Source organism: Engystomops pustulosus, chromosome 1, assembly GCF_040894005.1.
Source record: "Engystomops pustulosus chromosome 1, aEngPut4.maternal, whole genome shotgun sequence".
Classification (NCBI taxonomy): Eukaryota; Metazoa; Chordata; class Amphibia; order Anura; family Leptodactylidae; genus Engystomops; species Engystomops pustulosus.
The window spans coordinates 20,180,709-20,252,797 of NC_092411.1; the positions used below are offsets into that span (position 1 = coordinate 20,180,709).

At 45.2% G+C, this 72,089-nt stretch overlaps 1 protein-coding gene across 2 annotated transcripts; it reads left to right on the plus strand.

Annotated features, from left to right (window-relative positions):
- Window positions 1–22,197: 22,197 nt before the first annotated feature.
- On the plus strand, window positions 22,198–47,604 carry LOC140117770 (UDP-glucuronosyltransferase 3A1-like). 2 transcript variants are annotated; one of them, XM_072134821.1, is made up of 7 exons: window positions 22,198–22,515; window positions 35,735–35,833; window positions 38,418–38,532; window positions 41,866–42,400; window positions 44,550–44,781; window positions 45,436–45,655; window positions 46,505–47,604. In XM_072134821.1, the coding sequence occupies exons 1-7, from the start codon at window positions 22,419–22,421 to the stop codon at window positions 46,779–46,781; spliced, it is 1,575 nt and encodes a 524-aa protein (XP_071990922.1). In that variant the 5' UTR covers window positions 22,198–22,418; the 3' UTR covers window positions 46,782–47,604. The 2 variants fall into 2 exon arrangements, with proteins under 2 accessions (XP_071990922.1, XP_071990931.1); XM_072134830.1 differs by lacking the exon at window positions 22,198–22,515 and having other exon boundaries at window positions 35,774–35,849.
- Window positions 47,605–72,089: the final 24,485 nt, after the last annotated feature.

Here is a 72,089-nt window from a genome sequence, read left to right on the forward strand (position 1 = left end):
CTTGTCACTTATTGCATGTTGTGTGGTCCCCCTCATCAAGTCCACCATGTCCCAGATGGCCATCCAAGCGGTAAGAACTACGACAGGAGAAGTGCGGAGCGGAGGATGATGCTGCCTGTTTACAAACCTATGGACTATGGGAACTCAGTGATGTGATTTGAGTGTGCAGGCCTGTAACCCCTGAATGACTGGCCTCCAGGGGATCTGGTGAAGAGTTAACAAGTCCAGCAGGTAAGGGCTTAGCCTACCTGTGGGTACCTAGAGCTTGAGGAGGTCGCTCAGGATGGAGTTACAGGCGAGCAAAGCTCAAAGGGGGGAATTGTTAAGGAGGTCGCACTGGTTTCGGACGCCATCTTGACTACTGTCCGCCATCTTAGATACAGCGGCCACCTTGGGCGGGGGGGTATGCTTCCCTTTTACAAGCTATAGAGTTAAATGTTTTAATTCAGCTATTTTTCTCATTTAAACTGTTGTTTGCCTTTTCACAATATCCTTGGCATTTCTTACCGTCCTTCGGGCCTCTGTATTCTTGTTATTTATTTTGGTTATGAAGAAGCTTCTAGGAGCCATTGTGTAGATAAGCATGGCTGTAAACAAGGCCTAGTCATTTTTCCCAGAATGTGCTGGTAAAAAAACATAATGGCCAATAGAATCTAAGTGCCTTATCAACACCCCAAATGCTGATTTCTATGTGCTAAAATATAGCTGTATCTGTTTGAAATAAACAGTTTTGATTTGAGTGCATCGGAAGACCGACTGTGTCTTGCATTTACTCTGTCAGCTCGCTGCCGGCAGCTATGTCATCCTCCCTCAAAGGGTTAATTAGGACTCACCTTACAAAAGTCAAGAAGGCTGTTGGGGCCCTGCATAAAATATCCCTAATACTCTTCTTCTCCAGGTTTAATCTACAAGTCACCTATCACCTGGACTCAAGGAACAGAAAGGCTGATGCACTTTTCAGGTCTTACGATGAACATATGACTAGCCACTGCATCTGGAGGAATTCCAACTCCACCACCAGGAAAGACATTTGTTCCCTCTGAAATCATGCATCTAATTTGTCTTCTCCAACGGCTTCCCATTCTGGAGATTCTAAGCACACATCTCAATGGATTTCATTATGGACCTGACTCCATCCAAAGGTAACAACAGCATCTGGGTCATGGTGGACCCCACTTTGTCCCTTTAAAGGGGTTACCCTCTGCAACTACATTAGGTTCCATTGGCATGGAATATGAAATGTTGTCACTAGAAAGTACAATGTTTTATACCGAAAACAAGCCTTCACACAGCTCTGTAAGTGGAAAAATAAAAAAAGTTATGGATTTTTAATGACGGGAAGTAAAAAATGCGAAAGAGTGAAAAACTAAAATGGCAGCTCCCTAGGAGTCATTGCCTGACTGTATAGAATCCTCTGGGCCAAGACTTTATGGGGGACGTTTACATAAACTGTTAGTGTCCGCACTGGCTTGGTGCTGTGCAGTAATATTTCTGGTGCTGAAACCATTCTGTCAGATCCGCTGGAAGGGAGACTGGGTCTGCTGGTCCTTCTACCCTCCATGCTGACAATGCTGGCGGTCCTCCCCGAGTTTCTGCGCGTCTCCGCACTGGCTCCGCCCCAAGTCCACAGCGCTTTAGGGAAATTAAAGCTGTGTGTCTTCTGAATCAGCCTGGGTTCCTGCTCCTATGGGATTCTGGGGGCGGATCTCAGGCTGCAGAAATTGGATCTGGACCTTCCACCTGTGCCAGTGTTTGTCCTTCCTGGAACTTACAGCCAAGCTTGATTCCTGGTCTCCTGTAGCATTGTTTGCTTCACCCTGGTATTGTGTTCACCAGTTAGGGTTACTCTTCCTTGTCTAGTGGTTTGACCTTGACGTACCCTCTGGTGTGACCTGGCGGTTTTGCTTACCCTTCTATGTTCAGTGTCTGTACATCTTTAGTTCTCTTTCCTCATGTGTGCTTTGGTTTCTTATGCTGTCTTGAACCCCGCTTGTTTCATCCTTGTTCGTCCTGTTTTTTACCCTCTGTCTGAATATTGTCCTAACGCCCACACTGCAATTTTTCTGTCCGTATCACCACAATGCGGCTGACAGACCTATTTGGATTCCTCTCACCTCCCAGGGCCTTGCGGGATAGTTAGGAGGTTCCTGCGGCAGAGGCTCCCTACCTTCAAGGGGGTTTCTGCCTTGGTAGGGTCTAGTTGGTAGATCTTGCTCCGTTCTGTCAGCCTGCACTCAGACTGTGTGGTAGTTTTGTGTACAGTATTCCAGATGTGAGTTTTCCTAACACATTCTTTGTCCATGGAAATAAAATATGTCCCGAGTGCCAGAAATGTGTGTAGCAGTCGGAGAACAAGCTGAGCACAATGTCCTGGAGTGTAGCAATGACCGATGTGGCAAAAGATCAGCGGCTGATCTCGTCCAGCCAGAATTGGATGCCAGAAGGACAGGCAGTAGACATCGTAATGTGGTGAGTGTTCTGCCTCTGGCATCCGGCGCTTCCAGCTAATAAATAGGATAGAAAGCAGCCACAAAACTGGCAAAAAATGCCATAGTAAATTACCCCAATGTTCCCATTCTTACACTATGCCCCTGGTCAGTCTGACACTTTTGGCTCTGCAGGAGGTCGTGTGGTTGCTGCGACCATTCGATGTCTTCATGTGGATATTTTGGTGACCATATGTTTTTTTTTAGCTCACCTGGGGAGGGTATATTTTGGCATAGATAATGCATTATGGATATACAATAAGACAGGATAAGAGTATATAATATAATGGAGCACATTTACTAAGGGCTTTGCGCCATTTTGGACTTCGCACATTCCTTATAGTGCAAACTGCTTGCACAGGTATTTAAGAAAAGTCTGCACCAGATTTGTGTCATGGCTGCACTGGTCATCATGCGACACAAATTTCTCAGTCGCACTGTGCGTCAGATTTACCATGCAAAGTCCAACAGAAGTTTGTCGCAAGCTCAATGTTATAGGTGCACCAAATAAGATTGGTGCATTCTGTCGTGGCAGTGCAGGGGGCGCCGAATTCATGAAGAACCAATCCAGAATCTGGTGCCGCTGCACACTAAGCAGGGCACTGCACATAGTACACACTGCACTATTCTAAGTAAATGTGCCCCAATATGTTGAGAGGTTATCTGTATCCTGTATGTATCTTGATAACATAGGAGCCATAGGCGAAGGGGGAACATGACGGTGGTAAGGGGGGACCTATAAGGCCTGAATTTCATGTACTAGTATTGATGTAAGATGATGGTCCTTGTTAAAAGAACAGAGTAGGTGGTGTATAGTGTAGTGATGTGAGAGGACAGGTAGGTGGTGGATAGTGTAGTGATGTGAGAGGACAGGTAGCTGGTGGATAGTGTAGTGATGTGAGAGGACAGGTAGGTGGTGTATAGTGTAGTGATGTGAGAGGACAGGTAGCTGGTGGATAGTGTAGTGATGTGAGAGGACAGGTAGGTGGTGGATAGTGTAGTGATGTGAGAGGACAGGTAGGTGGTGTATAGTGTAGTGATGTGAGAGGACAGGTAGGTGGTGGATAGTGTAGTGATGTGAGAGGACAGGTAGCTGGTGGATAGTGTAGTGATGTGAGAGGACAGGTAGCTGGTGGATAGTGTAGTGATGTGAGAGGACAGGTAGCTGGTGGATAGTGTAGTGATGTGAGAGGACAGGTAGCTGGTGGATAGTGTAGTGATGTGAGAGGACAGGTAGGTGGTGGATAGTGTAGTGATGTGAGAGGACAGGTAGGTGGTGGATAGTGTAGTGTTGTGAGAGGACAGGTAGGTGGTATATAGTGTAGTGTTGTGAGAGGACAGGTAGGTGGTGGATAGTGTAGTGATGTGAGAGGACAGGTAGGTGGTATATAGTGTAGTGATGTGAGAGGACAGGTAGGTGGTATATAGTGTAGTGATGTGAGAGGACAGGTAGCTGGTGGATAGTGTAGTGATGTGAGAGGACAGGTAGGTGGTATATAGTGTAGTGATGTGAGAGGACAGGTAGGTGGTATATAGTGTAGTGATGTGAGAGGACAGGTAGGTGGTATATAGTGTAGTGATGTGAGAGGACAGGTAGGTGGTGGATAGTGTAGTGATGTGAGAGGACAGGTAGCTGGTGGATAGTGTAGTGATGTGAGAGGACAGGTAGCTGGTGGATAGTGTAGTGATGTGAGAGGACAGGTAGCTGGTGGATAGTGTAGTGATGTGAGAGGACAGGTAGCTGGTGGATAGTGTAGTGATGTGAGAGGACAGGTAGGCGGTGGATAGTGTAGTGATGTGAGAGGACAGGTAGGCGGTGGATAGTGTAGTGATGTGAGAGGACAGGTAGGCGGTGGATAGTGTAGTGATGTGAGAGGACAGGTAGCTGGTGGATAGTGTAGCGATGTGAGAGGACAGGTAGGCGGTGGATAGTGTAGTGATGGGAGAGGACAGGTAGGCGGTGGATAGTGTAGTGATGGGAGAGGACAGGTAGGCGGTGGATAGTGTAGTGATGGGAGAGGACAGGTAGGCGGTGGATAGTGTAGTGATGGGAGAGGACAGGTAGCTGGTGGATAGTGTAGTGATGGGAGAGGACAGGTAGCTGGTGGATAGTGTAGTGATGGGAGAGGACAGGTAGCTGGTGGATAGTGTAGTGATGTGAGAGGACAGGTAGGCGGTGGATAGTGTAGTGATGTGAGAGGACAGGTAGGCGGTGGATAGTGTAGTGATGTGAGAGGACAGGTAGCTGGTGGATAGTGTAGTGATGTGAGAGGACAGGTAGCTGGTGGATAGTGTAGTGATGTGAGAGGACAGGTAGGCGGTGGATAGTGTAGTGATGGGAGAGGACAGGTAGGCGGTGGATAGTGTAGTGATGGGAGAGGACAGGTAGGCGGTGGATAGTGTAGTGATGGGAGAGGACAGGTAGGCGGTGGATAGTATAGTGATGGGAGAGGACAGGTAGGCGGTGGATAGTGTAGTGATGTGAGAGGACAGGTAGGCGGTGGATAGTGTAGTGATGTGAGAGGACAGGTAGGCGGTGGATAGTGTAGTGATGTGAGAGGACAGGTAGGCGGTGGATAGTGTAGTGATGTGAGAGGACAGGTAGGCGGTGGATAGTGTAGTGATGTGAGAGGACAGGTAGGCGGTGGATAGTGTAGTGATGTGAGAGGACAGGTAGGCGGTGGATAGTGTAGTGATGTGAGAGGACAGGTAGGCGGTGGATAGTGTAGTGATGTGAGAGAACAGGTAGGTGGTGGATAGTGTAGTGATGTGAGAGGACAGGTAGGCGGTGGATAGTGTAGTGATGTGAGAGGACAGGTAGGCGGTGGATAGTGTAGTGATGTGAGAGGACAGGTAGGCGGTGGATAGTGTAGTGATGTGAGAGGACAGGTAGCTGGTGGATAGTGTAGTGATGTGAGAGGACAGGTAGGCGGTGGATAGTGTAGTGATGTGAGAGGACAGGTAGGCGGTATATAGTGTAGTGATGTGAGAGGACAGGTAGCTGGTGGATAGTGTAGTGATGTGAGAGGACAGGTAGCTGGTGGATAGTGTAGTGATGTGAGAGGACAGGTAGCTGGTGGATAGTGTAGTGATGTGAGAGGACAGGTAGCTGGTGGATAGTGTAGTGATGTGAGAGGACAGGTAGGCGGTGGATAGTGTAGTGATGTGAGAGGACAGGTAGGCGGTATATAGTGTAGTGATGTGAGAGGACAGGTAGCTGGTGGATAGTGTAGTGATGTGAGAGGACAGGTAGCTGGTGGATAGTGTAGTGATGTGAGAGGACAGGTAGGTGTTATATAGTGTAGTGATGTGAGAGGACAGGTAGCTGGTGGATAGTGTAGTGATGTGAGAGGACAGGTAGGTGGTATATAGTGTAGTGATGTGAGAGGACAGGTAGCTGGTGGATAGTGTAGTGATGTGAGAGGACAGGTAGGTGATATATAGTGTAGTGATGTGAGAGGACAGGTAGCTGGTGGATAGTGTAGTAATGTGAGAGGACAGGTAGCTGGTGGATAGTGTAGCGATGTGAGAGGACAGGTAGGTGGTGGATAGTATAGTGATGTGAGAGGACAGGTAGCTGGTGGATAGTGTAGCGATGTGAGAGGACAGGTAGGTGGTGGATAGTGTAGCGATGTGAGAGGACAGGTAGCTGGTGGATAGTGTAGTGATGTGAGAGGACAGGTAGCTGGTGGATAGTGTAGTGATGTGAGAGGACAGGTAGGCGGTGGATAGTGTAGTGATGTGAGAGGACAGGAAGCTGGTGGATAGTGTAGTGATGTGAGAGGACAGGTAGGCGGTGGATAGTGTAGTGATGTGAGAAGACAGGTAGGTGGTGGATAGTGTAGTGATGTGAGAAGACAGGTAGGTGGTGGATAGTGTAGTGATGTAAGAATGTCGGGCTCAGGAGGAGATGTCACTTCCTGTCCTATTTGTCTCTTTCTCTCCCTAGAAGAACAGAAAGAAACATGTCTGACAGACTCAGCATATACATCAGTATAACACTGGGGTTACCATATTATATCACTCTGCTGTCACCTCATACACCTCACACATCATGAACTAGTAGAGACTCAAACTTTTATAGCAGGGGGGCAGCCCACTTCTCTAAACTGGGCCCACCCTTTGGTGGCCGCCCAGGAAGGAGGGGGCCAATCGCCAGAAGGCATTTTTTAAACTGGCAAACCATCCGAAATCCCCCACAATCCCCGGCCCCTTCTCTAGTTGATTTGGGGGCCATAGAATCCTTATGGTGCAGTGTACTTGACTTTCATCTCACTGCTTCATGGTAGTTATGGCACCAAGATATATATTACATATATATAGTGTAAGAGTGTGAACCTAGGTTGCGCTGGAGAGTGACCCACAACCAGGGTTGAAAAGGACCTTGACCACTCCCATCCCTGGCCAACTCCAGAGGGAGAGCTCACAGCAAGCCCAGTGCGGTGTGTCCTGAAGTCAGCAGGAGGACTTTGGACCAGTTGGAGACAGACAGGTGGGATGCAGAAAGGACATTGTTTTGTTTGAGGTCACTCAGAGCCAGAGCGCTGAGGAGGAACCCCAACAGTGTTCCTTGAACCTAGAAGGTAGCTAGGGTTCTTGAAGTGAGGTAGTGCCCTAAGTAGAGGCTGAGTTATTTGTTATTTCCATATCGTCCCCCATTATGGCCTCCTTGAGGTTGCTTCCCCTTCCTCTGTAGGGACAGGAAATTGAGAGCATTAAAAGGCCCCACCCTCAACCTCCCACCAGTGTTTTTCCTGTCCCGACAGGGATAGGATTGAGAGTAAAACCTCTCTGTCCTCCGGGGGTGGAATATGGTACACCTCGTGGGTGCCTGTTCCCCTAGGGGTTTCCCTCGGCTGGCCTCTTTAGGGAGTCCTACTTGGGGTCCTCAGGCTCCGGTTGCCATCGGACAGGTGCCGGCGGCTCCACGACTATATGCATGTATAAAGATCGCGGTGTAGTTGCTGTCTGGTGAGGTCTATGGGAACAAGATGGCTGAGGAGGCTGAAATCGTTCCATATCCCTGGGTTTGATGAGTAGGACGTTTGGCTGAATGCCAATGTAGTTGGCACTATATGCTGTGTTTGGGAGTCGGCTTTTGTTAAGCATCACTCCTGTGTTCTTGTTTTTTTTTTTTTTTTTATAATTAGAAGGACATGTTTGTCAAGGAGAAGATTAAGGAGTGTGATAAGGAGAAACCAGAAAAGGCAGTCTAAACGCTGCCAGATGTTTAATACAAAACTTGATGTGTTTTTTAAAAAGAGCTTATGCAAGGATTGTTTGGAAAATATATTAATAGAAGAGAAGTCTTCATTTATGGAAGAATTAAGGGTTGTTATGCGTGAGGAAATTAAAGCTTCTAGAAGTCCACCGCATAAGAAAGTCAGAGGAAATCCTGTATGTGCAGATACTGACTATGAGCAACCTTCATGTTCATATGAAATGGATATTGATGAGTCTGATATCATGCAACAATCCGTACCTAATGACGCTAAATATCTTTTTCCAAATGAAGATATGGACGGGCTTATTAAGGCATTAAGAGATACCTTAAATATTGAGGACACAATAGAAGAAAGGTCAGTTGTTGATGAATTGTTTGGTGGATTAAGAAGCAAAAAAGTGAGAGTTTTTCCAATCATTGAGAATTTGAAAGATCTTGTTTTGAATGAATGGAAAGACCCAGAAAGACGTTTAACAATTCCCAAAGAATTTAAGAACCGTTTATAATTTGACCCAGAGGAGACTAGGATTTGGGATAATGTACCCAAGGTTGATGTTCCCATTTCCCAAGTTGTCAAAAAAACGGATTTGCCTTTTGAGGATTCTACTCAGTTAAAGGATGCCATGGATCTGAAGTCAGACTGTCTGCTTAAGAAAGCATAGGAAGCCTCTATGGCAACTCTTAAAACTAATGTTGCGACTACCTCAGTTTCTCGTACTCTTTTCTTTTGGTTAAGACAGCTTGAAGATCACCTTAGAGAAGGCACATCTAGAGAAGAGATTTTAGATTCCATCCCGTTACTGAAGTCGGCAGCAGCCTTTCTTGAGGAAGCATCGGCAGAGACTATTCGTTTCTGCAAGAGAAGCCGCATTGTCAATTGCGACTAGAAGAGCACTTTGGCTTAAACAGTGGTCTGGAGATGTGCGTTCTAAGGCTAAGTTATGTAGCCTTCCTTTTTCTGGGGAGTTTCTGTTTGGCAAAGAGCTGGATGATATCCTGGATAAAGCAGCTGACAGTAAGAAAGGGTTTCCGGAAGTGAAGCAACAGACAAAGAAACAGTTTTTTTGTGGCTTTCGCTCGACCAAAGATCAGCAAAAATTTACGGGCAGTCATGGAGGCAAGGATTCGGGAAAACGTCCAGAGGAGGAAGAAGCAAGCAGTTTCTTTTCAGTTCCACAAATAAGCAAGAGAAACGGCAATGATGCCAGAGTGGGGGGAAGATTGAAAAATTTTCACCCCTAATGGGAAAACGTAACATCAAACAGGTGGATTCTCTCAATAATCAAGGACGGTTATTTTATAGAGTTTGTGTCACCACCCCCTCACCGATTTGTTCTATCCAGGCAATCTTCAAACAGACTAACAGGTCTCCTTTGGGAAGAAGTTTCTGGCCTGCTGAAGCTGAACGTGATCAGTCCAGTCCTCCCAAAAGAGAAAGGTATGGGTCACTATTCTCCCTTATTCTTAATAAAAAAGCCAAATGGAACTTTCAGATTAATCACAAACCTGAAATTTTTTAACAAATGGGTAGCATACGCCAAATTCAAAATGGAGTCGGTGAAATCTGCCACCCCATTAATATCCCACAATGCCGTTTTATGCACCTTGGACCTCAAGGATGCATACTACCATGTACCCATTCACCCAGAGTCACAGAGATACTTATGGTTTGCAGTGTTATCACCTTCGGGGGAGGAGTTTCATTTTCAGTTTACCGCATTACCCTTTGGTCTCTCTCTCCTCGGATCTTCACCAAGGTTATGGCGGAGGTAGTGAAATATCTTCGAACAGAAGAGATCTTCGTGGTTCCTTACCTAGACGATTTCCTGTTGATTGGAGACTCAGTAAGTCACCTGGAGAGTCAGAAGAAGACAACATTAGACATATTGCAATCCCTGGGATGGATTATAAATCTAGAAAAATTGGACTTGACCCCAAATCACATAAAGGAATTTTTAGGGGTATCTCTGAACTCTGTAACACAAACCTCCTATCTTCCACAGGAGAAAGAGGACAAGCTTCTTGGGAAGATCAGAAATTTCCAGAAGAGGAAGTCAGTGTCAGTTCGGACAGCGTTGAGTTTGCTGGAGACCATGACATCATGTATCCAGAGTGTGGCCTGGTACCAAAACCACTCGAGGACCTTACAATCCTGGATCCTTTCAAAGTGGGACCGAAATCATCACCACTTGCATTGGTCACTGGTAATTCCTCCAAAAGTGAAGAAGTCATTAAATTGGTGGAAAAATCCCAGGAACCTTCAAAAAGGAGTGGAATGGGTACAATGGCCATTGATCCAAATTCAGACGGATGCCAGCAGTTCCGGATGGGGAGCTCTCCTGCCAGGAAAATATGTTCAGGGTTGTTGGTCCCGGGAAAGGAAACAAGTCTCTTCAAACGAGAGAGAATTGAGAGCGGTCCTGAAGACACTGGAAGCTTGCACCGACGATTTGAAGGGGCATCACATAAAAATAATGTCAGACAATACTACTACGGTTGCTTATCTAAAAAGGCAGGGCGGAACCAGATCCAGGGAGCTGCTAAGGATATCCCAGAGAATATTCTCATGGGCGGAAGAAAATCTTCACTCAATTTCGGTCATCCATCTGAAAGGCTCAGAAAATGTAGTGGCAGATTATCTCAGCAGATCTCAGATCCTTCCACACGAGTGGAGTCTGAATGAGGAGGTCTTTCAGGAGATCATTTCAAGATGGGGATTACCAGCCATCGATCTGTTTGCCTCAAGGAAGAACTGCAAGGTAGAGAGGTTCTACTCTCTAAATCCAAGAGAGGCTCCTTGGGGGCTGGATGCATTCTCACAGGTCTGGAGCCAAGATCTGGTATATGCCTTTCCTCCAATCCCGTTGGTAAGCAAGGTGCTGCAGAAGCTATTGATCAGTCCAGCCAGTCTTATCCTGGTCGCACCTTTCTGGCCGAAGAAGAGTTGCTTCCCAATTCTACAGAAGTTAGCAGTAGACCTTCCATTTATTCTTCCCGAGAGGCCAGACCTTCTACATCAGGGACCAGTCCTGCATCAGAACCCAGGTTTTCTAAAATTGGCAGCCTGGCTCCTGAAAGCGCCTTCTTGAAAACGGTAATTAAAACCTTGAAAAATAGTAGGAAGCGAGTAACTCATGCCATACATCTTAAAATATGGAAAAAGTTTTGTTCTTGGTCTAAGGATGTGCCTAATCAGGATTCTCCTAATATATGTCAAATCCTTGATTTTCTACAGGATGGGTTTGAAAAGGGGCTCGGCCCTGAGTGCATTCTTTGACACAGCACTAGCAGAACACAGGTGGGTTAAAAGATTTTTCCAGGCCTGTACACGCTTACGTCCTACTATTAAAGAGTCATCCCCTCAGTGGGATTTATCTTTAGTCTTGGACGCCCTAACTGAGAACCCCTTTGAACCAAATGACTCTAACAACATGACTCTTGACTTTAAAGACTGCCTTCCTTATAGCCATCACATCGGCTAGAAGGCTAAGTGAGTTGCAAGCCTTGTCTATCTGTGAGCCCTATTTGTGGATAGGATTACGCTTAAGCTTGACAGAAATTTCTTGCCTAATGTTGTCTCTAATTTCCACAGGAATCAGAAGATTGTTTTACCAACATTTTGCCAGCATCCAAGAAGTCCTATGGCGGATCTGTTGGATGTAAGGCGTACGGTGCTCAATTATCTTGAAGCATCTGGTTCTTGGAGAAAGGATTTAAATCTGTTCATTCAATTTTCAGGAAAACATAAAGGCAAGAAGGCTTCAAGAACCATGATTGGACGATGGATTACTGAGGCCATCAAAGAATGCTATAGGGTTAAAGGTGTTCCCCTACCGCTCTCAGTCAAAGCCCATTCTACGAAGGCTATGTTTACATCTTGGGCGGAGCGAGGGGGAGCCTCTATTGAAGAGATTTGTAAAGCTGCTACATGGAGCTTGAATACTACTTTTGTAAAGCCTTTGGCCGAAAAGTGCTTCAGGCTGTGGTCCCTCCCTGACTGGGCATAATTTGGTATGTCTCCAGGGGGCCATCATGGGGGACAATATGGAAAAAAGGAATTAGTCCTCACCGGTAATTCGGTTTCCACCATGACGGCCCTATTTTTTCCCTCCCACTTGTATAAGAAGTTTTATATATGTATGTGAAATTAATGTACTGAATAAATTTGAGTTGGATCCTATACTGGTCTAGTTATTTGATAAACACTGGTGGGAGGTTGAGGGTGGGACTTTTTAATGCTCTCAATTTCCTGTCCCTACAGAGGAAGGGGAAGAAACCTCCAGGGGGCCGTCATGGTGGACTTATGGAAACAGAATTACCGGTGAGGACTTATTCCTTTTTTTGTTCCTCTAATAGTTTTAAAGGGAACCCGTCACCACTATTTTCACAAATACAGGTAGTGGCAGGTTCCTATAGAGCCCTAGTAACTATCTGACACCCTGCTTGTAGCTAAAAATTATTCCCCTCAGATTCCCATAAAATCAGAGTTATAATCTTGCCTGGTATCTATGCAGCTTTGGAGCGAGTCCATGGGGGCGTGGCCTAATGTCATGTGACCAGGGTGACATCATCAAAGGTCCTTGAGCTACTTAATATGAAAACTATACCCCATGTACATATCTGACCACATAAAACAATCACAGAAGCTCCATGGACTTCTACTCCTCTCCATGCAGCCTGCTGTGATTTCATGTGATAAAATATGCTGTGATTTCATGACATATATGTTTAGTGTACAGTTCCTAATGCTACTAAAGTTATAGGACCTATGATGATGTCACCCTGGTCACATGACATTATAGCAGCATACTGCAATAGGGATGGAGAGAAGCTGCTGGATTCAGCCCGAGGAGGCCACGCCCACCTGGACTCCATGTAGTCATGCTTAGTTACCAGGTAAAACTATAAAGTTGAATATATGGGAATCTCAGGGGAATATTTTTTAGCTACAAGCAGGGTGTCAGATAGTTATTAGAGCTCTATAGGAACCTGTCACTACCTGTATTTGTGAAAACAGTGGTGACAGGTTCCCTTTAAAGCTGAATAAAGCCGTTTTCTTTTGGATTGCTACAAACTCCTACGTTATTGCTTTGGCGCTCAGCACCACAAAAGTCGCTTGTAAGGTCCAGAAGCTTCTACCTTTGATGCTAAGTTACCCCTAAACCCCACATATGGTGCTTCGGATGCGGGCATGAGGATATCCACACAAGGGCCGAAGAAACCGTGTTTGGTGAACTGCAGTAATGTGGATTGTGGCCTACAGCTGAAACGGCAGCAGTAATTTCAAGGCAGAAACCCAAGATTGGGTGAGTGAATCCACAATCAAATGATTCTGCAAAACTGGTGGTGTTTAAACTCTGGAAGTGGAATCCAGGCAATGGACTTTGTTTATGCTGTGGCACACAAGTGTGTATATTGCTAGTGGCAACAAATTTAAAAACGTGTATCCTGAACTGTATTGCTGTATGAAAGTAAGGCTGCCCAGACTCAAATGTTTAATTGTAATAGCCTGTATTTATGTTAAGGATATCACACTGGTCTTGGACGCCATCTTACATACTGTCAGACATTTTGAAGACTCAGCATTCATTTCACATAACTTTGTGTAGTGAAAACTAAAGTTTGGGTGGGGTTCGTCCCTCAGCACACAAAGACTTAGTGCTCACTAGCACCACCTAGAGGAAAGTATCCAGGTGAACATCTGGACATTTTGTTTATGTGAAGATAGCTAATGGTCCTTTGTGTGCTTACATTCAATAGTGTTGCATTTACAGGGTCAAACCACCCCATAGTATTGCCCGCTTGTGTATTTGCACGGCCCTTGCAGAGTGTGTTATGACTTTCCAGATAAGAGTTTCAGTGCCAAAGAGAATAAAGCAGTCTTGAGCTTATCTTCAGAAAGGACAGTGTGTCTTTCCTGGTTTACTCCATTCCAAGCTGGAATACAAAGACTCTATAATTTGAAAGTCACCTTTACAATGATTAGGGGTTTGAGCCCCAGATAAAAATCTATAAGAATTGGCGTCCCTGGGTGGGCATACTTTTATGGACATCTGACCATTGGGGTGACCTCCGCAAGAGTCCAGGCGGCCAGTGACCAGAACTGACAATGAGTTCTCGCAGAGGTAAGTCTATTTTATGTCTGCACTGAATGTCACTTCTGTTTCACTAGCTGAAAAGGACTGGGTAAGGTCATCTCCTTTTGTGATATTATGTATTTTGCCTTAAATGTCCATATATAACAGTATGTTCACTAAATTCTGGCAAAGGATCACTTGTAAGGTGATTGACAGAGACTGGACGGTGACTATATATGTTGTAGAAAAAGGTCTGCAGTGCCCTCTTGTGGATTGTTGATGTAGTTCAGAGAGTTTGTGATGGTGTTGAGATTTTTGTTCATATAAGCGCTGATAGAATTTGGAAGTTTGCAGAGACAAACTCTGGCCAAGTTTACTTTCCTTCGGGATTGGGATCGACCTCGTGATGCAGTGAGGGACAGTAGAGACTTCGGGACACTAACGGAAATTTTACAGTTGAGCGTTAACTCCTTGATTTCTGAAACATTGTGTGAAGGTCTCTAATTTGTACTTACTGATAGGTAGTAGGGTAGTCTGGAGCTGTATTTACGGAGGATATCTATAGCCCTTGAACAAAAACAGGTATTCCACAAAATGGGTAGTGAGCAAAGTAAGACTGTAGCTGGACACTGCAGACCTAAAAAGGCAACTGACAAAGTGTTACAAAGGAAAGGAAAGTGGATGGGGTTGATTACTAGAGACTTAGACCAGTGACTATGGAAGGACCAGGACAGAGTTACAGGAATCCAACAGAGTGCCCATTAAAGAAAGAGACGGGCAATAAGGGACATTTCAAAGTTTTTGATGTGAAAAGAATTTGAGGGAAAATAAAGAAAGATGGCGTCGTCTGGAATGCAGACCAGCACCCTCTTAGACTCCACCCCCGTATCTGGTGGTTAGAGAAGATGACACGCCCTATCATTTTTCAGTGGCGGCCATCTTAATTTATATTCCCTTCAAGTCCCTGAAAGTTAATTACCTATGACTCTACACTGTTGGCAGCCATAAAGGCTGGTTGTGGGTTGCAGTGGAGCACCATTGAAGGGCCTGGACAGATTTCTGGGATAAATGCCGGCTGAGATGATTTCATCTTATTTCAGTTCTCTGTTCAGATTATTCTTGGATGTGCAATGCTGTTTAAGTATGGTCATCTCTTATAGTTAAAACTTATTTGATCCTGACAATTGCAAAAAAATTACTAGAAAAAGTGTTGCAATGTCTCTGGTACCTGCTTTCTGGAGTTGAGAGTGACCAGTCATTAAGAGTGACCAGAGGTAATTTGTCACAGCCCTTAAAATGCCTAATCCCATGGTGGATGTTGTCTCCATGTTATCCACAAAGTGCAAAAAGAAACTAGACTTGAAAATAAAAGGTGCAATACAGGCTTTACAACCTGATGCAGATGTCAAGAAGAAACAGTTGAAATGTAGAGTTTCTATGTCCATAACAAAAAGTAATTGTGAAACTGAACCGTGTTTCTTAACAAACAAAAGTAAAAGATGGTGGGAAGTCATTATTAATGTTCAGTTGGAGAACCTCAACAAAGAAACAGAAATGCCAAGATCCAGGAAAAGTAGAATGACAGGAACTTGGAAGATGAGACCACCAGACAAGATGTGTGCTACAGTTGAGAAAATGTGGACAGACATTGTACATGTCTACTTAAGTGAAAAGGGATGTCGTCATTGCATGTCTTGTCCCAGAGTCGCTCACCCAATAAGTGGTGAGCTGAGGGGGAGGATATGTAAGAGTGTGAACCTAGAGGGCGCTGGAGGGTTGAAAAGGACCTTTACCACTCCTATCACGGGCCAACTCCAGAGGGAGAGCTCACAGCAAGCCAGTGCTATGTGTCCTGCAGTCAGCAGGAAGACTTGGGACCAGTTGGAGACAGGTGGTCTGTCCCAAGAGGACTGGGATCCAGAAAGGACATTGTTTTGTTTGAGCTCACTGAGAGCCAGAGCGCTGAGGAGGAACCCCAGCAGTGTTCCTTGAACCTAGAAGGGAGTTAGGGTTCAAGAAGTGAGGTAGAGGCCAAGCTGTTTGTTATTTTCGTTTCTTGTAATAGTTATAAAGTTGAATAAAGCCATTTCTGTTGGATGGCTACAAGCTCCTACATTCTTGTTTTGGCGCTCAGCACCACAAAAGTCGCCTGTAAGGTCCAGAAGCTTCTACCTTTGATGCTAAGTTACCCCCAAACCCCACAATGTTTTATCAATTTTTTTTCAAGCATGCCTATGCTTGTACAATGCATAATGTAAGGGCTCATTCACACTGCCGTCTGCGGGGCCGTACATGTGGCCGCAAATTTGCAGCCGCATGTACGTCCCCATAGACAGCAATAGCGGCACGGCGGGGATCCGGTGCCACACATGTGTGACACCGATCCAGGCCGCACACCGCAAAAAGATAGAGCAAGCTCTATCTTTCGGTGGATGTGCGGCCGTGTGCCTCTATTTCCTATGGAGGGAGGAGGGGTCACCTCCTCCTCACCTCCAGCACACGGCGGTATGCCCGCACGGCGGGCATACCGCGTGTGAATGTACCCTAATAGGTACACAATACTTTAGTTACAACAATATAAGAATATAACAATATGTAACACTGAAATATAAATGTATGAGTATGGAATGCATACATGTTTGTTAAAAACAATAAAAATAAAGTGATAGAAAAAAAAAGTTAAACGTATAAACAATATAATATAAAAAAATCTTTAAAAGTATCAATAAAAATTTCAAAGTTTATAGTGTCCTGTAAATAAAGACAAATAATAGTTCTAGAGCAATCAGGACACAGAATATGTATCAATAAGGTCAACCGCAGTATCACCGAATTTGCTTCCAACGGGGAATATTAGACAGCGTAAAACGTAACTTTTGTTTGTTGTCGAATAAAGAATAAGTACTTAGCCCCCGGTGATAAGTACTTAGCCGCTTTGCTCAGTGTTGAGTAGAAGCTTTGGAGCTGGTGCAGCCAGGAGTCTTAGGAAGATGCTACAAGTTTCTCACCCCTGGATTTGGGGATCCTCTGCCTCTTCCTTGTAGATCCTCTCCAGTTCCTTCAGGTTGTATGGTGAACACTGGTGGAAGCCATTTTCAGGTCTCTCCAGAGATGCTCTGTTGGGTTTAGGTCCGGGCTCTGGCTGGGCCGGTCAGGAATGGTCACAGAGATGTTCTGAAGCCTCTGCTGTGTTATTTTAGCCGTGTGCTTAGGGTCATTGTCTTGTTGGAAGGTTCGGCCCAGTCTAAGGTCCAGAGCATCTAGAAGAGGTTCTCATCCAGGATATCTCTGTACTTGGCCGCATTCATCTTTCCTTCCATTACACCCAGTGGTCCTGTCTCCCCTATAGCATGATGCTGGCCCCGCCACGGGATTGTATTTGGCAGATGATGAGCAGCGCTTGGTTTTCTCCACCGCTTAGAATTAACATCCAAAAGTTCAATCTTTCTTTTAATAGACCAGATAATCTTATTTCTCATAGTCTGGGATCCTTCATGTGTTTTTTTTTAGACGATATTCTGGAGCTCCCCAGTGGTGTGTAGATCTTTTTTTCCAAACCAGGACACATAGAATATAATCTTCTTTGTTTTATTTTAAAACAATTGTCAAACTGACCTTAAGTTCATTGATTACACTTATAATAAAATAACACATAAAATAAAATAGGGGGCAATTTGACTTTTTTCTTCCCTCATGGTATTTAAAGGTGCATTTTATACGTCACTAATTCATTTGCCAATCTGGCTGGGAGACCATCAACCATAATAAATTGTGTTAGTTTTAGTAATTATTACTGTGTTTATTCAATGGTGAGTAAATGTATAACCTCCCTTTGTTGTTTCAATAGTTTTTCATTATTTTTTGTATATATGCTACACAAGTAGTTTTTTTTATATCATCCCATTCACTCTGAGGCACAGAAGCCAAGACGGAACACGGAGGGAACCCATCACCATCTGGATTCCGCTGACATGGACGCGAGAGAGTGCAACCTGTAAAGTATCTTACTTTATGACAAAAGTATTATATGGTTATATAATGGGAAGGATATGTATAGATCTTATGTAATAGACACAATGATTTCTATACATGTCAAGTATATCCCATATTTTCTATTTTTGCATATCGGTAGCAATTACTTATAATTTCTTCATATGAAGATAGTTTATGATATTTCATTGAGCACTTTAGGTTGTAGTGTTGTGAGGAACCTGTCCAGCAACCGCGCAACCACAACCAGGCTTGAAGTTAGCTGTCAGACTGGGTAAGTGGTGGTTAACTTACCCTGCAACGTCCCTGCTGGCTAAGCAGATAAAGCGCCCTGACAAGGGTGAACCCGCTATCAGGAACCTAACTAACAGTCCCTGAGTGACCCTATAAGATGACAGGGAAGACTTACTTCGTGTGGCAGCTGCTGGATGGTGAAGCGGACAGGTAACGGGAATACAGATATAGACCAGTGTTAACACTGATATACAGAAACCAACACAAGTCTGAGACAGGGAAAGCGGGGTAACACTGGGAGATTCATGACACTTAGGGACAAACAACAGATAAAGACATACAAGAGGAGTCGGACAAACCCGTTCGAAACCAAGATGGCGGCAAAGGTACAGAATTGTATAGCAAATAGAATGGTCAGAAGGCAAAGCAGAAGTCAATACACAGGATAACAAACACCACAATAGCAAGAGCACTAGATACACAGAATAGACTGAATAACCAGCACCCAATGAAGGGCTGGGCAGAATATAAGGCAGTAATGGACACTGCCCCCAGCACTGACTGGCTCAGCCGTCCATCACTCAAACCGCAGCTGCAGGCAAAACAAGTTCAAACACACACCCAGTTTTCCCAGGATCAGAATGGGATCTGTCAATCACAGGCAGCACCGGGTGTGGTTTTCCAGCACAGAAGCCTGAATCCTGATCCCATCAGTACAATTTGCGAGTTCTGACAAGTTTATTTAATTTATAAATCCAAAAGACTTCACATCTTTTAAGGGCTTCAAATCTTTTGGAGTTGGTTTCTGGGACGTGGTCTATCGGAGTAATGTTGAATTTAGTTTCCCCCTGGTGGTATTGGGTACAATGACAAGCTAGACTGTTTGGCATTTTTATGATTAATATTAAAACGATGTTGGTTTAATCTGTAGTGTAGGGGCGGAGTGGTTCTACCCACGTATTACAGATACTTTCCATGAGATACCTGACATATTCATGGACTGACAATTCAAGTTGTATTTTATCTCAGATATCTCACCACTAGATTGTGATCTAAATGTAATGGTTTTATGTCCAATCATTTTACAGCACCGGATGAAACCCACCCAAACACGGAGAGAGAAAATACAAACTCTTTGCAGAAGTTGACCTGGATGAGACTTGCACCCAGGACCCCAGCGCTGCAAGGCTGTAGTGATAACCACTAAGCCACCATGCCCTTCTTGTGTTATAACGATTCCCGATCTCAAAAAAGTCATTACCTAAATTTATTTATTTATTAGTGTAATACGGTATTTGCGAACTAAGCAAGGTGTCTCGTCAGCCTTATGTATAACGAATGGGGGTAGCCAAAATCACTCAGATTCGGGAGGGCAGAGAGCTGTCAGAGGGGGGTCCAGTGCGACCCGATAAGTTCTCTTCCTAATCCGAAGTCTGTGATACAAACAATGAAACGTCATCCCACAAACACTTACTCTTGTATAAAGTGTGGCCAGACGGGCTCTGACTTATTTCATCATCTGTGGAGTTGTAGTCATATAACGGAGGTTTGCAAAGCACTAAGGGATCCTATATATGAGACTGTGATATATGTGCCGTCCCCCTGTCCCTGTGCTGCCGTAGTCGGGAGCTCTGCATAGTGCTGGGTACTCAGATAATCACCTTTCCCTGGTCCCCCCCAACCTACAACTGTCTTCTTATATTATCTGCCACATGCAGGACTACTGGCTACTATGTGGAGGGGGACTATGAAAACTGGCTACCATGTGGAGGGGCACTCTGACTACTGGCTACCATGTGGAGGGGCACTATGACTACTGGCTACCATGTGGAGGGGCACTTTGACTACTGGCTACCATGTGGAGGGGCACTATGACTACTGGTTACCATGTGGAGGGGCACTATGACTACTGGTTACCATGTGGAGGAGCACTGTGACTACTGGCTACCATGTGGAGGGGGACTATGACAACAGGTTAACATGTGGAGGTGCCTTGTGACTACTGGACACATAGCCTATTGGTTACCATTTGCATGGGCACTGTGACTATTGGCTACCACACAGTTAACTGCTGAGAGAATCATGCACTTTGGGTTACAAAGGTCTGTACTTTATGTCACCACTTTTGTCCTAGCGGGGCTGTATGCCTGAAGCCAGCACTGATTTCCTTTTGGAAAGGTTATTTTTTCATATTTTATACTTAAAGCATTTACCAAATATTGGTAATCCTCTGTAATTCTGGTGGTTGCAGCCGTATACTATAGGGACAAAGGGGGTGGGGTGGTTCTATTGAACACGGGACTGTATAAAATATTGAACCTGGAAATATTGCAAGATATGTCAACTTATTTACAACTGTCGGAAAACCCCACAATAGCATTTAATGACGTCTTGAAGAAACTTATAGATCAAGGTGTACAGATGGGGGCTATCTCACAGCGAATAGCTGATTACATTGTGGTCTCCTCGCCCGTTCTCCCAATCTTTCACTCATTGCCCAAAATCCATAAAAACATTTTCCCACCCCCAATGCGACCCATTGTCGCAGGAATTGGGTCTTTGAGTGAGAGGTTGGGAGAATGGGTGGACAGCTATTTACAGCCCTTAGTGGCAACATTGCCCAGTTTAATTAAAGACACAAAACATGTAGTGTCCCTTTTGGATAACAAAGCCTGGCAGGATAGTGATGTATGGCTATCCTGTCATGTGCTTTGTATCCTTCCCTAAACCATACAATAGCCTTAAACATCCTCTCATACTATTTGGATAAACATAATACTTACACCCTGGAGATCAAACAATTTTTAGTTATGGCAGTGGAATTCCTACTAAAATATAACTATTTTGCTTTCGATGATAAATTTTTCCTACAAAGATGCGGAGCCTGAATGGGCGGTAAATGCTCCCCTTCCCTAGCAAATATCTATATGGGAAGATGGGAGGAACTTTTCCTTTTCTCAGAGTCCAATATTTTTTGGGGGGGACCACCCAGGAGGCATTGGACTTCGTCCAATATATAAATGGGAATGATATGAATTTAAAATTCACGTTTGTACTTAATCACAAATTTATGAATTTTTTGGACATCACCTTAACTAGTGGTGACACAATAACCATTTCCCCTTACTGCAAACCAACCGCATCAAATTCTACACTTCGGGCAGACTCAGGCCATCCCAAACACGTGATCAAAAATATCCCAGTTGGGGAATTGATTAGACTTAAACGAAACTGTACAAAAACATCACTTTTGAGCATGAGAAAAATAAATTGTTTGACAAACTATCAAAAAGACAACATGCCCAGTGGATGCTAGAACGGGCTGAAAATACAGTCAAAAATATCCCTAGATCTAATTTATTAAAAACTGAAAATAAGAAAAAAAGACAGCAGGATAAACAAAATCCACTAACTTTTTCTACTACGTTTAGTGTCCAATATCAAAATATTGTTTCCATTATTAAAAAACATGTTCCAATACTACAAACGGATGAAACACTGGGGCAGATTTACTTACCGGTCCGTTCGCGATCCAGCGGCGCGTTCTCTGAGCTGGATTCGGGTCCGGCCGGGATTCACTAAGGTAGTTCCTCCGCCATCCACCATGCAGGGAATTGCGGGACCTGTAAAGTGGTTGCTATTGAAAAAGTCAGTAAGCCTAAAAGGGGAGGGGACCATAGGAGATGCCTCCTTAAGCGGGAGACCTTTTAGATCTTCCTCCTACAAACCCGCATCCTGACAGGTATGAATAGTCGCCAAGATGTAATTTATTTCTATTAACCATTCCGAGTATAATACCATCATACTTCTTATTCTGTGTCTAGAAACAATGGATAAACAAGCATAGATATAAAAAATAAGTATATCTTGATATAAATATGCATACTTTTTCCATTTGTTTATTCCCCCGTTTCCAAACGGAACCGGCAGTCACATGACACCGGCCCATTAGGGGAATATAAGTCAGGCTAGCGGATGTGAACGCTAAGCCATGATTAAGATGTTTTATTGAAACGCGTAGGCTTCGCCTGCAGACCGTCTTTTTGTCTTCCATATATGTTTCCCATCTGTTTTTAATGCTGCATAAATAAACCATGAAGATTTTATGATACTGCAAACCCAAGCTGGATTGTTTTTTCCTAATCTCCTACCGGTTCCTTTGGGCAAAGGTTTGATCCGTGCTGCAATCACGGTGTCCAGGTGAGCTGACTTTTCCTTGTTCATTTTTACATATAGGGATTATCTCTCACATACAGAGTACGTGCGGGGTCGAGAGCCGCACCAGTGAACCATGTTGAGGGATAAGTATGAACTTGTTACATGTCTGTGGATGGGTCGGGCCAGGCTGCGGGCGCTGCTCCAGAGCTGAGATCTCATCATAACCCATCATAAGTCAGGATCTGCAGAATGGCAGGCGACAGGGCGCCTCGTGTCCTCATCCTCCTCTGTATATTACACCTTCACTGTCTACAAGGAGCCAAGATCCTGACCACAAGTTTTATCGGTGAGTTCACAGACCTGATCTCCTCTTTGTATTGTAAGCTCCTGTGTACACGTATGTTCCCACATTGCGGATTTCTAGGAATTCAATGTCCACAGGTAAGAAGTGCATAGCAATTCCCTTTATGATATGACCCATGGACCATGTGGACATCTTATAGGGGATTAGTTCATATCTGACCATAGGCAACATCTGCATAGACATCAGAGCTTAGGGCTGTGCAGGCAAAGGTAAGGGAGCCTTTGTTTCTGGAGGGGTGCTATAGGGGGGTAAGCAGGGCCGAATTAAGGGTAGTGGAGGCCCTGGGTTCAAACTGGTGGGACACTCCCCACAATGTTTTTCCCTAAAGTAAATGTTTCTATTAACCCCTACGGGACACAGCCTCTTTTGGCCTTAAGGACGCGGCCCCATTTTTCAAACCTGGCCTGTGTCACTATAAGTGGTTATAGCGTGGGAACGCTGTGAGATATCCAGGGGATTTTGAGATTGTTTTCTCGTGACACATTGTACTTCAAATTAGTTTAAAAATTTGGATGAAATCTTTTGCGTTTAGTTATTAAAAAAAACAAAATTTGGCAAAAATTTGGAAATATTCTTTTATTTTCAACTTTTTAAATTCTCTACTTTTGATGGAGATAGTCATAGCTCCCAAATAAATTCATAACTTACATTTCCCAAATGTCTGCTTTGTGTTGGATGGTTTTTTAAGATTCCTCATATTTTACTAGAATGTTATGAGGCTCAGAATTTAGGTATCATTTTTCTAATTGTTTTGTAAAATCACCAAAACCCGTATTTAGATGGACCTGCTCAACTTTTAATTGACACTGAGAGGCCTAAATAATAGCGAGACTCGTAAATTACCCCATTATGGAAACGACACCCCTCAACGTATGAAAAACCACTTTTAAGAAGTTTATTAACCCTTTAGGTATTTTATAGGGGTTAAAACAATATGGAGGTGCAGTCTGCAAATTGTAATATTTTTTCACAATACACTCATTTTGGGTGGAAAATTAAACATTTACAATGGATTAAATGAAAAAAGGATCCACAAAGTTTGATACCCAATTTCTCCCGAGTACAACAATACCCTATATGTGGTGATAACCTGCTGTATGGGCACACGGACGGGCATAGAAGGGAAGGAGGCGCCATCCAGAGCAGATTTGCATTGTCACATTGTACAGGCTATAATTTTTTTCTTTTTTTTATTGAGGACCTATAGGGGCTTATTTCTTTTGCCACATGAGATGCACTTTTCTGGTACGTAATTTTGGGGAATCTATAGCTAATTGGTGAGATTTTATTAACTCTTTGTTGGTGGAGGAAATGAAAATCATCAATTTTTAGGAAAATTTTTATGTTTTTTTTTTTTTTTTGGTCGTTAACCATACCATAAAAATAGTATATTATTTTTATTCTATGGGTCGCCACGATTACGAAAAGACCTCATTTATATAGATTTTTTATTTTTTCCCATTTTCACTGAATAAAAAGTAATTTGGCAAAAATGTTGTTAATTTTAGCATCACCGTCTTTCATATGCATTTGAAACTTTTTTATTTTTCGCCTCACAAATCCGTTTAAGGTCTTATTTTTTGCGAGAAGGATGGTTCTTTTTAGTGGTCTTATTTTAGAGTGCATAACATTTTTTGAATCACTTTTTTTTTTTAATCACTTAATTTTCAATTAATACCCTGTAAAAAAATATCTTTTTTTTTAAGCTTTTTTGGGTCTTTTTTACGGGGTTCACTTTACGGTTCTAATAATGATTCTGTTTTATTATGCAGATTGTTAAGAACGCAGGGATACCAAATATGTGGGGGTTTTGTGTATTTTATTCAATTGTACTGAATAAAAATTAATTTGGAGAAAATCTTGTTCATTTTAGCATCACCATCTTTTCATAAGCATAACTTTTTTATTTTTCGGCTGACAAATCTGGTTAGGGGCTTATTTTTTGCGAGAAGAGTTGCTCTTTTGAGTGGTCATATTTTAGAGTGCATAACATTTTTTAAATCACCTTTTAGAGCATTTTTTATAAGGGTATTAATTAAAAATGATCTTTTTTCGGAACGTTTTTGCGTTTTTTTTCTCCGGCGTTTACCGTGCGGGTCCAGTAATGATTCTGTTTTATTATAAATATTGTTACGGACGCAACAATACCAAATAAGCGGTGTTTTTTTGTGTTTTTTATACTTTATTAAGTGTTTTTATGGGAAAGTGACATTTTAGGGGCTTATATTTTAATGTATTTATTTTTTATTTATTCTAATGTGTAGTGTTAAGTGTTTTTCACTTTTTTTTACTTATACATACTTGAACCAGTGATGCTCTGATCGCTGGTTCAAGTTCAATACACTGCTCTACAATACTATTTTATTGTAGAGCAGTGTAATCTGTCTGGCATGCTCGCTCATGCTCAGACAGTTTGTAGTCAGACCCAGAAGGGGTCTGACTGCCAGGGAGACCGGGCAGCTCCGGGGCACATGCCAGTCCTCGGAGCTGCCGAGAAGAGGTTCGGATCCTGTGCGGTTAGCATGTAGCCCCGGGGACGTACAATAACGTCCTGGTGCGCCTAGGGGTTAATATATATACAGATCCCCCTTGAAAAGAATATATACAGCTCCCCAATACACACATATATATACAGCGCCACCCCCCGTAACACATATGTACAGCACTACCCCCCAGTAACACATATGCAAAATCCCTGCCAGGAGTAGTTGCGAATAAGCCCCTTGTACCATACAGTACAGAAAGAGGTAATATGCAGCGGTAGATACTGCCTGGATAGGCGAGGGTTAAGACTGTTTCAGGTTTATCATCCAATGAGGTTCCATCTTTGTAACTGGAGTGTGATTGGTGAGTGACATCACCTGACCAGGGATTAACAAAACCCTTAGTCAGGGGAGGAGTTTTCTCTCTTGGAACCCAGCTCCTCTAGAGAGCAGACACCTTTTAGAGAAATCCAGAGCCTTGCTACAGAGCACATAGTGAGAGATACTGGGGCACATTTACTTACCTGGTTCTGTCGCGATCCAGCAGCGCGTTCTCCGTTGAGGATTCGGGTCTTCCGGCGATTCACTAAGGTAGTGCGCCCGATGTCCACCAGGTGTCACTGCTACGCTGACGTCCGCTGAAGTTCACCATTCGGGAAACCCGACGAAAAAAAGCGATTCTGGCCCTTAGTAAATCACCCCCACTGTGTCAGTCCACCATCAGGGCTGATACTCAACCAATCCAGGACAAAAGCTGTAACTTGCAGCATTGGACACAGCTACATCCCAGCTTGCATCTGCAACCAGGCTGGTGATCAAACTCCTGAGGTTCACTCTCCAAGATCACTCCCAGTCAGACCACCATCTGTACAGAATCGTTTGGCCTGTTGCTGCTGTTGGTTCAAATAAAGAACTGTAAGTTATTTTTATGCACAACATTGCCTCCGTTTGGTCCCTGCTATGGCTGTATCACCATCAAGGGCGCCCCATCCATCTACCAGGGACACATACTACAGACTCTAAGGGTTGCCCCAGGGAAAACCAGTACATCAGCCTCTCCCTCATCTAATTTCTTGCACACATCACCTGCTGGAGACCTGCCAGGCTGTAGGACAGTCCTCCGGTCCCCATACCAAGCACCGTGATACTAGCGTGCCTAGCCGCAACCGCCAGCCACTCCGGTATTCTGGGCCCCGGCTGCTTCCAGGTCCCAAGAGAAAAAGGCTAGGCCCCGGTGGGGAATGTTGCACATGTATACAGCTTCACCCCCAGTAACACATATATACAGCACCAGTCCCAGTAACACATATATACGCAGCTTCACCTCCAGTAACACATATATACGCAGCACCATTCCCAGTAACACACATATACGCAGCGCCACTCCCAGTAACACATATACATGTAGCGCCACCCCCAGTAACACACATATACGCAGCGTCACTCCCAGTAACACATATACACGTAGCGCCACCCCCAGTAACACATATATACGCAGTGCCACCCCCAGTAATACATATATATATATACACACACAGTGCCACCCAGTAACACACATATACGCAGCGCCACTCCCAGTAACACATATACATGTAGCGCCACCCCCAGTAACACACATATACGCAGCGCCACTCCCAGTAACACATATACATGTAGCGCCACCCCCAGTAATACATATATACGCAGTGCCACCGCCAGTAACATATACTGTATATACACACAGCGCCACCCCCAGTAACACATATACATGTCAGCTAAGTGAATGAAGGACAGTGCTTGGAGTTCTGCACTCCTCTTAGAAGATATTGTGGCCATCAAGCATGAACATAATAGCCTGGCCTGAGTAATTCTCCTGGCCTTAGGCCTTTAGTGGAGTCAGAAGATGTATCCTCTGTTAGTAGGGGTCCTGGACCTCCACTCAGCATCAGTCATGTGACGTACATGACTTCATGCAGGAAGAAGATAGGGCGGTCCTCTGCCCGGACACAGACACAGAGGTGGATTAGCCAGGTGAGGCGGGCTTAGGGACGAGCAGCAGCAGGGTCATAGTGGGACTCGACTGCGTCTCCTGGACCCGGGGGCCCTCTTATCATTGCAGCTGCTATGGTCAGTGGGGATGAGCCTGCTTGGGTACACGGCGTGCATAATTCAGGATTCGGCCGTGGGTCCTGGACAGCACCATTAGCATCACCGCTAGTTACTATGGCGGTAGTAACGCCACTGATAACGAGTATTCTGGATGTCAGAAATGTGACTAAGGATCTCAAATGTCAACGGCTGAAGATTCGCCTTTGCTGAGGGCAAGGTTTTGCATTCTCTTGCAAGTTTGTAACTTCAGGAACCTCCTTACAGTAAGTAACTTATGTAGGCAGCAGCACATTGTGATTGCTGCAGACGAGATAGAAGCATTGTAGTTCTATTCTGGTAAGCTCACAGCTCCCGCTAAATAGAGGACAGAATCTTCTGTTGAGTGTTCCATGACTTATGATCCTGGATATATCCAAGCCTCCGGAAGAGGTGTCCGTCTGTTTAACGTGTAAGGATGAAGAATCGGTCATTTCCTTGATATGAATCTGCAACACCCTCGCCGATGCAATGGCGAGGTAGGGTTTGCGAATACGTCCCACCTGCATGTAATCCCATTACACAACATGGTTCTGATAGGACATAGGGATATTGCAGTGGTGAATCCTGCCTGGCAAGGCAGAGGTTAAGTATTTTGTATGATGCAAGATGCTGTTGTCCAATGATATGTGTTACATCCTGTGCTCTGTAAGCTGAGATGTGATTGGAGGAGCAGCCACCACCTGACCAAAGGAAGGTAATAAAACCTCTGGCCAGGAATGTTCTAGAGGTCTTTCTAGGGAGATTCCAGTGTAGGAGAATCCTAGGAGAATCAGTGAGTGAGTGAGTAATCTCAGTCTAGCCCATACCAGAGCAGGAAGAGCCTAGCCCCTGCCTCTGAAGAGTGGAGCATTAGACTAGAGTTAGTGTAGTGAGGAAAAGGGGTATCATCTTACCTTTAAAGGTGATACCTGAAGCCCTACAGGACAAGCTGAAGCTTCCTACCAGGACACAGCTACCTCCCAGCCTGCCCTCTACTTCCAGGCTGGTGAACCATCTCCTGAGGCTCCCTCCAACTCACATCTCAGCACCCTACCTACCTGTTAAAGGCACGTTTGCTGCGGTTCCTGCGGTTCCAATAAAGAACTGTAAGTTGTTTTCTTCAACTTCTGTCTCCGTCTGGTCCCTGCTAATACGGCTGCCTTCATCACCGGCACCCTGTCCATCACCCAGAGACTCACACTCGGGACATTAAGGGGTTGCCCCAGGGAGATCCGCTATAGCAGCCGCTCCCTCATCATTTCTTGCCAACACCACCCTGCTGGAGACCTGCCAGGCTGTAGGACAGCCCTCCGGTTCCCCCGTACCAAGCACCGTGACAATAGCGTGCTTAGGCCGCAACCGCCAGCCACTCCGGTACCGCGGGCCCCGGCTGTCTCCAGGCCGCACCGCAAAGGGCTAGGCCCCGGGGGGGATGTTGCAAATCCTTGGGACTGGTTCCAGATATGGGCCTTGCTCATTGAACCACATCTATGGTTGTAGCCATACAGTGATACCTCTGATGGAGAGACATATGTACAGCGAGCAGATTGCTGGTCAGGACCTGTCTGGTGGGAAGGTTACAGAAGTGTATACTCAATGGGGCAGATTTACATACCCGGTCCATTCGCGATCCAGCGGCGCGTTCTCTGCGGTGGATTCGGGTCCGGCCGGGATTCACTAAGGCAGTTCCTCCGACGTCCACCAGGTGGCGCTACTGCGCTAAAGTTCCCCGGAATGCACTGATCTTCACCAAGCCGGACCGAGTGAATGTAAGCTCGAGTTCCGCAACACTTTTTTTTTTTTAAATGCAGCGTTTTTTTCCGAATCCGTCGGGTTTTTGTTCGGCCATGTCCCCCGATTTCCGTCACGTGCATGCCAGCGCCGATGCGCCTCAATCCGATTCCTTGCGCAAAAAACCCGGGGCAATTCAGGGGAAATCGGCGCAAATCGGAAATATTCGGGTAACACGTCAGGAAAACACGAATCGAGCCCTTAGTAAATGACCCCCAATGTATTGTTGAGGACACCAGGCGTCTGATAAAGACTTTAGCCAATCTGAAGAGAAGTAACTCAGTCTTCTGGCCTGGTGTAATAACTCTCCCGGTTTTGAGTTAAAGGACACCTGTCATCAGGTCTGTGTAACTTGTCCTGTCACCTCTACCTGATGGAGCAGCTCACAAGGATCCCATCCCAGCCTTTATCTAGTTATTTCATACATTAATCATTGTAAAATCATCTATTCTTTATTATGTAAATGAGGCTGGTCACATGGTCAGAGGCAGTGATGTCACCCATGTTCCCCCTCCCCTCTCCTCCCCCTGCTCATGTCTGTGTGTAATGTATAGTAAAGCATTGCTAGTGTGTGTGCTGCATCTGCTGACATGCTGCATCCTCCTAATATACAGAGACACAGACATCAGCTACACATGAATCTGACATGTACTGCTGTAACATGGCTGCCTGGAGCTGCTGTATCTCTCCTATACACACACACACATGCACACACAGGCTGCAGGGGGCGCCAGCACCAGGAAGCACATCATTATACAGCCTCACATCATTATACAGGCTGTCAGTCATGCACTGGGGGTGTGGCTGTGCCTCCCACTCATGAATAAGGTGGACAGCTTGAATATGCTAATGCTTCATTGGACATTTCACAGGTCATTTGCATACAGCTTCAGGACCTCATTGCTTAGGGTTACAGGCATGTAGAGGGACAATGAAGGGATAGAGGCAATGCTCTCTAATGGCAGTTTATGAAAATATATTTAGTTTAGGGGGGTTATTTTGCATGACGGGTTCTCTTTAAGTGGCTTTTTACCTACTCATGGCAGGTGTTGCCTGTGTCTGAACCGACCCTGTGTATTAAGTCCATGTGAGGGAATGACAAACTGTTCCCGTTCCTGATGGATTTTTGAGTTTTATAGCTTGAAAATGACAGGGCCTGCAGCCTGGATCTTGCCTAACTGTGCAATAAATACTTTAGACTGGCAAAAAAAACCCTTATTTCAGAGCTTTGTCCATAAAGCTCTTCTTGCCAAGGCCAAAGTAACCATGACTTCAGAGAAATCCTTAATGCTGGTAACAAAAGCATTAAATAGGTATTGTGACAGGTCACATGGCCAGTAGTGGCAAAGCCGGTAGGATTTCATCTCTTGGTCCCTGGGCCTCTATTACTTTTATCGGGTCTGGTCCATCAACGCTGAAAATATATAGACAGGACTGGGTGGGAAGACGTCAAAATCAGCGACTGGAAAGTAGGATTATCATTAACTACACGTGAGAGCAGAGAAAAATGGTTATTAAATTCACGGTGTAAAGATTATACAGATTATACACATGAAATACCAGTCAAGCAGAGCTCACAGACTCTGCATATAAACCCTGGGGACAGGGCGCAGGAGTGTTTCGAAATGCAGATATACATCAGCAATGAAGATCTATGCATTCAGAAAGATAGACATTATACCTATTCAGCAGGTAAATATTACACCAGAGCATTCAGCAGGTAGGTAGTACACCAGAGCATCAAGCAGGTAGGTAGTACACCTAAGCATTAGGCAGGGATAGATATGAGACCTAAGTATTCAGCAGGTAGATATTACACCAGTGCATTCAGCAGGTAGGTAGTACACCAGAGCATCAAGCAGTATCCTGAGTATTCTGCAAGATAGACATTACACCTGAGCATTCAGCAGGGATAGATTTGAGACCTGAGTATTCAGCAGGGATAGAGATTACATATGAGCATTAAAGAGGACCTGTCATCTATAAAAAAAAAAGGCAATAGGAGCTGCTTCCTATAGTAAGCAGCTCCTAGCGCTAGCAAAATTTTAGCAGAGATAAACTGCTAGCTTTAATGGAATCCTCCGATAAAGCTAGCAGACACTGCCACATAGTACAAGAATGTCCAGGACAGGAGCGCAGGCCAACCAGGTGCTCACAATCTATATCCCAGGAGCTGACATGTAGCGCTCCCTGTACTGCAAGTGATAGCAGGGTCAGGTGAAATCAGGGTATGACATGCCGAAATCTCTGTACAGCAGGTGATGACAGCGTATAAAACTGTACAATATGCAGAGATCTCTGTACAGCAGGAGATAACAGGGTATACTACTGAATAACATATATCACAGATGTATTATGGTTCTTCAGGGTGAGAGTATACAGGCTGGTATACAGCCTGGAATGTACTCACTGATACATTGGGGCACATTTACTTACCCGATCCCTGCGCGATCCCCAAAGTGTGTTGTCCGACGAGGATGAAGTCTGCCGTGTTTCAACAAGATTCCCCGCTGAGGTCCGCCGGAGTTCACCTACTTCTTCCCGCTGTATGTGAGTGCATGTCTTGCGACACAACTTGAATTGTTAAATCTCGCCTGTAGTCCGAATCCGTCGGACTTGTGTCGCGTGAAAGCCGGCGCGATTGCGACACAAAACGATTGCGTGTGACACAATCCCCATTGCGATCCCCGAAAAGTTGGGAAACCCAACGAAAATGCGGCCGCGGGACCCTTAGTAAATAAGCCCCAATGTGCTGCCTCCATCCAGATGAACAAATGGTTAATACCAGGAGCAGCGCTGCAGGACAGACGCTGGAGCAATCTCATGTTCCGGGTGTAGGGTGACCGCAACACACCACAGCCTGAGCTATTACCACTGTAAAGACAAGATAGCTCTACAGGCTCTTCCCTGGGCTACGGCCTATGCAGGAGGCATTACAGGCATCCAATGGGGAGGCACGCAGGGTTAATTAACCACACGTCACAGCAGGTAGGAGATACAGGCAGTGATCTCATGTGTCAGTAATGACACCACAACCTGAGCTATTACCCCTGTAAAGACAAGATAGCTGTACAGGCTCTTCCCTGGGCTACGGCCTATGCAGGAGGCATTACAGGCATCCAATGGGGAGGCACGCAGGGTTAATTAACCACACGTCACAGCAGGTAGGAGATACAGGCAGTGATCTCATGTGTCAGTAATGACACCACAACCTGAGCTATTACCCCTGTAAAGACAAGATGGCTGTACAGGCTCTTCAAGGTTTAGGGCAACACATCACATGGTTTAGGGCAACAATCTCTAGGGGGCACTGGCTCACTATGGGGTGCAAGGGCGGCCTTTGATTTTGTCGCTCTCCACGAGTAATGGCACAGGACGGGCATTCCCGACACCAGGCTTTGATGTTGTGCTTCATGTGCACCCAGTAGAACCACCTCCGGAGGGTAGCCACAGTCTTCTGAGTGCCAAATTGTCCGGACTGATCATGATACTTCTCCAGCACTATCTTGGCATCCCTCCTAGCAATCACAATTTAGTACTGTCAGTCATAGGTAATAGGATGCAGAGTTTTCCTTTTCAATAGGCCCAAATGCATGCTTAGAGTCTTCCTCTGGTGCCACAGTTGGGACAACTCTCTGTCAGCCCGACAGATCCTTTCGGTACTTGCTCACTGGAAGGGTAGTCCATTACTTTTCCGATTGCTCGGCTTTCGTCCTGGAGACTCAAACAGAGGTCCTTCTCTGCTGGTGGCATAGACTCTCCATGTTGCTGAGCAGGCCTGCCTCGGAGAGCATAGAGTACACTCTCTGGATATCTTGCTGTACGAAACCAGCATAAAAGGCGGGCATCTAAACGTCTCCCCACCGGGCATCTGTGGAAGGTCCTGCTCCATGGTCAGGAGACCGGACAAGGCATCTGCATTGTCATTTGTCAGGCTGGCCAGGTACTTGATGGTGAAGTTGAAATTGGCCAGCCTGGAAGCCCATCGTTGCTCCAGTGCCCCAAGCTGAGCAGTATTCAGATGTGCCAGGGGGTTGTTGTCAGTGAAGACAGTGAAGAAGTAAGCTGTTAGGTAGTCTTTTAACTTTTCAGTCACTGCCCAGACTAAAGCCATGCACTCAAACTTGAATGAGCTGTAATTCTGGTCGTTCTGTTCCAGCTCTCTGAGGGAACGGCTGGCGTAGGCTATGACCCTTTAGGTTCCATTCTGGATCTGGGATAGCACAGCCCCTAAGCCCTGTTGGCTGGCATTGGTGTAGAGTATAAAGGGCAGATTGTAATCTGGATATCCTAACACCAGAGGCTCCGATAAGACTTTGCTTCAGCAGCTGGAATGCAGCTGTTGGTTCTGCTGTCCAATCAATGGGCACTTTGGACCATTGTACGTCTTTAGGAAGTTCCCCTAGAAGTTCTTGCAGGGGTGCTGCTAGCTGGGCAAAATTTAGAATAAACTACCGGTAGCAGCTGGCAAACCCCTAGAAGCTCTTCACATCCTAGATCGGGTAGACCAGTCATGGACAGCTGCAATCTTGTCAGGCTCTGGCTCAATTCCATCAGCACTCACCACGTGTCCTAGGTATTTTACACAAGACTGTAACAGATGGCTCTTAGATGGTTTAACCTTCAACCCATGCTGGGTCAGGATTTGGAAAACTTAATCCAGATGTAGAAGTAGTACATCTGGCGTCCAGGTATAGTAGAATGGTCTCTGAAAAGTGCCTGGGGCATTCCACAAGCTGAAGGGGATGTTGTTGAATTCGAATAAGCCCATTGTGGTGGTGAAGGCCATCTACTCCATATCTTCAGTGGGGATAGTAGGCTGAATCAAGGTGGGCTGCCCAAAGTCCAAAGGGTGTTTGCTGAAAGCCTGGTGATGTTGCATGATGCCTACCAGTACACCTTGAACCTGGTCCTCAGGGGTGATCTCTTCATCAACAATATTGAGCTCAAGCCCCCAGTGTTTCTCAGCAGGTTCACCTTCAGCACTTTGGTTGCCTTTCAGCAATTGTGAAGAGGACAGGACGATTTCCACCAAGTCTTCAGGGTGAACACTGAAGAGGGTGGCAACGTCTTGGTATCTTCTCAGATCCACAAGATTGTCTCCCACATTCAATAGCTAGATAAGGACTAGTCCCCGGGATACGGTGACCAGACTGCCCCTCCACTACTGCTGTGCTCCTTTGCTCCTCTACTATTGCTGTACTATTCTGCCCCTCTACCACTGTTGTGCTCTTCTAGCCCTCCACTACCGCTTTGTTCCTCTGCCTCTCCACTACTGCTGTGCTCCTGTGCCCCCCCACTACTGCTGTGCTGCTGTGCCCCTCCACTACTGCTGTGCTCCTCTGCCCCTCCAATACTGCTGTGCTCCTCTACCCCTCCACTACTGCTGTGCTCCTTTACCCCTCCACTACTGCTGTGCTCCTTTACCCCTCCACTACTGCTGTGCTCCTTTACCCCTCCACTACTGCTGTGCACCTCTGCCCCTCCATTACTGCTGTGCTCTCCTGTCCCTCCACTACTGCTGTGCTCCTCTGCTCTTCCACTACTACTGTGCTTCTGTCCATCCACTACTGCTGTACTCCTCTGCCCCTCCAATACTGCTGTGCTCCTCTGTCCCTCTGATACTGCTGTGCTCCTCTGCTCCTCCACTACTGCTGTGTTCCTCTGCTCCTCCACTACTGCTTTGCTCCTCTGCTCCTCCACTACTGCTGTGCTCCTCCACTACTGCTGTGCTCCTCTGCTCCTCCACTACTGCTGTGCTCCTCTGCTTCTCTACTACTGCTCCTCTGCCCCTCCACTACTGCTGTGCTCCTCTGCCCCTCTACTACTGCTGTGCTCCTCTGCCCCTCTACTACTGCTGTGCTCCTCTGCCCCTCTACTACTGCTGTGCTCCTCTGCCTCTCCACTACTGCTGTGCTCCTCTGCCTCTCCACTACTGCTGTGCTCCTCTGCTCCTCCACTACTGCTGTGCTCCTCTGCCCCTCCACTACTGCTGTGCCCCTCCACTACTGCTGTGCTCCTCTGCTCCTCCACTACTGCTGTGCTCCTCTGCCCCTCCACTACTGCTGTGCTCCTCTGTTCCTCCACTACTGCTGTGCTCCTTTCACTCACCACTAATGCTGTGCTCCTCTCACCCACCACTACTGCTGTGCTCCTCTGCCCCTCCACTACTGCTGTGCTCCTTTTCCCCTCCACTACTGCTGTGCTCCTCTGCCCCTCCACTACTGCTGTGCTCCTCTGCCCCTCCACTACTGCTGTGCTCCTCTGCCCCTCCACTACTGCTGTACTCCTCTGCCCCTCCACTACTGCTGTACTCCTCTGCCCCTCCACTACTGCTGTACTCCTCTGCCCCTCCACTACTGCTGTGCTCCTCTGCCCATCCACTACTGCTGTACTCCTCTGCCCCTCCGATACTGCTGTGCTCCTCTGCTCCTCCGATACTCCTGTGCTCCTCCACTACTGCTGTGCTCCTTTGCCCCTCCACTACTGCTGTGCTCCTCTGCTCCTCCACTACTGCTGTGCTCCTCTGCCCCTCCACTACTGCTGTGCTCCTCTGCCCCTCCACTACTGCTGTGCTCCTCTGCTCCTCCACTACTGCTGTGCTCCTCTGCCCCTCAGATAGTGCTGCACTCCTCTGCCCCTCCACTACTGCTGTGCTCCTCTGCTCCTGTGCCCCTCTTACACCTCTGTGCATCTCTGCCCCTCTGCTACTGTTGTGCTCCTGTGCTACTTGTTTAATGTATAATTTCTAGGATTTCTCTGATACTTACTGTATGTGGACATTGCACATGTAAAATCTAAGCTATTGTTTGATATTTTAGGTGGAAGTCATCATCTCTTAATGGAAGAAATTTCGCAGATTCTCCAAGACAATGGACATGATGTCAGGATGTTTCGGCAGGATTACCAGAAAACTCCAGGTCTGAATAACTGGAGGTAGATTTGTGGAGGAGGAAAGGTTGTGGCTCCATATGTTTTTGAATCCTCTAGAAGGATCCATATTTAACCAAACCATTATAAACCATGATGAACAAATCTCTGTAGTAGCAGGATCAGATAGGGGGGGGGGGTCAAACCACTGGAACCCATGATGATTGGGAGCAAATAGGACTGTAAGTCCCTCTGTGACGGGAGCGTTGGGGCACATATTTGATCTACACTCCGCTGCCCTATAGGAGTGAATGAGGCGACGTTTCCTCTTTCTCTGAGGATCCCAGTGTCCTGAGATGGGGGGATAAGTTACAATATTGGGACAGTCATTGTGATTACACTGCTGTACCAGCTATTCTGATAATAGAACTTATGTCTCCAATATGGCCGCCCAAGGTAATTACTAGAGAACTCCATAATATAAAACTCATTATACCTGCATCTCTCCCCTACTGTCATATAATGTACTGGACTAAGATTATGTGCATGTGTAACAGCGACAACAGACCGGACCACGATGGGCTAGCAGGGGCGAGTTCTTTTAGGATTCTGATGGTGTGTAGTTTAGGGGATATAACACAGTCTCTTTGAACAGTTTATTCTCAGCACTATGAACACTTCAGACAACAACCACAGTAATAATAATCCAAGACAAGTTCTATGGGCAGTGACTTCAGTACCTGATGTATGAGGCTGAGGTGTCTCTGTGCTCCAGTGTCCTCCCTCTGCACATGTCTCTGGATCCTCTGTAGCTTCTGCAGTTACATATATTCATTCTCTGTGTCCTGTACAGAAATATCTTGTGCTTCCAGTTCTTGTAACTAATGTGCAATCTCTTCCCAGCTTTACTGAGGTTTTTCTGCTGCAGTACACCCCAGACACTGGACCTGCTCTGCAGTACACCCCAGACACTGGACCTGCTCTGCAGTACACCCCAGACACTGGACCTGCTCTGCAGTACACCCCAGACACTGGACCTGCTCTGCAGTACACCCCAGACACTGGACCTTCTCTGCACTACACCCCAGACACTGGACCTGCTCTGCACTACACCCCAGACACTGGACCTGCTCTGCACTACACCCCAGACACTGGACCTGCTCTGCAGTACACCCCAGACACTGGACCTGCTCTGCAGTACACCCCAGACACTGGACCTGCTCTGCACTACACCCCAGACACTGGACCTGCTCTGCACTACACCCCAGACACTGGACCTGCTCTGCAGTACACCCCAGACACTGGACCTGCTCTGCACTACACCCCAGACACTGGACCTGCTCTGCAGTACACCCCAGACACTGGACCTGCTCTGCAGTACACCCCAGACACTGGCCCTGCTCTGCACTACACCCCAGACACTGGACCTGCTCTGCACTACACCCCAGACACTGGACCTGCTCTGCAGTACACCCCAGACACTGGACCTGCTCTGCAGTACACCCCAGACACTGGACCTGCTCTGCACTACACCCCAGACACTGGACCTGCTCTGCAGTACACCCCAGACACTGGACCTGCTCTGCACTACACCCCAGACACTGGACCTGCTCTGCACTACACCCCAGACACTGGACCTGCTCTGCACTACACCCCAGACACTGGACCTGCTCTGCACTACACCCCAGACACTGGACCTGCTCTGCACTACACCCCAGACACTGGCCCTGCTCTGCACTACACCCCAGACACTGGCCCTGCTCTGCACTACACCCCAGACACTGGCCCTGCTCTGCAGTACACCCCAGACACTGGACCTGCTCTGCACTACACCCCAGACACTGGCCCTGCTCTGCAGTACACCCCAGACACTGGCCCTGCTCTGCAGTACACCCCAGACACTGGACCTGCTCTGCAGTACACCCCAGACACTGGACCTGCTCTGCACTACACCCCAGACACTGGACCTGCTCTGCAGTACACCCCAGACACTGGACCTGCTCTGCAGTACACCCCAGACACTGGACCTGCTCTGCACTACACCCCAGACACTGGACCTGCTCTGCAGTACACCCCAGACACTGGACCTGCTCTGCAGTACACCCCAGACACTGGACCTGCTCTGCAGTACACCCCAGACACTGGACCTGCTCTGCACTACACCCCAGACACTGGACCTGCTCTGCAGTACACCCCAGACACTGGACCTGCTCTGCAGTACACCCCAGACACTGGACCTGCTCTGCACTACCACCCAGACACTGGACCTGCTCTGCAGTACACCCCAGACACTGGACCTGCTCTGCACTACACCCCAGACACTGGACCTGCTCTGCACTACACCCCAGACACTGGACCTGCTCTGCAGTACACCCCAGACACTGGACCTGCTCTGCAGTACACCCCAGACACTGGACCTGCTCTCTGCAAATGTAACAATATTGTGTGATGTCACTACAGCAGCTTGGTTTGGTTAACTCTATAGTTGCTGTGTAGTAGTGTGATACGCATGTGTATGTGCACAGTTTAGCTGTGTTTATAAAGCAGGGATTTAGAGATGATGACCCCCCTGTTTTCACTGGGTTACACATGAAACTTCCCCTTTAACAAGTCCATGATCTGTAATTATTGCAGGGTATCAGAAGACGTCTGTCCCATATGCAGTGTCCACATACAATTTGGAGGAGGAACAATTCAAAGAGTATGAAGAGTTTTTCGATCTGTATGAGAGAGAAGCCTTCATGGGCAGGTAAGTCACTGCACGGACAATACACAAACCCCTAGTAATATTTTAATTTTTTTCCTCACCTTATCTCCAACTATAGGGACTCCATATTTTATTTTTTCTTACCAATGTCAATCCCTCCTCCTTTTATATTTATACAATCATTTCTAAAAAGACTATGACCATCTATAGTAACAGCCCAGTCATAGCTACTGTCCAGCCATGTCTCACTGATACCCACTATATCATATTTTCCCTCCATCATTAAGAGGTCCATTTCTTCCATTTTGTTTGTGAGGCTTATGGCATTAGCGATCATGCACTTTATATGGTTTTCCCTATCCCTATGGTTCTTATTCCATGATCTTATCCCAGCCCCCCTATCTCCATCATGTACCATGACTCTTCCCAGCCCCCTATCTACAAGTCTTTAGTTTAGACACGCCACACTTCCAGACATGTTTACCCCTAAAACTGCTGCACCCTCCCCATTGAGGTGCAGCCCATCCCTACTGTAGAGCCTGTAGCCAACAGAAAAGTCAGCCCAGCTCTCAATGAACCCAAAGCCCTCCTTCCTACACCAACTTTTGAGCCACTTATTTACCTCCTTGATCTCCCGCTGCCTTTCTGGTGTGGCATGTGGTACAGGTAGTATTTCGGAGAAAACTACCTTTGAGTTCCTTGCCCTGAGCTTTTGGCCTAAGTCCCTGAAATCATTTTTAAGGACCTTCCACCTACCTCTTACTTTGTCATTAGTGCCAATGTGGACCATGACCGCTGGTTCCTCACCAGCCCCTCCCAGTAATCTGTCAACCCAATTCGCAGCATCCCAGTACCCGGCAAACACACTGTTCGGTATGCACAGTCTTTGTAACAGATTGACCTATCGGTTCCCCTAATAATAGAATCTCCCACTACCAGCACCTGTCTGACCTTGCCTGTGCTCCCCTTCTTACTGGAGCAGACAGTCCCCTGGTTGCTAGAGGCCACAACCTGCTGCAGAATCACTACCCCTGAGCTGATATCCCCTCATTCACCAGTTTAACAAACTTATTGGGGCACATTTACTTACCCGTCCCTGCGCAATCCCTGAGGTGCGTTGTCCGACAATCCTGCACAGCTGCCGGCATTCACAAAGATCATGCGTCCAAGATTCTGCATGTGTCGCTTCCCCGCTCAGGTCCGCCGGAGTTCACTTTTTTTTCCTGGTGCATGTTAGTGCTTCGTATTGAGACACAATTTAAATGTTAAATCCCACGCCCCCGATTTGTGTCGCGTGAAACCTGATGCGCCAATATCCGATCGTGTGCGATGCAATACCCGGCACGATCCCCAAAAACGTCGGAAAACGCAATGGGAATGCGGCCACGGGCCTTAAGTAGATATGCCCCATTGGGTTGGACCAGCTAGCTGCCCCCTCACTCTGCACCCCTGTACTTTGGCACACAGTGGTCTTCTCCAGTGAGTCTGTCATTAAGGACCAGAACTGCGCCCTATATTATCAATTGCCCACAGCCTTGAATCTTGCTCTTTGAGGGCTGTTTCACACGAACATGTGCAGAGGACAGGAGTCACTGCATTATATAGAAATATAATGCAAGGACATTCCCTCTACCGGTTGAACAGCTGTGCTGGAACTGTAAAAGTGAAAATAGTTTCCGCGTGGCTGTTCAGCTGTTGAGGGCACGTCCTTCCATTATATTCCTATCCCAACCTCTGCTCTGTTGACAGCCCCTGGAATTGTACGACCATTCGGCACATATACACGGGTTGGACACGTTTGTGTGAAACAGACCTTAGATCCAGAATCTGGGTTTCCAGATGAGCAATTTTCACAAATCCCACTGTTGAGGAGATCCCATTGGTCTTGGACGCCATGTTACATACTGTCAGCCATTTTAAAGACTCAGCATTCATTTCACATAACTTGTCTATTGAAAACTAAAGTTTGGGTGGGGTTTCTATTCAAACAAAGTAAGTTAGAAAACACAAAGACTTATCGCTCGCTAACACCACCTAGGGGAAGGTATTCAGGGGAGCACCTGGGTATTTTTTGTTTGTGTGAAGACAGCCAATGGTGCTACATTCCTTTGTGTGCTTACATCCAATAGTGTTGCATTTCCAGGGTCAAACCACCCAATAGTATTGCCCGCTTGTGTACTTGCATACCCTATGCCTTATGATTTTCTATATAAGGATTTCAGTGCCAAAAATAAACAGTCTTGAGTTAATCTTCAGTAAGGACAGGGACTGTTAAAGCCTTGTGTATCCAAAGACCCTTATGGTCATGTTTAACACCACACAGCAGTATTCCCCATCGAACGGTTGCTCAAGAAAAGCATACATGGGACAGGATGTACACTGTGTAGCATTGCCACTAATGAAATCCATTGCACTAATGGGGAGTGCAAGAAAAAATTAGGATTTAACAAAGTAGAATTCGTAGAAGTGCAACATCCCCCACCGGGGCCTAGCTTTTTCTTGTGGCCTGGAGGCAGCCGGGCCCAGAATACAGGAGTGAATGGTTAGTGAGGCCTTGGGCATGCTGTTGCCACGGTGCTTAGTATGGGGACTGGAGGACTGACCTATAGCCTGGCAGGTCTCCTGCAGATGGTGTGTGCAAGAAATATGGAGGGAGAGGCTGATGCAATAGGTTCCTTCCTCGGGCAACCCCTGAGGTGTATGTAGGATGAATCCCTGGATGATGGAGTATTGGGAGCCTGTGATGGTGAAAAAGCCTGATCCAGGGATCACATGGAGGCACGTTGTGCAAATCAACTTACAGTTCTGTATTCAACTTCAAACGGCCAAACATCAGCAGTAGGTTCAGCAGGCTGGAAAGTAGGAGATAGCTGGTCCGCAGGAAAGATTGCTTCCAGCCTGGTTGATGGAACCGAGTCCGGACAGTGGACCTCTGCTCTGGACCTTAGACTCCTAACTTGCCCAATGGTTTTTATACTCCCCTGGTCTGTTGGCTTCCAGCTTGATATGGCGTGATATGGCAACAATGGCTATTTGCCTGCTACAGCAGTAGTTTCAGGCTGTAGAAAGACAGCTGCTATGGTAGTTACTTCACTACTCTATGAATAATGACTGTGACTGACAGTGATGAGCAGCACTGCATCTGAACAGGAGCACGGGGAGAGGTGAGTACAAGCAGTTTATTTTTTCAGGCCCCTCTTCCCTAGAACAACTTCTTTACTGCAGAAAGATATTGGGCTTTAGCTTGTGTTGAATAGTGGAGGAGGGTTAATCAGACCATCCCTTCAAACACCAGAGGGGTTACCCAAAATAAATAGTAGGGACCCTACTCATTTGAATAATCCTTCTAAGCAGCTTTTAAAATCTTTATTTCAGAGATGGGCCCCAGTCTTTGTCCCCCTTGTTGACTTTATATGCAAAGCATTGTCACCTCTATATGAACCAAACTGATATTTTGGACTTTCTGAAGCAAGAAAACTATGACATTGCCATCGTAGATCCATTTAACCCTTGCCACTTGTTGATTGTGGAGAAACTTGGTATTCCGTATATCGCCTTCTTTCCTGGACCTTTTTCCTATCCATTGGGCTTTTGGTTGCCGAGCCCTCCATCCTACGTGCCGATGTACGTCTCAGGTTTTACTGATCGCATGAATTTCCTGGAACGTGTGATAAACACTTTTCTGTACCTGGGCTCCAATATGGTGGAGATTAAGAATGAAGAGATATTCCGCGGAGTCATTGAAGAACATTTTCCTCCTGACTCTAGACCTACATTGAGTGACCTCTACCATAAAGCGGAGCTCTGGATATACAATATGGATTTCAGCATTGAGTTTCCTCGCCCACTGCTTCCTCACATTCAATATATTTCTGGATTGAGGGCAAAACCGGCTAAACCCGTGTCACAGGTGAGAACAAGAATCAGGCTTACTGCATTCACACATAATAATATAAAGATGAACACTCAAGTGAAATCTAATATTAAGCTAATGCTGTTATTAGTTTCAGTTATGTGCAACCCTTTGCATTCTCCCTGCTGATGTAAGTTGCAAAAGTTAAACGATATTAGATAGATAGATGATAGATATCAAAACATAAACATCTTAAATACGGAAGGAATGTTCATTTTGTGGATTGCTACCTAACAGTTTCCTGTTATTACAGCAGCCTCAGCATTGACTTGATTAAGACAAGGGCCGACAAGGCTATTATTAGGCAGGGTCAGGGAATGTACTTTATCAATAGGAAGAACATACAAGGAACCACTTACTAATTGTTCCTTACCTGATTGTTCAGCTTACCCTAAGCGGTAATTGACAACTGGTTGACGTCCCCTTAATGTGCCAAAATGCAAACAGAGATACAAAGACAAGACAACAGAAACCGAGAGGGATAGCCACCAAATATCGGTCATAACCAAGAGGACAATGCAGTACAACATGGATAGCCAAACGGCAGTCAACTATAGCTGTGACTTTTACTGGATTCATACAAAAACATTCAGGGTTGATGATGGAAAGCGTGTTATAAAATCTACAGGGCATCACGAGGTGTTCAAAGTGTCCTCCTGGTGTATTGAATGCAGTTTTCTATTCATCCATCATTTATGATCCTTTGGGTCCTAGAAAGATCAATCTTAGAGAACCAACGGCAGTATGTAACTGAAAAATTAGGAATCAAAAGAAGTGGATACTGGTTTATGACCTTGATTGTTTCAAGTTCACGGAAGCCAAAAAAGAAATCTGCCCCCATAGGGGAGATAGATGGATGGAAGTGTCCCCTCTAGAGGTCCCGAATATATTCTTGCATAGGCTTAGCTTTGAGGGGAAATAAAACCGGTTACTTGAACCCAGGAGAAGATCAATCCCACAGTCATAAGGGTCGGCGAAGGGAAAAGACCCACTTTTATTTTTTATCAAAAACATCAGAAAAATCTTAAATGCAGGTTATTCTTGTCCTTCACCTTGCTAGGCAAACTTAGCCATAGGGATACAGACAAATAGGGTCAAGGAAAACAAATGACACAATAAATAAGTCAGTGCCTGCTTGATAAGGGAGCTGCCTAAAAGGTAACTACAAGAGGAAATGTTTTCCATTATACTGTCCTGGGAAAAATATTTGCATATTTCCCAGAATCCCTCAGTGGCTATAAGTTTCCACAATTCTTCAAAGCAGCCATAATTGTCAAAGTCTCCGTAAGGTGAGCTCTTACTTCCCAACCCTAGAATAAACAATAAAATACAATACTATAGCAAGCAAAGAGTATTGATCCACAAAACTTAACATAAGAAGCCATAACCCCGATCTTGAAGTTTATTGGAGCAGAAGGATCTGAGTTGCATCCAGAACCATTGACACACCAGGTTCTATAGGCTTCTATGTTAAATATGAAGGCACTGATGTTATTGATAACACTTGCTAATTGACAGATTTTATATTGGGGCTCTTAAGATTCCAAGTACATCTCATGTGAATCTCCAAAACTCCATGTGAATCCAGAGCTCATGTGAATCTCCAAAGCAGTTAATGTAAGCTCAGTCCAAGAAACTAACCCGGACCAGAACTTAAAGGGAACTGTCATCACCAAGTTCAGTTTTCAGTGATGATAGGTTCCCAAAAGGCCATATAAGGCTCAATATTAATCATTTTTAGGTTAGTTACTGACAAAAAATAGTTTTAGCACAGCTGGAGAGAACCTTTGAGAGAAATTCCAACAATACCTGTATCATGCGGCTAGCATCTTCTTAGCCTGAGATATAGTGGTAAATAGATATATGAGGCTATCAATAAAATCCTCTCAGCTTTTCCAGAAGTGGGCAGCACTTCCTGCTTATGACATCAGCGCAGGGCACTGTAGCCAGGGCATTCATATGAATCAAATCAGCCGGATAACCTTTCATATGGACATTGCATTTTATTATGCTAAAACTATATATAATTCTAGATTGTGCATCATTTTAATGACTGCAATGTGTGGAGTCATACACAAACAGCTGAAAACCCAACCTGTATATTTCCTGACTTCTGATTCATATCCACTTCTATCCCTTTGTTTAGGATCTAGAAGACTTCATAGCTGAGTCAGGAGACTCTGGGTTTATCCTGGTGACACTTGGCTCAATGGTTTCCACTATCCCAAGGACGGATCTTATTAGAGAGATGAATTCTGCATTTGCTAGTGTCCCACAGAAGATCATCTGGAGATATAAGGCTTCACAATGGCCGGAGGACCTGAAACTGGCCCCCAATGTTAGGATTTTGGACTGGGTGCCCCAGAATGATTTACTAGGTAAATACTACAGGATGTTAGAGTTTTATATACATTGGAACCTAGTTCCCTCTAGAACTAGGGCTTGTTAATATATTGGGATTGCACTGTCCAGAACAACGTGACATCTTTGCCTCACCGCTGATCAAACCAAGATGTCAAAGATGAAACACTGGAGGTCTGTGTCCACCAGTCTTGCATTAGTCTTTCCATCTCCTCTTCTTCTCAGGAAAGCTGCCATGCTTTGCAGGAATCCACTAGGTCCCTAATTTTCAAGCATGCCCCTGGTACCATGCCCCTGTAGCCAATCCCAGACAACTCCTGGTTGAAACATTCAGCTTCCTCCAAAAGGAAGGTGCCTGAGCATTATGGTCCTACTTAGTTATTGTCCACCAATGATATGTGATCTCTTGCCATAGCAATTTTATGTCCCTAGCCTTGGCTGGTATATGTGTTCCTGCTCTTCTGTTGATGGCGAGAACCTCAGAGTTTGAATCTTGCTTCCCACCAATCCCTTTGTAAGTTTATTAATCCAGTAGATAGATCTGTGGGTAATATTTTGCAACAACCAATATACCACCACTGAACCAAAATCTGGCAACAGTGTTATAACAATCTACTAAGTATGTGACTTATCCATCCCTTTAACTGATTCCCCATTACATTTGGTTACAGGACATCTGAAGATCCGACTGCTGGTGACACACGGTGGATTGAACAGCTTAACAGAGGCCGTGTATCATGGGGTTCCCGTTTTGGCAATCCCACTTTTTGCGGATCAACCAAACAACGTAGTTCGAATTAAAGCAAAACATATGGGAGAATATATTCCATTCTATACAATAAAATCTGACAAATTTTCTGATATGATCCACAAAATAGTAGAAGACAAAAGGTGAGTGTCCGTTCTTATGATCTAGGGTAGAGGTTCCGTGCACTTATTTTAGAACTTACTAAAAAACCCACTAATCATATATTGATTAATTGCTGCCTCTATTGGGCACACGACCCAGATCATTGCTTTTGTACCATCTGGATCGAGATTGTCATACAGTTGCTAGAAGAGTATCTTGCTGTGACATCCATGCTGTGAGAGGGGAGAAGAAGCAGCACAGAGAAGTTATGGGATAAGCCTAAACACAAAGAGGACCACACCAGTTCATCACACTAATTTCTGTGCGAAATGAGCCATTTATTAAGGCCATCGATCCATTTGGAACCATGAGAAACAACATTAATATATTACCCTTTGTAGTAGGCAGTTCTTAACAAACTTAACCTTAAAAGAGCAAATTGCATTGTCTCTTTGAAAGCTTTGGGTTTTGCTTTAATGGCCACTACACATCAGTGGAAGGATGTTCTAGACCAGTGATGGCTAACCTATGGCACTGGTGCCAGAGGTGGCACTCGGAGCCCTTTCTGTGGGCACTCAGGCCATCACCAGAGAGGACTCCAGGTATCTTCCTGCAGTCCCAGACAGCCCAGGACTTGCTGTGAACAGAGCTATTTTAAAGTGACAGCGCTACCTGGGACTATTTTCTGCTTTATTGGTGTCCTCAGGGGCCGGTATCAATGAAATCTGTGACAGAGAAGGGAGTATAAATCACAAATTAAATTTCTGTGTTGGCACCTTGTGATAAATAAGCGGGTCTTTGTTGTAGTTTGGGCACTCGGTCTCTAAAAGGTTCACCATCAATGTTCTAGAACATTCCGGATACACTTAATGGCTTTTTTTTCCTTACAGTTACAAGACGGCAGCCATGAAGCAGAGCGTCATCATGCGCTCACGTCCGTTCCCCCCCGACCAGCAGTTATTGGGATGGGTGGAGCACATCATCCGCTCCGGTGGAGGCGGCCATCTTAGACCCTATTCTTACCAGCAGCCCTGGTATCAGCAGCTTCTCCTGGACGTCATCCTCTTCATCTTCTCCTGTGTCGCTCTGATCATCTACATCATCGTGAAAGTTATCAGATTTCTTATCCACCTCCTGTATTCCAGAAAGAAACAGAAACAAAATTAATATTTTTTTAATCGGTGTCTGTTCTATGGCTAGCAGTTATCGCTTCTTCCAACTTATACAGCTCTCATGCAAACTACCATAATAGTATAATATAATAGTATCATACACACAAAAAATCCAGTGTACATATATATTAATAAAAAAGCTATAAAAACACTTTCAAGGTAAATAGAGATATTTTTTTATGATTTTGCATATTATTATAGCTTTCTTCTTTCTATAGCCTATCTGCCGTCACCGGGCTCTTTTAGGCATCCATATTGACATAGTACTACTATTTTGCCCTGTATTGATGCCTTGTGCAGTGTTATTTGTTTATTTCCAAGTAGCCAATAGTCACACAGCCCACAGTTGCCAAAAGTAAGACCGCTGAAATTGCTAACAGTAATAAATCTTAATTAATATAGCGCCATCAAATTCTGCAGCGCGTTACAGATCATAGAGCACATTTACAATTTGCTTGCCAAAAGACATGCAGATTTTTATTTTTTACATTGGTATGAGAAATACTCCAAATGTGTCCGATGCTACAGGCAATACTTTGAGGACATGCTCATAATTTATTGGTACTTCAGTATTTTTAAAGGAAATCTACCATCACAATCCATCCTGATAAACCAGGGACATTACTCATAGATCCAGGCACCAGGACTGTGGTGATCTTATAGTTGTTAACCATGACCTTCTAAAATCAACTTTTGAAATTTATGATAATGAGTATAAAGACCTCTGGGGGGGGGGTGTTTACCAGAGCACCTTAGCTAAGCAAATATGAGGTCATTATACCTGTAGTGTGAAGGGCATAAAAATAAAAATTAAAAACAAGTTTAAAATTGTAATTTTAGTCCTTCCTACTCTCAAAGAACTGTAATCAAAAAGTTGGATGCCCCAAAGTACGGTAGTACCAAACTAAGACTAATAATGTTATTTTCATTCAGGAATGAAAAACTTGTAGCTTTGAGAATTTGGTGACACATAATTAAATGTGTTTTCCTCAAAAGGTGCTTTTTTTTTTTTGCTAAAGTAAAGTAAGAAAACTTGTACATGCTGAGTCTTGTTAGTCGTACTAACCTACAGAATAATCTTATCATGTTTTCATGCTGTATGGTGAACTGTCCTCTCATATTTGTAGGATGTTAAGAGGCTTAGATCTTTAGGTTTGATTTTTCACATTTCCATGAAAATCGGTAAGACCTAAATTTCGAGGGACCTGCTCAACTTTCAAGTGACTTTGAGAGGCCTAAATAATAATAGCATAATATAAAGTACACCCCTCAACATTATGTATGTTAACTCTACATGTTTCACAGGGGTTAAACCTAAATGGTGGTGCGATTTAGAAATTGTAATTTTTTTGGCTAAATGAAAATATTTTTCTCAAAAATATTTCTTGATACAATCTAGTATATACAAACCAAAAAAGAAGAAAAAAGCCCAATTTGGTACAGCAGTGTCACCGCAACTCCCAACCACTATGCAATACACAACCAAAAAGAGAGCCGAAAAAACATCAAAGGATGAATAAAATGAGCAATATTTTATTAAAGTGACAATGCACATATAACAAAGAAACACTTAATAGGGACAAAAATGGAGGGGAACAGTTAGCCCCTGATGGAAATTGGGGCAACCATCAGAAACATAAGCTCCCTAACAGACCCCCAGAACCTAATATATGAACAAAATAATACTGCAGACTGCACAGTCTGATGGATAATATTAAGTAATGCAAACGGGAGAATAATAAAGAGGATAAATCCTCAATGTGATCCTATGTAGAGTGGGGACCGGAGGTACCTTCCGGCTCCCACCGTATACATAATCGTTTATTTCTTACCCATAAGCATGATGGTAGGTTCAGTAGGGGATCCTAGGAGGCCAATAACCATACACCCCGACGCGCGTTTCGCTGATGCTTCGTCAGGAGGTGAGGTGTGTGTATCATATGCCCTGTTTTATACTCACCGCCGGCCGTCCAGCTTGAAGACACGCCCACCACATGTTTTTTCGGCTCTCTTTTTGGTTGTGTACAATCTAGTATATCTCTGAGTGTGTGTGAACAATGGGGCAAATGCTAGCCTATTGCTACCTTTTGAGATTATTTAGCCATTTCCACCACCTTCATGGCAGTGGGGCGTGAAGGCGCGTGAGGGGGGTGCGGCCGGCTGAGCGGAGGGCTTTGCCGGGCGGGAGTTGGCGGACGCAAGGCGCTACTGTCCCCGCGCCGGCGCACTCGCTGCCGCCGGCGACTTTTCACATGTGAAAAGTTGCCAGCTGCGTTTATAAATAAACGCTGCGCAGCCTCCCGCCCGGATACATCAAAATGTTTTGATAAACCTGATAGTCCTCGTCCTATTTTGCGTGATGGGGCATCTGCCATGTGTTCCTTGATACAGGTTTTCAATTTCCATATCACACAATATCCACAGAGAACCAGCTCACCTGAGTCATCGACTTAGATTAGTCAGCGTTTGTTGCTCGCAACGGAGAACCTGGGCTTCAGACACATAACATGGAAAAGGAAAGAAAACTCCCGCTCCAAAAGACAGCTGTATAAAAATACTAATCTTTCAGCTTTATTCTACACTTAAGAATACATATAACAAGTGGCAAAAAAAGTTAGGAGAAAAACAGTGGGCTGAGAGGTCTGTCTGTAACTAGGGTTTGTCCGGAAGTCGGGTGTCCTTAAGTCGAAACCACCTGTAGTGTGTTGTAGTATAAACATATTTGCCACAATATTCACTACAAAGCACCATTCCTATTCAAGATACATACAAGAAAGATACAGATAACCTCTCAACACATTGGGGCACATTTACTACAGTGCAGTGTGAACTATGTGCAGTGCCCTGTGTAGTGTGCAGGGGGCGCCAGATTCTGGATTTCTGGATCACTTTTTCATGAACCTGGCGCCCCCTGCACTGCCCCGACAGAGTGCACCAACTTTTTTGGAGCACCTTTAACATTGGCTGTGCAACACACTTCTGTTGGACTTTGCATATTAAATCTGACGCACGGTCCGACTGAGCAACAGAACGCCCCCTTCAGTGCGGAAATTTGTGTCGCATGATGACCAGTGCAGCCATGACACAAATCTGGTGCAGACACTTCTTAAATACCTGTGCAAGCAGTTTGCACTAGAAGGAATGTGCGAAGTCCAACTGAAAAATGGTGCAAAGCTCCATTATATTATATACACTTATCCTGTCTTATTGTATATCCATAATGCATTATCTATGCCAAAATATACCCTCCCCAGGTGAACTAAAAAAAAACAAAAAACAGATGGTCACCAAAATATCCACATGAAGACATCGAATGGTCGCACCAACCACACGACCTCCTGCAGAGCCAAAAGTGTCAACAGACTTACCAGGGGCATAGTGTAGGAATGGGAACATTGGGGTAATTTACTATGGCATTTTTTGCCAGTTTTGTGGCTGCTTTCTAACCTATTTATTAGCTGGAAGCGCCGGATGCCAGAGGCAGAACACTCACCACATTACGATGTCTACTGCCTGTCCTTCTGGCATCCAATTCCGGTTGGACGAGCTGTTGGACGAGATCAGCCACTGATCTTTTGCCGCATCGGTCATTGCTACACTCCAGGACATTGTGCTCAGCTTGTTCTCCGACTGCTACACACATTTCTGGCACTCGGGACATATTTTATTCCCATGGACAAAGAATGGTTTCAGAAATATGTCTGCACAGCACCAAGCCAGTGCGGACACCGACAGTTTATGTAAATGTCCCACATTAAGTCTTGACCCAGAGGATTCTGTACAGTCGGGCAATGACTCCTGGGGAGCTGCCATTTTAGTTTTTCACACTTTTGCATTTTTTACTTCCCGTCATTAAAAATCCATAACTTTTTTTTATTTTCCACTTACAGAGCTGTGTGAAGGCTTGTTTTCTGTATAAAACATTGTACTTTCTAGTGACAACATTTCATTTTCCATGCCAATGGAACCTAATGTAGTTGCAGAGGGTAACCCCTTTAAAGGGACAAAGTGGGGTCCACCATGACCCAGATGGTGTTGTTACCTTTGGATGGAGTCAGGTCCATAATGAAGTCCATTGAGATGTGTGCATAGAATCTCCAGAATGGGAAGCCGTTGGAGAAGACAAATTAGATGCAGGACTTCAGAGGGAACAAATGTCTTTCCTGGTGGTGGAGTTGGAATTCCTTCAGATGCGGTGGCTAGTCGTATGTTCATAGGATCATGGATGTGTTCTGGGGGAGGTTGCAACTCCTTGTCTGCTGCATAGAAGACCTGAAAAGTACATCAGGCTTTCTGTTCCTTGAGTCCAGGTGATAGGTGACTTGTAGATTAAACCTGGAGAAGAAGAGAGATCATAAAGCTTGACGAGGGTTCAGACCTTTGGCTGTATGTAGGTACAAGAGATTCTTATGGTCACATGAATTTGACCTGATTTCGAGCAAAGTGTAAGGTTTCAGGGGATCAGTGGAGAAATCAGGCGATACATTTTTGGGGCTAACTATGTATATTTGATGGTGAGCTTTCGAGAATACTAGTTCTCTTCGTCAGACATGATGTTATGCGTGAAACAGAAAATTCACAGCATTTTAGACAAAAGGCAGTGATCATCAAATGATATTAAAAAAAACTTTAATACCACAGATTGACAAATTCAGGGGCATCTTGTTCACGACAGCAATAAACACACTAAAAACCTGTGAGGTGAGACTCTTATCTGCTTGTGGCCTCCAGGTCTGAGATAGGAGGTCATGAAGCTGGCATGAGTGTTAAAGTTTCAGGGAACAGAAGTATAACCCATCCCACAGAGAAGATCATGTGACCTCAGGAGTCAGGATATGACTGCAATGCTGAGAACCAGCCATAAGAGGGAGCTCAACAAGCAATCTGCATACTTGCCACTAGAGGGAGTCAGAAAGAATGAAGAATCGCGACAGTGGGGCTCATTTACTAAGAGTTTCTGTCGCGATTATGTCAGGTTTCCCGACTATTTCTGTTCTGCGCTGAATCGCATAGGCGATTGTGTCGCACGCAATCACATTGTGTCGCATGTGACATAAATCGGGGGAGAGGCCATCAGACGATCCGACTGATTCGGAGAAACTGCGGAATTTAAAATTCAAATTGTGTTGCAAGATCAGCACTCACATGCTCCGGGAAGAAGATGGTGAACTCCGGCGGACCTCAATGATCTTAGTGAATCGCGGCAGCTCCGAATCCTTGTCAGAGGATAATCTGATTGTTAAACATTTCCTCAAATTCTCAGCCCAACTGCAGAAGAGCTTCAAAATGGACAGGGAACCGTGGTTAACATATACATTAACATTGGGTTAACAGCAATTTAATCAGGAAAATCTCTTCTCAGCGGTTGTAATGAGAGATGAGCGAGTATACTCGTCCGAGCTTGATGCTCGTTCGAGTATTAAGGTACTCGAAACGGCTCGTACGAATACTCGGACGAGTATTTCCCCTGCTCGAGATCGAGCATATAATTAAAAAAACACAGTGAAGAACAGTGAAGAATAGAATAAAAACAGTGAACACAGTGAACACAGGATCATTTAAGTGAAAAACACAGTGCAAAACACAGTGAAGAATAGATTACAGATGTTCGGCACATCTGCTTACTTGTCGGGAGATACGCGCGGAGCGGTGCGAACAAAATAGTATGTGAAGAACACATTGAAGAACACGGTGAGCAGCACAGAGACACCAGGGAGCAGCACAGAGACACCGGGGAGCAGCACAGGCAGCGGCAGGCACGGAGACAGCGGGGCAGCGGCAGGCACGGAGACATCGTGGGCAGCGGCAGGCACGGAGACATCGTGGGCAGCGGCAGGCACGGAGATATCGGGGCAGCGGCGGGCACGGAGACAGCGGGGCAGCGGCAGGCACGGAGACACCGGGGCAGCGGCAGGCACGGAGACATCGTGGGCAGCGGCAGGCACGGAGACATCGTGGGCAGCGGCAGGCACAGAGACAGCGGGGCAGCGGCGGGCACGGAGACAGCGGGGCAGCGGCGGGCACGGAGACACCGGGGCAGCGGCAGGCACGGAGACACCGGGGCAGCGGCAGGCACGGAGACAGCGGGGCAGCGGCAGGCACGGAGACAGCGGGGCAGCGGCAGGCACGGAGACAGCGGGAAGGGCAGAGAGATCGGGGAGACTTCCGTGGAAGAAGAGGAGCGGATCCCGGGACAGCGTATCTCCCGACAAGTAAGCAGATGTGCCGAACATCTGCAATCTATTCTTCACTGTGTTTTTCACTGCGTTTTTCACTTAAATGATCCTGTGTTCACTGTGTTCACTGTTTTTATTCTATTCTTCCCTGTTCTTCACATCTGCTAACTTGTCGGGAGATAATATACACGTGGAACAGTGAAGAATAGATTGCAGATGTTTGCATACATCTGCTAACTTATCAGAAGACATTCTTTTTCAATTAAATAACACATTTTATTCCCTAACCATGGTCCCTTTGAAAAATGCTCGAGTCTCCCATTGACTTCAATGGGGCTTGTTATTCGAGACGAGCACTCGAGCATCAGGAAAAGTTCGTCTCGAATAACGAGTACCCGAGCATTTTAGTGCTCGCTCATCTCTAGTTGTAATGCATTTCAAAACGCATAAGTTAGCACCACGTGTGTACACACCCTGCGGAGGACACTTTATATGTTAATCTACACCAGACAACTGAATGAATTATGTAATTTCACTCCTACACATCCTGGAGGTGATGCTAATACACCTGACTGGCCAGGGTACACAAGACATGTCACCTTACTATGGGCTGAACGGACACAAGAAGAGGAGGAGGAGAAAAACAAGGGGGACTAGAACCCCCATGAATTTGACACGGCAATGGGTGATACATCAACCCAAGTCACAGGATAGGAACTGGAGGAGATGGATGAGCAGACGCCTCTGCGCTCACATGAAGTTGTCTTGTGCCATTTTGATTCCAGTATCTTAATTTATTTAGGTAAAAATACTCCAAAACACCTGAGCAAGACACGTAGGACTCGCGGTTAAACCCATCCATGAACATCAGATGTTGCAGCGTATTTCACATTAACTTTAGGAATGTGGGAATCTCAAAATCTATTCAGCATCAAGCAGTTGTACCCAGGCAGATGTGCAGTGTATCTCACACTAACTAATGGGGAAGGTGACACTGACAGGTGACAGAAATGCATCAGAAACAGGGCGGACAACCTAGAAGACACCAGCAGGGAGTATAGACCTCAAAGTCGCACGCTGCGGCTTCAGCAGCAGGAGGAATGAGCAGCTTGTCATGATTGATCAGACCCTGCATGGCTCCTAATGGCTTTTTTTAAACCTCCCACATAGGGTTTGGTAAGGACACCATAAGAAGGGGGCAACATGGTTGTAGCAATCTCACTGCTGGTAACTGTCCCGGGCTGATTGTGCAAGAGAGGCCCATTATGGTAATCCTCCCAAAGCTGTTTTCTGTAATTAGGATTCTCTATAAGGGTGCGGTCACACGTCGCGTTTAACGCATGCGTTTAAAACTATTTGCCTAACTAAACAGCTGTTAGCACCTGCGCTTACAAAACGCAACAGTTAACGGTTGCGTTTTGTAAACACACATGTTAACAGCTGTTTATTTAGGCAAATCTCTCTTCAGTTGTTGCTATGCGTTTTGCGTGAGTTAAACGTGACATTTGACCGCAACCTAAGAATTCCTGGTGAACTCCCAAAAGATGATTCCAACACGTAGAAGGATAGGGAAATATTCCAGCACTCCAAGTCTTCTAAAATCATAGCATTTTATTCTTCATATTAAAAGCGTGCAGCCATATCTAGTGTGACCACTGATACATGATCTACGCGTTTCGGACTAAATTGTGGAGTCCTTAGTCATGATCTACGTGTATCCACTGCACATACAACTTATAAAGAGCATAGACAGGTGAAACAGCAAACAGGTAATCAGCACATGCGCATATGGTTTCCTCAAAGACATGGCAAAACAGCATATAACTCCAGGTGTATAAAGGGAATAAAATACATAAATGTGGTTTCTTATATCCTTACCAAACAAGTATTGAGTGCATGTAGATCAATACATTAACAATAAACACATGCTGCATCTAGATGTTACTAGGATATATGTATGTAAAACTCATTAGGTGGGAACTAAACCGCATGAGAATACATGCCTGTTCACACTACACAATGCACTAAAGGGATAACTAAACCGCATGAGAATACATGCCTGTTCACACTACACAATGCACTAAAGGGATAACTAGACCGCATGAGAATACATGCCTGTTCACACTACACAATGCACTAAAAGGGATGACAAGGGGAACAAGCATAAAAATTTCCCAGAATGTGTCAATGACCTTAATATAAATACATGGTATCCGTCTTGTTGTTTAAACCCAATGGTGTTCTGGTATTAAGATTTGGAATCCAGAACATTTCGCATATGATTTCCTCAAAGACATGGAAAAACAGAATATAACTCCGGGTATATAAAGGGAATAAAATACATAAGTGTAGTTTCTAATATCCTTAACAAATAAGTATTGAGTGCATGTAGATCAATACATTAACAATAAACACATGCTGCATCTAGATGTTACTAGGATATATGTATGTAATACTCTTTAAGTGGGAACTAAACCGCATGAGAATACATGCCTGTTCACACTACACAATGCGCTAAAGGGATAACAAGGGGAACAAGCATAAAAATATCCCAGAATGTATCAATGACCTTAATATAAATACATGGTATCTGTCTTGTTATTTAAACCCAATGGTGTTCTGGTATTAAGATTTAGAATCCAGAACATTTCGCGATTGCGTAATTTTTGTTCTCGATTACCCCCTCTGGCAGGGGAAGTAACCCTTTCGATACCTGTGACTGAAAAAGAGGAAAAGTCTCCTTTATGAGAATTAAAGAAGTGTTTAGACAAATTAGATATGTTCTTATCCGTATATTTGGAACCATCTGCTATATGTGCAGCTAGTCTCCTCTTCAAAGGACGTACAGTACTGCCGATGTATTGTATATTGCATGTGGTGCAACAAGCTTGATAAACTACAAACTTGGTGTTGCAGTTTATGTATGCTTTTATGTTTCTCTTTGCGTTGTCGTGTGTAGAGACAAAAAATTTTTTGTTAGACATGTAGCAGCAAACGTTGCGTCTGGTACCTCCACATGCATAGGACCCTTGAGGGCGCTGTCCCACGTTGAGTTTGCAAACGCAGACGCAGACCAAACCACGCCCACCGGGGCGGTCCGCGGTCCGATCGCATCGGTGTTTCTATGGAAACGCCTGCGATCGGGAACGAGCCACTGGTGTTTTGCATTAATTTAACGCAAAACACCGGCGGCTCGTACCCGATCGCAGGCGTTTCCATAGAAACGCTGGTGCTATCGGACCGCGGACCGCCCCGGTGGGCGCGGTTTTGTCTGCGTTTGCAAACGCAACGTGGGACAGCGCCCTTAGTACTAAGCCACGTTTCCGTATTAGCCTGTTTATTACTGAAATCTGAAGGTGAAACAGTGTTACCTATTGTACGTGCCCTACGAGAGATAAATTGGCAGCCTGACTGTAAGATGTTCCTGAGTTTGGTGTCAGCATAGAGCACCGGTAGGTATTTTCTGATAATATTGGTAATCTCTTTATAATCCTCACTGTAAGTGGTAGAAAATACTACTCTTTGTGTAGATGAAATGTGTCGTGTGTTGCTTCGTTCTTTCAAAAGGGATGCTCTTGGTTTGTTTTCTGCTATATGTTTAGCTCTGTTGATATGAGTACTAGAATAACTTCTGGCTTTGAGTCTGTTAGTCATTGTAATGCATTCTTGTGAGAAGTTGTGAGCAGTACTGCAGCTTCTGCGTGCCCTAACGAATTCACCAACAGGGAGATTCTTAATAATATGATATGGGTGACAGCTCGATGCTTGAAGAATAGAATTCCCTGATATTTTCTTACGGTACAGTACAGAATCTATGGTTCCCTTGTAGTGTGACATCTAAGAAAGTGATGTTATTGATTCCAACATTGTGTGTAAATATTAAATTGTGATCATTACAGTTTATAAACTTCATGAAATCATTGATGGTAGTAGGTGGACCTCTCCATATCAACAGCCCATCATCTATGTATCTGCCGTAATAGTAAATGTATTGTTGATATACATTATGGCTGGAATAGATGTATTCCTGTTCCCACCATGAAACATAGATGTTCGCTAATGACGGGGAAAAACACGAGCCCATAGGGCATCCCTGGGTTTGTAAAAAGTAATTTTTGTTAAAGGAAAAGAAATAGTTTTAGAAATAGAAGAATGTTTGTGACAGTTATTATGTACTGTTGTAAGTCTTCTGTATAATCTGTATACAGCTGCATGTGATGCTTAAGTGCCACAAGGGCTTTCTCTTGTATACAGAGCTGTTATATCACAGGTAACCCATATGCAGTCCCCATACCATGTGATTTCTGACATGGTTCTCAAAACTTGTTTTGTGTCTTGAAGATATGATGGTGTCTGTTTCACTATTGGTTGTAGATGTTGATCTAACCATATACTGAGGCGTTCAAGTAATGAGTTTACCCCCGATATAATAGGGAGTAGTGGAGGCGGGAACACTTGCTTATGTAATTTTGGTAGGGCATGAAATAAGGGGCATAAAGGATGTTCTGGAATGAGAAAGACTGATTCTTTTTCAGTATGAATATTTAAAGCGGTACCCCATTTATTGGTGTCCACTAACAGTTTTCTAACTTTTTGTGTGGGGTCCGTACTGAGGTGCGTATAAATGGTGGTATCATTTAACATATGCTTGATACATGCCTCATACAACCCACTGTCTAGAATGGTAACAGACCCCTTATCTGCCATACGTATAGTGATATTTAGTGCATTGTGTAGTGTGAACAGGCATGTATTCTCATGCGGTCTAGTTATCCCTTTAGCGCATTGTGTAGTGTGAACAGGCATGTATTTTCATGCGGTTTAGTTCCCACTTAAAGAGTTTTACATGCATATATCCTAGTAACATCTAGACGCAGCATGTGTTTATTGTTAATGTATTGATCTACATGCACTCAATACTTGTTTGGTAAGGATATAAGAAACCACATTTATGTATTTTATTCCCTTTATATACCCGGAGTTATATTCTGTTTTGCCATGTCTTTGAGGAAATCATATGCGAAATGTTCTGGATTCCAAATCTTAATACCAGAACACCATTGGGTTTAAACAACAAGACGGATACCATGTATTTATATTAAAGGAAACCTACCACTTGTAGTGGCAGGTTTCCGATGGCAATATCGGGCACCAGCTCAGGGTGAGCTGGTGCCGGAGCTTATTTTAGTTAGTGTTTTAAACCGCGGTAACGCGGTTTAAAACACTTTTTAAACGTTGTAGCCGGCGCAGGCAGGTACGCGCTCGGCGCTTACCGTGCACGCGGCTACATAGGAAGTGAATGAGAGCCGCGTGCACGGTAAGCGCCGAGCGCGTACCTGCCTGCGCCGGCTACAACGTTTAAAAAGTGTTTTAAACCGCGATACCGCGGTTTAAAACACTAGCTAAAATAAGCTCCGGCACCAGCTCACCCTGAGCTGGTGCCCGATATTGCCATCGGAAACCTGCCACTACAAGTGGTAGGTTTCCTTTAAGGTCATTGACACATTCTGGGATATTTTTATGCTTGTTCCCCTTGTCATCTCTTTTAGTGCATTGTGTAGTGTGAACAGGCATGTATTCTCATGCGGTCTAGTTATCACTTTAGTGCATTGTGTAGTGTGAACAGGCATGTATTCTCATGCGGTCTAGTTATCACTTTAGTGCATTGTGTAGTGTGAACAGGCATGTATTCTCATGTGGTTTAGTTCCCACCTAATGAGTTACATGCATATATCCTAGTAACATCTTGACGCAGCATGTGTTTATTGTTAATGTATTGATCTACATGCACTCAATACTTGTTTGTTAAGGATATTAGAAACTACACTTATGTATTTTATTCCCTCTATACACCCGGAGTTATATGCTGTTTTGCCATGTCTTTGAGGAAACCATATGCGCATGTGCTGATTACCTGTTTGCTGTTTCACCTGTCTATGCTCTTTATAAGTTGTATGTGCAGTGGATACACGTAGATCATGACTAAGGACTCCACAATTTAGTCCGAAACGCGTAGATCGTGTATCAGTGGTCACACTGCATATGGCTGCACGCTTTTAATATGAAGAATAAAATGCTATGATTTTAGAAGACTTGGAGTGCTGGAATATTTCCCTATCCTTCTACATGTTCCGGTCGGCCGGCAGGACTGACTGATTCCTTGCACCTGGGGCTGTTTAGAGGAATGTGAACTCCAACATGCTGTCTGCAGTATCGTGAGTGAGCAGATTTTTTTCCCTTTTTGTTTCCCTTTTTCCATGATTCCAACACACTGTTCTATTTTTGAAAACATGAATCCAACGGCAGTAAAATAGTAGTGCAGGAGCTGGTAGCAGACAGGGCTGAGGAAGGGCTGGCCATGTGCAGGTCTTGCAGGGTACCCCCGACTGAATATGGAGGGTGCCCTCTGACTGGGGGTGTCCAGGAGTTGCACTCAAGTGTTTATTGTGGCGTTTGCACTTTAAGGGGTGTAGTGCTCAGTTGTTGGGTTCTCCTCCCCCTCCCTGTTGTTTCCCCTCCCCTTGGGTTTATAAGCTGGCGCCGGGGCGTGCTGCTTCCTCTTGCCCGCGCCACCGGTGAAGCTATCCCTCCCTCCCTCCCTACAGTTACTGTTTGGTGTTTTTGATGTCTCTCTTTTGTATTCCATACTGTGAAGTCACAGCTGGCGGTAAAATGGAAGAGATTGGTGGAGATTTGAGATTTGGAACGAGATTTGCCCGGAAGACGCAGTGTTGGCCGGGAGTCCGGCCGAGCAAACCGCTTCGGGCAGCTGCGGTTTTGGCACCAAGAATGAACATCATAAGTGCCGCTTAATTTTGGAGTTTTGTTAAATTGTTAAATAAATAGCTGTGACCTTTTTACAACAGGAAGCCTCATTGCTTTTTATTCTGGTGGGGATGTTTGTTAGAGTTTATAACTCTGTTTAATATTACGGGTCTGTTTTAAAGTGTCTTATTGGGAAATTTTGTGTTCAAGTTTACTACCTCCCAGTCTAGCAGAGTCCTGGCTGACTCTCTCAGACGTGAGGCTGTAGCTTCCAAAATATAAAACTACAGCTTTGTAGTGATGGTCTGCAGTCTTTCTTCTCCCTGTCTCTCTACACACATCTCTATTCCATTCTTAGACTCCACATCAGACCCAAGGAGGAAATGTTTTATTATCAACTCATGGGTTCTCCCTTTTAGAAAGTTCTGTGTGAGTTGCCAATCAGGATGTCCCTCTGCTACCATGTGCCAGCAATGAATAGTATCCTATTAATTGACCAGCAGAAGCATTTTCAACGTTTTCAAAACTTTTTACTTTGCATGAATATTCACATATATACATAAACTTTCTTATGAATTTTCATACAGGTAAGCATATATTTTCTTTCCATTTATACAGATATTGGCTAGCAGACATTCTTAGACTCCTTGTGAGTGTAAACACTATATGGCCCCTTCCACACTAGCGTTGCATTTCACGTCAGGGTGCAATGCGTGAAAAACTGAGATTTTGGCTGCGTTTTTGTTCCATTTTTCCTTGGAGTCATTAGCGTTTTTGCGTTTTTCACGCGCGTGTTGTTCGCGTTTTTTTTCGTTTTCTGTGCGTTTTTCACGCGCGTTTTTTAAGTCAATGGGACTTTTTCAAAGGGACCATGGTTCGGAAATAAAATGTTTTATTTAATTGAAAAAGAATGTCTTCTGATAAGTCAGCAGATGTATACAAACATCTACAATCTATTCTTCACTTATCTCCTGACAAGTTAGCAAATGTGAAGAACAGTGAAGAATAGAATAAAAACAGTGAACACAGGATCATTTAAGTGAAAAACACAGTGAAAAACACAGTGCAGAATAGATTACAGATGTTCGGCACATCTGCTTACTTGTCGGGAGATACGCGCGGAACGGTGCGAACAAAATAGCATGTGAAGAACAATATATATGTGTGTTTCCATACATCTGCAATGTGTTCTTCACACATATATATTGTTCTTCACATGCTATTTTGTTCCCACCGTTCCGCGCGTATCTCCCGACAAGTAAGCAGATGTGCCGAACATCTGTAATCTATTCTTCACTGTGTTTTTCACTGTGTTTTTCACTTAAATGATCCTGTGTTCACTGTTTTTATTCTATTCTTCACTGTTCTTCACTGTGTTTTTTTAATTAAATGCTCGAGCTCGAGCAGGGGAATTATTCATGTCACCTAGCAACCCATCCGTTTAAAACGCATCGCACTCGCATTGCACTTGCAATGCGTGCGAGTGCAATGCATTTTTGATGCGTCTCCATAGACTTGAATGGGGCGGGAAAAACGCGCGTGAAACGCAAAAGTAAAGCATGCTGCGATTTTGACACGCGTCAAAACAAACGCTAGCACGCGCGTGCAAAACAACGCAAATGAGGAAAGACCCATTGGAAACAATGGGACAGAGTGCAATGCAAGTTCTGCGCGTCAAAAGCACGCGCAGAACTCGCACGTGAAAAACGCTAGTGTGGAAGGGGCCTTTATCTAGTTTTTTAAAGGAAACCTACCACTTGTAGTGGCAGGTTTCCAATGGCAATACCGAGCACCAGCTCTGGGTGAGCTGGTGCCGGAGCTTATCTTAGTTAGTGTTTTAAACCGCGGTATTGCGGTTTAAAACACTTTTTAAACTTTATAGCCGGCGCAGGCAGGTACGCGCTCGGCGCTTACCGTGCGCGCGGCTACATAGGAAGTGAAGGAGAGCCGCGCGCATGGTAAGCGCCGAGCGCGTACCTCCATGCGCCGGCTATAAAGTTTAAAAAGTGTTTTAAACCGCGATACCGCGGTTTAAAACACTAACTAAAATAAGCTCCGGAACCAGCTCACCCTGAGCTGGTGCCCGGTATTGCCATCGGAAACCTGCCACTTCAAGTGGTAGGTTTCCTTTAAATCGCCACTTCGGCGATCATAGTACTCACTTGTTTGGAGACCTCAGGGCTGAGACGCACGTTCCTCTGACTGTGTTTGGACAGAGTGGCATCGTCCACATGCAGTGACGTTTCGAGGGACACGCCCCCTTCCTCAGACATATGCCATACACGCCTCCAAGATTATTTTAAACCCTGTTAACTGGAAGCCAGTACTAAATATAATATAAGTTTTTAAACAAGTACTTCCATTTATAAATAAAATTACAATGCAATCGATAACATATAGTATATCTATGGTCTAAACTTAAGGTACATTATTAGATACGTAGACTCTAAAATTGTATCGACAATTATATTGCACCCTCCCTTTATGTTTTATATTTTATTTCAAGAATACTTTATAATAACATTCCTCGTTTAGACCTTTTGGACTAATCCAGTAGACTTCTCTTTGTAACAGTCGTAATTTGACATGTTCGTTATCACTACCTTCTACTTCTTCAATTACCATCCATCTAAGATCGGATACTTGATGATGAGCATCTAAAAAGTGCCTCGCTACTGTTGTTTGTCCATACTTTTTATTTTTATCTTCTTTAGGACCTGTACTTAGATGTAATCTAATACTTCTATGTTCATTAAGTCTAATCTTGATATTTCTAGATGTCTGTCCTATATATACTTTTCCACATGGACACTTAAGCATATACATGACATTCTTGCTATTGCAGGAATGTCAACCTTTAATTGGAATTGGTGTACCCTGTATGGGATGATAAAGTTTGTCTCCTTTGATAATAGAATTACAGTTTTGGCATGATAAACATGCAAATGTACCCTTCTGTTGTGCTTTGAGAAATGATTGTTTTTTAGATTTAATAGTATTTCTTTCTGTGTCGGCTCACTAAATAATTTGCTAGTGACTTTCCTTTTCTATAGACAAACTGTGGTTTCTCTTTGAATAGCTTCCCGTAATTGGGGTCGGGAATTTATTAAAAGCAACTTAACTCAAAGCAATAACATAAATAGCCATATGGTGGCAGCAATACATAATAATAGCCACATTTGGATATGTCCCTCCATGATCTACCAAAGTGATACATAGGGCAGGGTGATCACACTTGCCCACCGGAGGTCAATTAGAAAACTTTTGCCCATCCTGGATCAATACATGTTTAGAGCAGGAAAACTTTATATGTTGGCTTAATAAAGCTCAGAGATGTAAGCATGTGTTATGCCCATGGACCTACAAGGTCTCCTGTCCCTAAAGATAGATAGCTAAGTCAACATATCGGTGGCCCTGGTTGGTGTCGGGGATGCCATGTGTGCCGTGTCATTGTAGTCAGTATAGTGCAGTTACCTGAATTCTAGCTGACACAGCGTTCCTTCTATCCCACAAGATTGTGTATTTGGGAGTAACAAAGAAGAAATGGGATTTTAGTATATATTTAGTAAGAACAATGAATGGTAATCTTGATATCTAAAGATGCACATAACCCCTAGTAGATAGTCTCCTGATGGATCTTTGTACACATGGAAAGAGGAGACGTGCTGAGACGCTGTGTTGGTTTAGTCTTCCTTACAGACATAGCGCTGTAACACTGTCACTTAGCTCACACGCCATGCTGTTAGACACACTAAAGTCATGAGACGAGTCACAAGTGAAGTTTGTTGGTCTAAACCTAAGGGCATTTACATTGCACGCGGCACACTCACTGCTACTACGTGTCCTATGTATGAGGAGTCTATATATTGGTTTTAACAATAATTGTGCATCATTCGTATTCAACAATGAATTAAATGTTACGTTTTACATTGTCTAATATCTAGAGATGAGCGAACATACTCGTCTGAGCTTGATGCTCGTTCGAGCATTAGCGTACTCGAAACTGCTCGTTGCTCGGACGAATACTTCGCCCCCTCGAGAAAATGGCATCTCCCGCCGTTGTGATTTTTGGCGGCCAGAAACAGAGCCAATCACAAGCCAAGAGACTCTACACTCCACCCAGCATGACGTGGTACCCTTACACGTCGATAGCAGTGGTTGGCTGGCCTGATCAGGTGACCCTGGAATAGACTAGCCGCTGCCCGCGCTGCTCGGATCATTCTCTGTCTGGATGCCGCTAGGGAGAGAGCTGCTGCTGGTCAGGGAAAGCGTTAGGCTGTTCTATTAGAATAGTGTTAGGCAGGAGTGATTCTACAAGAACCCAACAGCCCTTCTTAGGGATACAATAACGTTTTATTTTACTTTTTTTTGGTTTGCTTGTGGCTGGGCTTGCTGGCACTAGTAATGCAGCTAGTACCATATTGTGAGTAATTTGCAGGGAGACTTGCGACCGTTGTGTTTAGCTCTTAGTGATGTATGAAAAATATTCAAAAGGGTTTTACTGCATAGACCACATTGTGATTGGGTTTGGGTAAGTTATAAATCAAAAAGAGAATTGTCCACATAAACCCATTAGTCACTAAAAAATAATAACTTTTATTGGTATTCATTAAAAGATGGAACTAGCGTCATCCAATGTTGTATATAAAAATTGCCAGAGTACAAGGGGCGTCAGTTCTCACTATATCAGGGTGGTGAGTAGTTACAAATTGAAGCACGTAGGTCAGTGGTTAGATCTCGGATGCTGATGGTACGTGCATACGCTGCGTTAGGAATGCCGCAGGTCGTATTCTGTCTTATATTGCGGGGGGACCCGTGTAGATTTATTGGGTTCAATCAGTAGCCACTTCGGCGTCGTTTTATCCCTATGATGCACAGGTCACTCCCCAGTGTGAGTATTGCTGCGCTCACACAATGCTATGTGTTCCTTTTTGAGCATAGACTAACCAAAAACTCAGATTATTGGTACTACCGCTAGCTAGCTGTATAATATTGCTCCCTAAGTAAGCTGTCCGTCCCCTGCCTCTGTATTAAAATCTAACAAAATAGCCCCCCCGACATGTTTCGCCACATGCCGTGGCGTCCTCAGGGGGATCGGGGCTAATAATTAGCTCTTAGTGACACACATATCCACCTCAAACACCGAAGTGGGACAATTTATTAGGGGTTTGATTTGAATTAGGCACAGTCTTCTGATTTATTTTTTTTTACGTTTATTTCTTATTATAACTCAAAGTCATCAGGCACAGCACAAAATCCAGTTGTGTGCTGTCAGTGTAGGTTAGAAACTAGCCATAGCAATAGGGTAGCATCGTTTTGCTTAAAAAAAACACACAAAATTTTTTTTAAAAAAAAGTTTACACTTTAATTTGGAAAATGTTTAACCCGAGGGCTAGGGGTAGAGGACGAGGGCGTGGACGTGGGCGTCCAACTACTGCAGGGGTCAGAGGCCATGGTCTTGGGCGGGGTGAGACACCACCTGCTGATGAGGGAGCAGGGGAACGCCGCAGAGCTACACTCCCTAGGTTCATCATGTCTCAAGTTACTGGGACTCGTGGTAGAGCACTGTTGAGGCCAGAACAGTGCGGAAAGGGAAGTCGTGGATTGCGGACAATGCTTCTAACCATTTGTCCACCAGTCAGTCTTCCACGCAGTCCACCCATGTCACCAAAATCAGCACTCCTCCAGCTCCTGCACCTCAGTCTCCTTCCCCCCAGTCTGCCCCCTCCCAGCAAAATTTGGCATTTGAACCGGCATACTCTGAGGAACTGTTTTCTGGACCCTTCCCACAGTCACAAACCACTTGTCTGGTTGCTGCTGAGCTATTTTCCGATGCCCAGGTTTTCCACCGGTCGCAGTCTGTGGGTGATGATGACATTATTGACGTAGTGGAAGAAGTGTGTAAAGAGGTGTCCGACGATGAGGAGACACGGTTGTCAGAGCAGGAAGTCCGGAAGTTGTTGTCAGGGCAGGAAGTCCGAGGGGGGAGCAGACTGAGGGATCGGAGGATGATGAGGTGACAGACCCAAGCTGGGTTGATAGGCCGGGTGAACACAGTGCTTCTGAGACGGAGGCGAGTCCTATACCAGAACAGGTTGGAGGAGGCAGTGGTGGGGCCAGACGGAGAGGCAGGGCCAGAGCTGGTGCATCAGCGCCAAATGTTGCCCGTAGTCAAGCTCCCGTGGCGAGGGCTAGATTTTCAGAAGGCTGGAGGTTCTTTAAAGAAACACCGGATGACCGACGGACTGTGGTGTGCAACCAGTGCCAAACCAGGATCAGCAGGGGTTCCACCACTACTAGCTTAACTACCACCAGTATGCGCAGGCATATGAATGCTAAATACCCCACTCAATGGCACCAAGCCCGTTCACCTCCGGCCGGGCACACCACTGCTCCTTCCCCTGTGTCATCTGCTAGTCAGCCCCCTGCCCAGGACCACGGGCCAAACACCTCCCGTGCGAAAACCCCATCTTCGCCTCCACGATCCTCCACAGCATCCACCAGCGTTCAGCTCTCCATACCCCAGACGCTGGAGCGCAAAAGGAAGTATAGCACAACCCACCCACCCACACGCCCAAGCCCTCAACGTCCACATGTCCAAACTGCTTAGCCTGTAGATGCTGCCCTATAGGCTGGTAGAGACCGAGGCCTTTCGAAACCTCATGGCGGCGGCCGCCCCTCGGTATTCAGTCCCCAGCCACCACTACTTTTCCCGATGTGCCGTCCCAGCCCTTCACCAGCACGTGTCAGAGAACATCATCCGTGCCCTGACCAACGCCGTTTCTGACAGGGTCCACCTGACCACGGACACGTGGACGAGTACTGCCGGGCAGGGCCACTATTTATCGCAGACGGCACATTGGGTTAACTTGGTGGAGGCTGGGACCGAGTCTGACCCTGGGGCTGGTCATATACTGCCGACGCCGAGGATTGCGGGGCCTACCTTGGTCCAGGTCTCAAAGGCCTACTATGCCTCCTCCTTCTCCCACCCCTCCTCCACCTCCTCCTCCGAATTACCATCCGTGGGCATGGCGCCATCAGTCGGTAGCTCTAGGCACAGCAGCAGTGCCATCGCTAAGCGACAGCAGGTGGTGCTCAAACTGCTGAGCCTAGGCGATAAAAGGCACACCGCCCAAGAGCTATTACAGGGCATCACGGCGCAGACTGATCTGTGGCTGGAACCGCTGAACCTGAAGCCAGGCATGGTTGTGTGTGACAACGGCCGTAACCTGGTGGCAGCTCTGCAACTCGGCAGACTGACACATGTGCCATGCCTGGCCCATGTGTTAAATCTGATAGTTCAGCGTTTCCTCAAGACATACCCCAATCTGTCTGATTTGCTCACGAAGGTGCGCCGCATCTGTGCGCATTTCTGGAAGTCCAGCACAGATGCTGCCACTCTCAGGGCAGCGCAGCGCCTCCTCCAACTGCCCGCTCACCGACTGTTGTGCGACGTGCCCACGAGGTGGAATTCAACATTAACCATGTTATCCAGAGTTTACCAGCAGCGCAGAGCGATTGTAGACTGCCAGATGTCAACTTCCACCAGAACTGGTTGTCAGGTCAGTCAGCTTCCTCAAGTCTACAATGAGGAGTGGACGTGTATGTCTGATATCTGTCAGGTGCTGAGTAACTTTGAGGAGTCAACACAGATGGTCAGTGGCGATGCCGCCATCATCAGCCTCACCATCCCGCTGCTTGGCCTGTTGAAAAACTCTCTGGTCAGCATGAAGTCGGAAGCTTTGCGCTCGTCACAAGAGACGGGGGAAGAAGATTCCCTTGTTGATAGCCAAAGCACCCTCAGGTCTGTTTCTCAGCGCATATCGGAGGAGGTGGAGGTGGAGGAGGATGAGGAGGAAGAGGAGGAGAATGTTGGTGAGACAGAAGAGGGGACCATTGTTCAGTCCTTCACTGTTCAGCGTGTATGGGCAGAAGAAGAGGAGTTGGAGGAGTTGGAGGAGGAGGAAATGGACAGTCAGGCCAGTGAGGGGAGTGAATTCTTGCGCGTTGGGACTCTGACGCATATGGCAGATTTTATGCTAGGCTGCCTATCCCGTGACCCTCGCGTTCAAAGAATTTATTCCAGCACCGATTACTGGGTTTTATTTCAGCACTTCTTGCGCATCTGCTTACATTCCCCTCACCCGCCATAACCCAAACTTATAAGAACACTACTAAACTTGATCTTATACAAAAGGTTCTTAGAAGTGCTGTTTGGGGAGCAGCCTAGAGACGGGGGCTTGGATTGGCGAAAGCTCGCCTGGCAGCGGAGCGCCAGCTCCATCCCAAGATCCAACTAACATAGTTTTAACTGCAGCACCTTTAATCTACTAATAGTTCACTGCCTCCACACATGGTCCCCCTATCAAACGAGCTGTGTCAGGCAGAATTTTGAGTTGTTTTCATGGCTTAAACATCAAACTTGTTAACTTTGTCACCACCCTGCTGTGTAATCCTCAAATTATACTGGCAAACTTTTATCATTTACCGATATTATTTCAGCGCTTCTTGCGCATCTGTTTACATTCCCCTCACCTGCCATATTCCAAACTTATAAGAACACTACTACACTTGATCTTATACAAAAGGTTCTTAGAAGTGCTGTTTGGGGAGTAGCCGAGAGACAGGGGCTTGGATAGGTGAAAGCTCGCCAGGCAGCGGAGCGCCAGCTCCATCTCAAGATCCAACTAACATAGTTTTAACTGCAGCACCTTTAATCTACTACTAGTTCACTGCCTCCATACATGGTCCCCTTATCAAACGAGCTGTGTCAGCCAGAATTTTCAGGTGTTTCACCAGATACATAGTGGAACTCGGCCCATCTGTCGCCACCATGCTGGAGACCTGAAGTTGTAATCATAGCAGCACAATATGAAGGCCCCATACTGTCGCTCTTAATCATGGAACTATTTCCGTAAAAACAATTAAAAATAGAACCGCTATCCTATTCCATTATTCCTAGGTGAAATATTATAGCGACCTGGCCTGCTTTGAAAATTATAATTTTTTCAAAGTAAACGCTTCTGGCCCCCAGGCCCATTTTGGGTGGGGAGGAGCCGAGAGACAGGGGCTTGGACAGGCGAAAGCTCGCCTGGCAGTGGACCGCCAGCTCCATCCCAAGATTAGGCAGCCTCAGAGGCATCCATGCATGCTGCCCCTGCTGTTTCCTGTCCATTTTGCCTCCACGATCCTCCACAGCGTCCACCAATGTCTCCATGCGCAACTTTCAACTCTCTATACCCCAGACACTGGAGCACGAGAGGATATGCAGCACATCATCCCCTTATCAAACGAGCTGTGTCAGGCAGAATTTTCAGGTGTTTCACCAGATACATACTGGAACTCGGCCCATCTGTCGCCGCCATGCTGGAGACCTGAAGTTGCAATCATAGCAGCGCAATATGGATGCCCCATACTGTCGCTCTTAATCATGGAAGTCGTCTCCATGGCTGCCTCCACATGTCGTCCCCTTATCAAAAGAGCTGTGTCAGGCTCATTTTTCGGGTGTTTCACCAGATACGTTATGGAACTTGGTCACTATGTCGCCACCATGCTGTGTTATCGACTAAATATACCGTCAACCTTTTGTTCACATAGGAAATCATTTCAGCGCTTCTTGCTCACCTCCTTTGGTTCCTCTCTGCCACCCATTGGTTTGAAGCCTGAGTCCATTTAGGGTATGTCGCCATGCCACTCTCTAGCCTGCCGCTGCTGCCGCTGCCTCTGCATAGTCCCCTATAGTGTCAGGGTCAATTAGCATGTTTTAGATGCTATCTAGCCTCATTCGGTCACTCTGTCATGGCCATACTGTTGCCCATAATTTTGGCATAATGGTACGATTAAGCCGCCTCAGAGGCATCCATACATGCTGCCCCTGCTGTTTCCTGTCCATTTCCGTGGTGTTTCCATCCTTTTCTGAGGTTCCCAGGTGTTTGGCCAAGCTTCCCTGTGCAGACCCTTGGTCGCCTTGAAAAATGCTCGAGTCTCCCATTGACTTCAATGGGGCTCGTTATTCGAGACGAGCACTCGAGCATCAGGAAAAGTTCGTCTCCAATAACGAGTACCTGAGCATTTTAGTGCTCGCTCATCTCTACTAATATCCCAATCTGGAGGCATCAGTCCTACATGTGAGAAAGATCCTTCTTATGGTGTGAGAACGCAACCTCTGGGTGTCTCTACATTACAGTTTGAGACCCCCCCATCCTTCACATGCCGAAAATATCTCCAATGCATATATATTTAATCAATTGACAAAATGTACTTGTAGATGGGGCTGTGTTGGACCCCATAGCAGTTCCAATTTTCTGGAAATAAAAAGTATCCTGGAAAATGAATTCATTCTATGTTCGGAGTAAATGAGGACAACATGAAAATAATAATGCCCGGGCTGAAGTCAGACTGTGTCTTAGCTCTTATAGGTACGGAAGTGCTGCTAACTTTCTGTAATTTGTGTATTATTTTGGACAAGGCAAATGTAACCTAAAACATACATAAAATCACAGGATATTTGGGGTCATTTACTAAGGTCCCAATTCGTGGTTTCCCGACGTGTTACCCGAATATTTACGATTTGCGCCGATTTCCCCTGAATTACCCCGGGTTTTTGGCGCACGCGATCGGATTGTGGCGCATCGGCACCGGCGTGCAGGCGACAGAAATCGGGGGACGTGGCCGAACGAAAACCCGACGGATTCAGAGAAACTGCCGCATTTTTTAAAAAAAAGTGTCCCGGGACACGTGCTTACCTTCACCAGGAATAGGATCGTGAACTCAGACGGACTTCGGCGGACTTCAGCGGACTTCAGCGCAGCAGCGACACCTGGTGGACGTCGGAGGAACTGCCGAAAGACCCGAATCCACCGCAGAGAACGCGCCACTGGATCGCGAATGGACCGGCTAAGTAAATGTGCCCCAATATTGAGTCCAATATTGTCATTGCTGATAAACTGATTGGAACTGACTGTTTAAAGCTGGTTGACTGAGGCTATTTAGTGCAAGGCACCTTTAAGAGATGTCAGCACACCCTCATTCCTTAACTGTGAATTTTCTCTATGGTTTTTTATGGAGCGGTATTGATCAAGTCCTACTAATCATTTTATATAAGTTACTGGGGATGCAACCCCTTAATGACATGTGACATAAATGTACACCCACAACTAACACAATTGCAATTACTGCTGGCACCGATCTCTGGTGTAAACCCCTCAATGAAGGCAGCATTTTATTGATGACGCCAACATCTTGGATACTCCTCTGACGTCATCAGTGGGCGTTAGCCAGTTGCTATGACAGCCAGGACCCTATTGAAAGGTTCCATGTCTGTCATAGCAGGATCTTTTACAGATCTAGTAAATTTACAATATACTGCAATACTGTAGTCCTGCAGTATACTGTATAAGTGATCAGGCCCCCTAGGGTTAAAGAACCTAGAGAGTCTAGAAAAAAATCGGAAAATAAAAAAACCCCTAAAAGTTCAAATCACCCCCCTTTCCCTATAGCTCACATAAAAATATATAAACAATAAAAATCATAATCATGTCAGTAATCGGCACATCCGAAAAGTCCTGATATATCAGCATATGAGAACAGAAAGTAACATCCAAATTTCCTAAACTATTTTGTAATTTTGAAAGACATAAAGAAATTTAATAAAAAAGGGATTAAAATGTTGTACAGTCCCAAAAATGGTAGCAACTAAAACATCATCATATTCCAGAAAACAAGACACTTTACAGAGCTCCATAGGACGCAGTATGAAGAAGTTGTTAGTCCGTAAATGGCAAAATGAAGATTTTTTTCGTACAAAAGGCATCCCCATAATCATATGGACTCATATGGAAAATAACAGGGAGGTGTCATTTGGAGCATTGTTTACAGTCCAGGGGAAAATGTCGCTTAAGTGGTTTTTTTTAAGTTCTGTGCATTCAGAATTTTTTTCCCCATTTCCCAGTACAGGCAGTCCCCGGGTTACATACAAGATAGGGTTTGTACTTAAGTTGAATTTGTATGGAACTGTTGGAAGGCGGTTCAATAAGTACCCGTGTTAGAAATGAAGACACCATTTCTTCCCAAATTTTTTGTTTTATTTTTCAACATAGTCCCCTTTTAGAAAGACACACTTCTCCCAACGTTCCTGACATTTTTTTTTAACCCCTCCAAAAAAATAGGATTTGTCAAACTCTCCAATATACGCCTCTGTCTTGGCGATGACTTCCTCGTTTGAGCTGAATTTTTTTCCCGTGACCCATTTCTTCAAGTCATGGAACAAGAAAAAGTCGCAGACGTTAGATCGGATGAATACGGTTTGGCGGTGTCAACTCCGGATGAATGTGCTGTTGCGATATCGTGGTGAAACCTTTTCC

Excerpts from the sequence above, each read along its gene's own strand:
- LOC140117770 (XM_072134821.1), top strand. The coding sequence starts at position 22,419 with ATGGCAGGCGACAGGGCGCCTCGTGTCCTCATCCTCCTCTGTATATTA. Across the intron at positions 22,516-35,734 it reads CCTGACCACAAGTTTTATCG|GTGGAAGTCATCATCTCTTA; the intron begins GTGAGTTCACAG and ends TTGATATTTTAG. Across the intron at positions 35,834-38,417 it reads GGATTACCAGAAAACTCCAG|GGTATCAGAAGACGTCTGTC; the intron begins GTCTGAATAACT and ends TAATTATTGCAG.